This window comes from Tripterygium wilfordii, chromosome 13 (genome assembly GCF_013401445.1).
Source record: "Tripterygium wilfordii isolate XIE 37 chromosome 13, ASM1340144v1, whole genome shotgun sequence".
Taxonomy (NCBI): Eukaryota; Viridiplantae; Streptophyta; class Magnoliopsida; order Celastrales; family Celastraceae; genus Tripterygium; species Tripterygium wilfordii.
This window is the reverse complement of record NC_052244.1, coordinates 9,784,198-9,856,286: the sequence shown is the minus strand read 5'-3', so window position 1 is coordinate 9,856,286 and position 72,089 is coordinate 9,784,198. Positions and strand designations below refer to the sequence as shown.

At 38.5% G+C, this 72,089-nt stretch overlaps 4 protein-coding genes and 1 non-coding gene across 5 annotated transcripts; all 5 read left to right on the top strand.

Moving 5' to 3' along the window:
- Window positions 1–4,093: 4,093 nt before the first annotated feature.
- On the top strand, window positions 4,094–5,278 carry LOC120012538 (transcription factor MYB114-like). The gene is made up of 3 exons (XM_038863984.1): window positions 4,094–4,211; window positions 4,353–4,482; window positions 5,149–5,278. The coding sequence occupies exons 1-3, from the start codon at window positions 4,094–4,096 to the stop codon at window positions 5,276–5,278; spliced, it is 378 nt and encodes a 125-aa protein (XP_038719912.1).
- Window positions 5,279–11,478: 6,200 nt separating this feature from the next.
- LOC120012537 (transcription factor MYB1-like) lies at window positions 11,479–16,006 on the top strand. The gene is made up of 3 exons (XM_038863983.1): window positions 11,479–11,596; window positions 11,772–11,901; window positions 15,460–16,006. The coding sequence occupies exons 1-3, from the start codon at window positions 11,479–11,481 to the stop codon at window positions 16,004–16,006; spliced, it is 795 nt and encodes a 264-aa protein (XP_038719911.1).
- A 3,383-nt stretch (window positions 16,007–19,389) lies between these two features.
- LOC120011911 lies at window positions 19,390–20,389 on the top strand. Its single transcript, XM_038863081.1, has 2 exons — window positions 19,390–19,792; window positions 20,110–20,389. The coding sequence occupies exons 1-2, from the start codon at window positions 19,426–19,428 to the stop codon at window positions 20,145–20,147; spliced, it is 405 nt and encodes a 134-aa protein (XP_038719009.1). The 5' UTR covers window positions 19,390–19,425; the 3' UTR covers window positions 20,148–20,389.
- A 17,224-nt stretch (window positions 20,390–37,613) lies between these two features.
- LOC120013581 (transcription factor MYB1-like) lies at window positions 37,614–44,967 on the top strand. Its single transcript, XM_038865431.1, has 3 exons — window positions 37,614–37,731; window positions 37,889–38,018; window positions 44,406–44,967. The coding sequence occupies exons 1-3, from the start codon at window positions 37,614–37,616 to the stop codon at window positions 44,965–44,967; spliced, it is 810 nt and encodes a 269-aa protein (XP_038721359.1).
- A 19,632-nt stretch (window positions 44,968–64,599) lies between these two features.
- Window positions 64,600–64,704, top strand: LOC120013982. Its single transcript, XR_005471518.1, has one exon. It is a non-coding gene; the product is annotated as a small nucleolar RNA R71 (small nucleolar RNA).
- The last annotated feature ends 7,385 nt before the right edge of the window (window positions 64,705–72,089 follow it).

Here is a 72,089-nt window from a genome sequence, read left to right as displayed (position 1 = left end):
TTTCTATTTATAATACTTGAAAAAGTACATCTCTTCACATAAAACCAGAATGATACAATTCTTCGTATCGACACAACTTTTAAGTTAAATAAATATAAGCAAATACGTTTTTACAATTTTAATAAATAAAAAATTCTTATTTAAAAAGGAGAAAAAAATTAATATGTAGTTTAGAGATCAAAGGCCCCAAGCTCATCTTTATATATATATATATATATATATGTGTGTGTGTGTATATATATATATATATATATATAAAATAAGATTGGAACGTGGATTGAGAACAAAATTCCCAAAATCTTAATCACTGTCTTACCTTCATGTTCAAAAAACACATAAAAATTCTTTTAAATTCATATAAACATCAACAACACTTTTACAATGCAATTAGATTTGTGTCTATGTTACAACAAATCATGAAAACGAATGGTTGCAGCAAAAGTAACATGGAGGAGCTATAGTTGTTCCAACATCGGGCCAGGTGTTTGTCCTCATTCATGAAAAAAGCCAGTGATTGCAGGAAGAGTAACGTGGGGTAGCTATGGTGACTGTGTCCTGACGAGGGGTGGAAGTTCGGTTTGACGGTTCGGTTTGGTCTTTTTATAAACGGGATCAGACCGTTTAATCTGTACAACCCATTTTAAACCGGACCGAAAAATTCGGTTTGGTTTTCGGTTTTGTCGGTTTAAACCGGATAATTATTTAGTTATTTAGTCATTTAGATATTAGACTATTAGTTATTTAGTTATGTACTTACGTGACTTATGTCTAGATTAGATGATGATTAATTACTTAATTAGATTATATTAGCATATAAAAGTATATTACATACTGATTTGTATGTATTATTACTTATATAAAACTATAAAAGTATTATTAAACCTAAAATACTATTCGGTTTTCGGTTTGAGACCGAATTATAATTTTTGAGACCGGACCGTAAACCGAAAACCGATTAACTTGTATTTTCTAATCCGAAATCGGATCGTAAACCGAGAAACCAGACCAAATGATTATTTTCGGTTTGGTTTACGGTTTGGATTGCGGTGTGGTTTGATTTTTTACACCCCTAGTCCTGACCGAGGCCCGAAGCTAACACCTTAGAATTTGAGGTGCATTCCATACTATTATAAATCCACACCCCCATACACACCAACAATATTGTCCGCTTTGGGTTGTCTGGTTCCCGTGGATACATCGGGTTCGCACGGTTTTATTTTTCCTTAATTAGGTCCAAACAGATGGGCTAGGCCCAACTCACTAAAGTCTAGGAAAATGTCTTGTTGTAGGTAAGGGATGGACTTAACCGTTATAAAGGGCATAGTCACCACATCTTTAAACGATGTGGGACTTTTACACTCTCCGCACTTGTGGGCTGAGTTATACCAGACCTAACAAGTGGAGTAGAGGTCATGTTAAACTGGACTGAATTGCTCCGATACCATATTGTAAATCCACACCCCCATACACACCAATAATATTGTCCACTTTGGGTTATCCGGTTCCCCTGAATACATCGGGCCCGCACGACTTTGTTTTTCCTTAGGCACAACTCACTCAAGTCTAAGAAAAGGCCTTGTCGTAGGTAAAGAGTGGGCTTAGCCCTTATAAAGGGCATAGTCACAAAATTTTAAACGATGTGAGACTTTTACACTCCCCATACTTGTAAGCTGGGTTATGCCAAACCCAACAAGTGGAGTATAGGTCATGTCCAACTGGACCGAATTGCTCCGATACTATGTTATAAATTCACATCCCCCATACACACCAACAATATTATCCGCTTTGGATTGTCCAGTCCCCGTTGATACATAAGGCCCGCACGGCTTTGCTTTTCCTTAGGTGGGCTAGGTCCAACTCACTCAAGTCTAAGAAAAGGCCTTGTTGTAGGTAAGGGGTGGACTTAGTCCTTATAAAGGGCATAGTCACCACATCTTTAAAAGATGTGGGACTTTTACACATACCAACCATTCATGCAGAGGACATTAACAGTGAATTTTCTTTATCGATAGAGGGTATAGATTAATGAAAGATACGTACAATTATATATATATATATATATGAATTTCTCTTATGCGGACACCCACAAGTTATATTAACTTACGCACACTTTTTGATGGTGTAGATGAGTGAAATGACAAGTGGAGACCATTGCTTCGGGTCTTACATGTTCCATATCAATTGTGAGATTGAGGTGTGTAAGTTAATATAACTTGCAGGTGTCTGCATAAGAGAATTATGTAGGAATTCTCCTATGTGGACCAACATTGTGGACTTGTTTTTCAATCATAGATGTGGTGGGTCCCATAGTAAATATGTGGTTTTCACTTGTGTTGTGCTTTATTGCAACCATTGGATTTTGGTCTACAAACATAAGAGAATTCCTATATATATATATATATATATATGTAGACACACACGATATTGGATGTTGACATTTGAACTCCTTATGTTTACACAAAAGTGTAAAGTTCGATTCTCCAGTTCTATAATTGCTAATATTGACCCAAAGAAAAAAATTGTTGGTACAGCTTGTCCATGAACAGCCAACCATCCCACTGTAAACATTTTCTGATTTTTTTGATAGTCGCCAATTAAAAGGAACGTTTACTAAGTCACCATTGTACATTCATAATTTTGAATCTCACACTTACTTTGGATCCACATATTTTCTCTCGATCTATATATCTTAGAGAGAGTACTGTCTTCAGTCAAGGTATATTCTATTATTCTTGACGTGTCGTGCGTTTATAGACACAAGATTTCATGGCCAAGGTTCTATCGTCTTGTGCTTCTTTTTTTCTCCTCGGATGTTGTGGTCTGACGTCGACGCTAATACATGTATGCATTCGCCTTGATGTCGCAGTCCAGACATTGATTTTGCGTGCGAAGAACTATAACATTGAAACTACCAAGTAACCCTTGGCTTCCACAACCCCTAGGGGCATTCAATGAAAGGTATCGTACATGAAAAAAAATCTCTCTCTATGTATGTGTGGATGGAGAAAAATCCTAGCCAGCACGATATATGGCAAAGGGAGGAGGGAAAACCTCATAGACAATTTCCTAGAGGATTCAAATTCAAACAAGATTTCAGAAGATAATGAATCATCGTAGCACAACTATCTAAACCATCTCAACGCCGAGATCAAATCAATATCATATCTTAACAAACTCAACAACGGGATATGATGATCCCAACAAAAGACTCAGAGCACCTATAAAAAAGATTTTCGACATAAGACAAAGTATGCACTCTCATTTGCAACTTAGAACTCTTGATTCTCACTCTAAGAAAAGACTAAATTGAATGTCAGGGTGCATGTTGGCCAAAATCCAACGTGTTGCCACAAAGGTAGTGGGAATTGAACTCATGATCTTCCGAGTCTATAGAGTTGGACCCTAGAGAAATTTATCAATTGGCTATCATCCAAGTAGTTGATCCGCATCAACATTCCATGCATATAAATTATATCTTGCGATAAAAAACTAAAAAGGGGCTAAGGACAATAAGGAAATCCAAATACCCTGACTGATTAAAAATGATTCTTTATTTTTCTCTCAAATTATCTCTTATTGGTGGATCGATATAAAATGTGTTTAAAATCATACTCTCCAATCTCTGATTATAGACCGACTTAATTTATTGATCTGCGACTTTTCTGGCCTAGTGGTGAAGTGAATAGTTACATTCCAACTAAATACACATACAAACATGTGTGTTGCTTAGATACACGACACGCATCATTAGTTGTCTACTCCACCACAACCAGAGAACAAAAAAAAAAGCTTGGAAGTTGGAACTCTCAAAAAAGTTGATATACAGTGTGAATAATTAGATAGCTAACATGTTTTACGGTTTGAAATTGTTGGACTGGTAGTTAGAAAAGCAAAATAATAATAATAATAATGCAAATTACAGATACAATTTTAGGAATGTTTATTTATGCTAAGAAAGGACTTCTTTTGTGGCTACAATACATGCACGTCTGTTGTCGTGGAGGATATACAAGTGTAATATATTTGTATATATATGTGTGCGTGTGGTGTATTATGAAGCATATGTAGCCAGTGTGAGTGGATACTAATCAGGATGGATGGCTCATTTGGAGTAAGAAAGGGTGCATGGACTGTAGAAGAAGATAATCTCCTAAGGAGGTCCATTGAAAGATATGGTGAAGGAAGATGGCATCAAGTCCCTCAAAGAGCAGGTTCCGTCTTACCATGCCCTTTTTACTTACTTTTTAGATTAATTTTGTTTATAATTGCCATGCCAGTTTACACAAGTAATGAAAACGTTGCATTGTTAGTGATATTAATTTATTGCTTGGTGTTGGTGTTGGATTTGGCAGGTTTGAATAGATGCAGGAAAAGCTGCAGATTGAGGTGGTTGAACTACCTGAAGCCAAATATCAAGAGAGGAGAGTTGTCGGTCGATGAGATTGATCTTATTATGAGACTTCAAAGGCTTCTTGGTAACAGGCAAGTCAAATATTAGTATAATATCATATATGCAACTCCTGCTATTACAGACCAAATTGAGCACAGACAAATTGAAGACAGATCAAATTGGTAAACAAACTAAAGAGAAACTACCAACTCATCAACTCACGTGAAGGAGGCTGCGGAAGCAAAGGTCTGACGAGGGCAGCGGAAGCAAAGGAGGCTATGGAAGCAACGACGGAGGTTGCTGCGGAAGCCACAGCGGTGGAGAAGCTGCTGCACGGCATATATGAATTGATGTCGCTATTCTTAATCGTGGCTTTTTAAAAACCTTTACAATCTGTAATGCCGTCGTTATAAACTACGGCTTTGGGGTTAAAAAATAAAAATGTAATATGTAGCATTTCATAATAACGGCTTCGCTAAAAACAAGATGTTGCCATTTGGGTTCGGTTCCAGAGGTTGCCTATCTCTAACTCAAGCCATTTATGAGGCAAAGATTTTCGTAACTATGGAGCACACATCCTCTTTACCAAGATTCAAAAGTGATCGAGGATATGTTACTATATATGTTATCATCCTAAAATATCTAAAAGTTAATTTGTCATATCAATCTCAAGTTAAGAGGTTGTGAGTACGTTCGATTACTATTTCAAATTCTTATATGAAATTTCTATTCTGTTTCTCTGTACTTGTGGTTTATAGACTACGCTATGTTTATCTTCTATACAATCAAAAGACAATGATAGTGACCAGTGACGGAGTTGGGATGCATTGTTACCGGGGTCACATTTTCTATAATGATAAACAATTAAATACCAAAATAACATACTAAGCGGACAAAATAATATTAGTTAAGTAACCCAAATAGTCATAGTCATAAAAACAAACATATTATAATTTGACAAATAACAAAGAAATTACAGTTCTTCCCTACGAGTCTTCATATTCTGAAATCGCTTCATAATAGTCTCATTATCAATACCACTAAAAATTTCTTTCTCAATATAGACAACCAAGCTATCATTCATCAATTTGTCTCCCATTCGGTTACGCAATCGGCTCTTCACAATATTCATAGCAGAAAATACCCTCTCCACAGTTGCAGTTGCAACTGGTAAGATCAATGCCAACGTGATAAGTATATACACGGATGGAAACACTACATTCTTCTTTGTCTCTACCATCTTTTGACCAAGACTCGCAATATCTTTGATAAATAAGCTTTTCAAACTCTATCTCTATCATTCACAAGGTACTCATTAATTGGTTTTCGAAGTCCAGGATTCGCAAGAATATCTTCCAAATCAATTTCTTTTTGTTTTTGCTTCAAACTAGGTTGATCTACATCCATTGGGACCACTGGAGCTTTTCTTTTGAAGTATTTACCCATATTATAAAGTTGCCAAAAAGAATGTTTCATGGAAACAATTCACATTAGTCTCTATTTCTCTAACAATTCACATTATTTTATTCTCTAGGTTGATCTAAATCCCATTAACAATTCACATTATTCTATATTTCTAAATCAACAATACAAGTATGCCTCAAATAGGACAAAAATCAAAAGCATGTTTCCTAGTAAAAAGTCGCACACTCGCACAATATGTATGGCTCAATATATTAATTTTTTTTTAAAAAAATTGAGTGGGGTCACTTGACCCCACTCTACCCTTCTATCTCCGCCCCTGATAGTGACATTCAAAAAGAGAGAGATAGTGTGCATTTTATAATTTTATGTGCTAAGCTATGTTTATGGTCTATAATTTATGAGCTTTCATACCAGCGTCATAATCATATTAAGAGCCGGCCCTAGCCCAATTTACCCAAAGCTAGGGCTTTGGACACCAGGCCAACCCAACGCCCAAGGGGCTCCAATATTATTAAAATTTAATTTTCATATATAAGTTGAAGTTTTACGGGCATTTTATGCTCGTAAGTTTAACCGTGAACTAGGCTGGCATAGTCGACGAGCCAAACTCATTCATGAATTTACCAAAGAAACTAGCAAACAGACGTAATAGGGCATCAACGTACCATGCCGCTTTGGGCATCAAAATATCTAAGGCTAGCTCTGATCATATTTTTAATAAAACCGAGAAGGCTGCATCAACCGTGAGGGGATAATAGGGGCCCCAAATTGTTTGCTATAATTTTCCCCAAAAATTATCTTAAATCATAAATTAAAATATATTCTTGAGTATTTTGATAGTCATAATGTGGAATATAGTACATTTTGAAAAGAAATTCAAAATCTTAAAACTTAAGTTCTAAATCCTAATTTTTTCTTGAAAAAATTCCGATACCAAAAATCTTAGAAATTAAAATCTAAACTCTAAACTCTAAATCTTAAATCTTAAACTCTAAACCCTAAATACTAAAATCTAAATCCTAAATTTTAAATCTTTAACCCTAAACACTAATTCTTAACTCCTAAACTCTAATATGTCATTTTCAAATAAACAAAACCATGATTTAAAAGGGTTTTGGTGGATAATTGTAACTAAAATTTGGAATGCCTCCCAGCTCAATCAACGGTGAGGCATCTTGTAATAAATATTGTCCAGAGCAAACTTCTGAATTCTGCATTCAAAGATTTTTGAATTTTTTAATCATATCTAATTTACTAGTGGTACACTTTTATGTTGCTCAAAGATGTTCCATATTAATATATTTTTTTAATAATAAAATTTAATTATTAATAAAGTCCTAATTGAGATGTGCTATTGCAGTAGCGCATTTCAATTGGAATCAAACGTCATTTCAATAATAAATATATCTGCCTGTTTAGCGCGGAAAAGGATTTGCTGAAATTATTCCAGCAATTCCACCTCATCTCCACCATTACATGCATTAAGTGTAGTGTTGTCAAATCAATGTATTGTCGCATTGGATGGTGGAGATGAGGTGAAATTGCTGGAATAATTCCAGCCACCTATCCCATTTAGCACAGTAGAAGTGGAAGCGGATCCACTGCAACTTTTTGGCGTGGGTCCAACACCAAAAAGCTGTAGCATTTATTTTTTTTATTTTTTAATGTGTGGATCCCACACTTTTATATAAAGTATTATTATTTAATGATTTAAATATAATTATTTTAATAAAAATTATAAATTAATTATATTTATGCATTTATAATTATTATAACAGTAAATTTAATATTGAAATAAAATAATTAAAATTTAAAAATACAAATAAAATATATTTTTAAATTAATAATTATACTTCTAAATTAGTAATTATAATACAGATAAATATCTTAATTTTTATATAAAAATATTTAATAATGTATACCTAAAAATAATATAAATAAAAAATATATTTATTTCTTTAAATTTAATATTAAATTTACTAACAAATTTAATATATAATTTATAAATCTAATATTATAATACTTTAATTCAATAGCATTTCCGCTAACATCAATTTTTAGTTCACAAAACACCACACAACATATTTCACAGCTTTAAGCTCAACTTTTGTTCTACAACATTTCCGCTAGCATTGAAAATCAATCTTTCCACTCCACCAAACAGAGCCTGTATGTATATATTATTTACGTGTTTATTTTTTCTTTAAAGTGTTAGTGTGAAAAAAATAATTATGCTAGAGATCCCAATAGCTGGTATTCTAGATACGTACATGATTTCATGTGTATCATGTGAGACATATGAATCCCACGAATTTACTTAGATCCTGAGCATTCAACTCAATAGCTGAGATAATTGAAATACCAATTACTTAGATTTTTATCATTGTCGAGAGAGAAAAAAAAACCCTATTGAAGCACTATTACAAAAACTGATTAAATATTACCTCGGAAATCTACAAATAAGAAAATCAAACCACAAGTTTGAGATGATGATAGAGTTACGAACTAAGTCACTCTCTTTAAGAGGAGTCTATGGCTCAGCCTCTGAATTGTGTGCTACCAGTATACAACGACGCCATCCCTAGGATAAAACAACCTAGTAGCTCTGTAAGTTATCTTTACACACAAAAACACCAAAAATTACAATACTCATTTTTGTCTTTCTCAAAATTGTTATACCTCTTAGAGACTCGTCCTTTGTATTTATAATACTTGAAAAAGTACGTCTGTTCACATAAAACCGTAATGACACGATTCTTCGTATTGACACAACGTTCACGTTAAATAAATATGAGCAAATACGTTTTTACAATTTTAATAAATAAAAAATTCTTGTTTAAAAAGGAGAAAAAAAAATAATAGGTAGTTTAGAGATCAAAGGCGTGAAGGCTCATCTTTTGATATATATATATATATCAAAAGATGAGCCTTCAGGCCTTATATGTAATAAGATTGGAACTTGGGTTGATAACACAATTCCCAAAATCTTAATCACTGTCTTACCTTCATGTTCAAAAAACACATAAAAATTCTTTTAAATACATATAAACATCAACAAAACTTTTACAATGCAATTAGATGTGTCTATGTTACAATAAATCATGAAAACGACTGGTTACAGGAAAAGTAACGTGGAGGAGCTACAGTTGTTCCAACACCGGGCCAGGTGTTTGTCCTCATTCATGAAAAAAACCAGTGATTGCAGGAAGAGTAACGTAGAGTAGCTATGGTGACTGTGTCCTGACCGAGGCCAGAAGCTAACACCTTAGAATTTGATGTGCATTCCACACCAATCATCCGTGCAGAGGATATTAACAGTGAATTTCCTTTATCGGCAGAGGGTATAGATTAATGAAAGATATGTACAATTATATATATATATATATGAATTTCTCTTATGCGGACACCCACAAATTATATTAATTTACGCACACTTTTTGAGGGTGTATATGAGTGAAATGACAAGTGGGTACCATTACTTCGCATCTCACATGTTTCATATTAATTGTGAGATTGAGATGTGTAAGTTAATATAACTTACGGGTGTTTGCATAAGAGAATTCTTTTATATATATATACACATGTATACGTTTTTATTTAAATATGGTCCACTAACCTTTATCTCTTTTAGTGTTTTAATTTAACTTGGACAACTTTTTTTTTTTTTTTTTAAGAAAAGGGCTTAGCCTGGAATTTTATTAATCAAGAAAGAGAAAAAACCTCTCTTCGATGGCTTACAAGAAACGAGGGGGACATGAACCTGACCTCGGCAACAGGAAGGAAAAAAACATAACCAACCACACAACAACGAGTAGAAAACCCACAAGAAGCCTATTTTCCGATACGAAAAGCTGGGATCCCCAACTTATCCATCTGGAGCAAACCTTTAATAGTAGGAGGGAGATTACAGAAACTGTCATAGACTACAAAAACTTTACTGTTAGAAGCTTTGGAAGCCGGGAAATCTGCAGCACCATTGAGCTCCCTGTATACATGTTTGAAGCTGATGTCCAGCGACATACAATTTTTGGCTATAGCACTCTTCAAGTAGATCAGATTCTAAGGGCAACTCATGCTCTCAGAAAGAATGTTAATAACAATTAATGAATCAGATTCAACAAGCAGGTTTGAGAGCCCTAAGGAAGCAGCAAGATTTATACCCTCATATATAGCCATCATCTCAGCAAAGGTAATGGAATTAGAGCCATAAAAATTAGAGAAAACAGCCACAAAAATGCCAGAGCTAATTCTAAGAACACCTCCATATTCGAAGTCTTGCTTTTGCACTGGAAATGCATTCTGATTTGATCAATAATTACCTCAATAATTTGCCCACCAATAAGTTGAGTTTGATTTAACTTGGACTTATCATTAAGGAAAGATTGATTATTAAATTACCAATTAAGATGAGTTTTAATATGAGATAATGACCACTAAAATAAAATCAAGGAGCCATGATGGGTGGTGACTCTTAGTGGTTCTCTCTTATCTTAACCCTCTTCTCTCCTCTATTAAAGAGCACGTTCAATACGTTAAGCATACTACTTTTCCATCACTAAAGTTTCAGTGCTAAAAGAGAGACAGAGAGAAGAAGTGTGTTAAGTTTGTTTTGCAGGTTATTCTTGGAGCATCTTTGGAGCACTTTCTTCATCCATCGATATAGCAAATAACGGTACATGATATCGATCCTATTAAAGTTATTTCCGTAATATGAGTAGAGTATTATGGTGATTATTCTAACAACACATACACACGACATTGGATGTTGACATTGGAACTCCTTATGTTTACGCAAAAGTGTAAAGTTAGATTCTCCAGTTCTATAATTGCTGATATTGACCCAAAGAAAAAAATTGTTCGTACAGCTAGTCCATGAACAGCCAACCATCGCATTGTAAACATTTTCTGATTTTTTTGATAGTCGCCAATTAAAAGCAATGTTTACTAAGCCAATATTTTAGGGATCCCAATCATCTCAATAGCGATTCTTGTTCCTTAATTGATGTAATTATAGGGGCCCACGAAACTTGGTGATTAAATGAGAGAGTGACACATCCTTTACTCGGAGAACTAGAATCCCTTTTACTAAGATCCTTATCACTTCTGTTTACTAAGTGACGTTTGTACATTCATAATTAAAAAATGATGCTTTATTTTTCTCTCAAATTATCTCGTATTAGTGGATCGATATAAAATGTGTTTAAAATCATACTCTCCAATCTCTGATTATAGACTGACTTAATTTATTGATCTGCGACTTTTCTTGCCTAGTGGTGAAGTGAATAGTTACCTTCCAACTAAATACACATACAAACATGTGTTGCTTATATACACGACACACATCATTAGTTATCTACTCCACAACCAGACGACCAAAAAACAAGCTTGGAAGTTGGAACGCTCTAAAAAATTGATTTACAGTGTGAATAATTGGATAGCTAACATGTTTTACTGTTTGAAATTGTTGGACTGGTAGTTAGAAAAGCAAAATAATAATAATAATAATAATGCAAGGTACATATACTATATTAGGAATGTTTATTTATGCTAAGAAAGGACTTCTTTTGTGGATACAATACATGCACGTCTGTATATATGTGTGTGTGTGTGTGTGTGGTGTATTACGAAGCATATGTAGGCAGTGTGAGTGGATACTAATCAGGATGGATGGCTCATTTGGAGTAAGAAAGGGTGCATGGACTGTAGAAGAAGATAATCTCCTAAGGAGGACCATTGAAAGATATGGTGAAGGAAGATGGCATCAAGTCCCTCAAAGAGCAGGTTCCGTCCGCACTAGCTATGTTGCTGTTACCATGCATGCTTTTTTACTTACTTTTTAGATTAATTTTGCTTATAGTTGCCATGCCAGTTTACACAAGTAACGAAAACGTTGCATTGTTAGTGATATTAATTTATTGCTTGGTGTTGGTGTTGGATTTGGATTTGGATTTGGCAGGTTTGAATAGATGCAGGAAAAGCTGCAGATTGAGGTGGTTGAACTACCTGAAGCCAAATATCAAGAGAGGAGAGTTGTCGGCCGATGAGATTGATCTCATTATGAGACTTCATGGGCTTCTTGGTAACAGGCAAGTCAAATATATATTACTAGTGCCAGGTTCCATCTTTCATCTTTCTTTGAAAATTAATGACATTGTCTCCTCCTAATTTTATTGCTAAATAAAGTGAAACATTAACCATACGAGAATCAATGGGCATGCCGCAGCTGTGCGAGGTTATGTGTAGTAGTAGTAGTATAACACATATAGAATAGACAAACAACTCAAAAGTGTATTGTAAACAGTGTTATCAGAATCTACTGGTGCATCCATCTGTCACAAATATTTTTTAAGGTTAAATTGACTGATCCGAAGTGTCCAAGGTTAAATTGCATGATATTAAAATCATTTAATTAGTATAAATAATAATAATATAATAAATAGTATCTTCACATATGATTGTGTGATTTTTATACCAAGTACCACATACAACACATCAACAAACATAATTAATTAATTAAGATTAGAAAAGAATATAATAGTATAACTTATAAAAGCATATTTAAGAGTAGTAATAGTGAAATTAATAATAAAAATGTCAAAAAATAATAATTTTAAAATTTTCAAAAATAGAAGGATAAAAAATGGTTATTGGTTGTTTGACTTTTCTCTCCTCGGATGTTGGAAGCTGCTAAAAAAGGAATCTGTCTTTCTCCGATGTCATGCTCTTTCCCTGTCTCTTTCTACGTGTCTCTCTCTTTCTACGTGTCACACTTTCTGTCTCTTTCTCCTGTCTCTCTCTTTGTACGAGTTTTCTTTTTTCGAAACTAACACAATTTTAAAACTTAAATACGTTAAGGGATGATTGAATTTTTTCGATATGCAATTAAATCAAATTTGAACATAAGTTATATATCTGAAATTCAAGTTCAAACACAAAAATTTTATTCAGTTTAAAATAGGATTAGGGTCCAAACATATAAATTTTGTATGATTTACTTATTCGGACACTAATCCGAATTAAGTTATTATCCGATTTAGTTGTCTAGATTTAAACCAATCCGGATATGGTCAGTTAAGAACATCTGAAATCTAATTTGGGTTAGGGTCCAAACACGTAAATATTTCGTAAACACTTGCTATTGTCCAACCTAAAATCGACTCGGAACCAAATTTTTCCCACCTCTACTTGCAATTGAACAAACCATTATTCCAATTGAAATGCGCCACTGAGAGTAGTGCATTTCTTTTAGGACTCTAAAAATAATTAAATATTATAATTTTAAAATATGTTAATGTGAAACATCTTTAATCGAACATAAAATTAAAGTTTAGTGATAACGATAATGGATTTCCAAATTAGATAAGATTCAAAAAATTTAATCAATTGAATTTATTTTTATCTATGTTTCTATTTTTATATTTCGTTCTTTCATAAATGATTTTTAAAAAACATATTTATGATAAGATTGATTATGTTATTAAATAATTATTGTTATTATCGATATTGATATTTAATTATGGTTTTATTTCTGTTCATTTTTTATTTTTTCTTAAAATTTTATCATAGGATAAATGTTAAATTTAGTATTTTTTATGATTAAATTTGTTATTTTACTAAAAAATAAATTTATTAAATAAAAAATAAAAAATAAAAAATAAATAAGAGATTTAATTTATTCAATTTTATGTAATTGATGGTTAAAACATTTAATTGTTTATAGAATTTTGGTTGAAATGTGCTACTCGCCGCGCATTTGATATAATATAGCATTATTTCGTATTGGTAAAAACTTAAAAAATTATATTATTTTGATATTTAAATTATTGAAAAGTGTAATTATAAAAAAAATTTTAAAAAAAACCTCCTCTTTCTATGTGTCTCTCTTCCTCTCGGCCAATTTTGATAACACTGCTTATGAATGTATGCATTAATTTTTTTTCCAAGTAGGACATAAGTAGTACTATAAGATTATAAGATTAAGTAAATATTTGGTTTACCCTTCGATTGTGGTGACATACTCGTCCTTGAAGTAGTAATTATTACTTGGGTTAAGTAACCTTTTGGTCATTAAAAAATACCCAATATTTCATTTTGGTAACCAAAAAATCAAACGTTCTAAGTTAGTAACTCAAAATTTTAAAATGTTTCAAAATGATAACTCGGGCACAATTTGAGAATTTTGGTTAGTGAATGTGCCTAAGTGACATTTAGAAGTCAAACAATTGATTTTTTTTTAAAAAAAATGTGATTATGTGTAATTTTCTAACAAAAATTAAAATTTAAAAAATAATTAAAAATTACACCTCATCTTCTCTTCCACTAAGACCTATCTTCTCCTCCATCTAAGAAAATTAAAACCCTAAATTCATAACAGGAGGACCTTTTTATTGCTCCTGAACCACCACCTACACTAAACTTCCATCTATGAATTACTTCACAAAAACAACCATAAAGACAATGAGCAGTACCAGCGTACTCTCCTTGGTATATGAAACCCCAAATCCCAATTCTCACAAACCCTAGTTTCAGAAACCCCAATTTTCACAAAATCTTCTTCAATGCCATCGACCCCTCCACCATTAGCTAGAGATCTGCAAAAGACCACCGACTATGAGATATGCAGGAGACCACTGATTTGAGTGGTTTGTCCGATGAGGAACTTGAGTGGCTTGTCCGATCCAGCCAGACCCATCACTGTCCGATCCAGGAATCATGGCGTATTGAATGTCTCAAATCTATGCCCGAGAACATGCACAATGAAGGTGTTTCCAACATCTTAAAGAGGTAGAAAGCGAACCTTGCAACTTGGCGAAAATTATGGATCTGTGTATTGAGAGTGATATTGGATTTGGATTTATTTAGGATTTATAATTTATTTTTTGGAAAATTTTAAGGTTCTAGCTATTTAGGTTTTTTTTTTTTTTTAGAAAATGAAGTGGCATTTTTTATGTGTCTAATTTTGGGAGCTGTCGTAACACAAGCAAAAAATAATTAGATCTAATGGTCAAAGCGACACATCAACTTATTGACTACCCGAAATTTTCAAATTCTGCTTGGTCATTTTGAAACGTTTAAATTTTTTGAGTGACTTACTTGGAATGTTTGATCTTTAGATAATCAAAATGAAGTATTCAGTATCTTTCAGTGACCAAAAGTTTACTTAACCCATTATTACTCAAACCAAACATTTTATAGCAGATAAATACTCTTATGATCACGTCCAAAGGGAGTTTGCTACGCTAGTCACCCTTACTCGTCATTTTCATTTAAAAAAGAAAATATTTTGTTGCCCTTGGACAAAATATTATTTTCTTTTTATAACGAGACAATCAAGTGACTTTGAATAAGCACAAGTGTTAATATCTATTACATATGAAGGCCAAAACACATAAATAATTCACTTCTGTAGGACGTATTGAGAAAAGAGAGTAAATCAATAAAATATGGGACAAAGAGTACCACATCAGTGGATACGTGATATTTTGTAGGACAACCAAATATTGCTTACCTTCCGCGTTGATAAGGACTAGTGATACCACAAGCTGCTCCGCGGAAGGTAATTAAGCCATATTCGAGCTTCCAATCCCGCTTACCTAAAAGACCAGTAGGAGTAGTAGTGATGTTGTTATCTCTGCTGTATGCAGGTGGTCGCTAATTGCAGGGAGACTCCCCGGAAGAACAGCGAACCATATCAAGAACTACTGGAATACCAACCTGCGCAAGAAACTTTGCGAGGAGCAGACAATACCAAAACCAAAGGTGCAGCATCCTAATAGTAATATTATTGAATCGAAAACTACAATCATAAGACCTCGCCCTCGAACTTTCTCCAAAAAGTCATCGTCATCTCTCTTGATCAGCAAGACCACGACAGCTGACAACAATCTGAACGTTCCAAAAAGTATTGGACACAATTATGTATGTGGGTCATCCAGTGGTAGAGCTGTAGAGGCAGAAGCATTAGTGGTGATGCATGAACCAAACACTAATAACAACTTGTTGTTTGATAACGATGATGCCGAGAAAGACAGGAGAAGCACTTTACTAAACAGTGAGTTTCCTTTCACAGAATTATGCGTTGAAAAGTCAACGATGGAGTTGGGTGACAATTTCATGAGTGATTTCTCTTTCGATGTGGATTTCTGGAATCTTTTTGGGACTGACCAAGCTGGTCCCGAATCAATCATGTGAAGTATGAAGCGGCCCCAACCCCCAAATGAGTTATGCCATTTGTGCCTTAAATTTCCCTACTTTAGACGATGAAATTTAATGTCTGATATGTGACACCCTAACTAATTTTCTATCATGTATGTATCAAGTTTCAAATGCAATTTATATTTACAGATGTTTTTGTGAACGAATAAAGTGTTTGTTCATTAGGTAGCACGGTACTAGTGTTAGGGGCAAACCAAAGTTTCCCGTCAGCTAGACATTGCAAAAATGACGGATTTATATTTGTGGACAATATCTCTATTGGCCGGTATGAAGAATTTTGGATATTATCCCAAGAGCAAATTCGTGCGCGCTTAAGCCCTAAAACGCTTTCAAATTGATGTTTGTGAGGAAACCTTTTATTTAAGGGTAACTTTTCATTTAGAGTAAAAATTACATCAATTTGTGAAAAAACACATATTAATAGGATTTCATTTGATCAGTTTATTATCGGCACCTCTAGATTTTATTAAAAGCCTCATTTGTGGAGGAGGAATACCGAGCTTACAAATCTATTATTAAAAGATTAAAAGAAAGAACAAGCATTAATGGTATAATGGCATTGGCCATTGGGACATTAATAATGCTGAGAAAGAAACAAGAGCTGGTGCATCTAACGTTCCATTTCAGTCTCTACCCGTTGGTGGTAGTTGCCATTGAATCTGAACCCTTTACTTGTATCTATCTGTTTGTCCACACTTTAATCATAAGCTGGTTTGGAGTAGCCTGAATGTCATGATTAGAACCATTTTTCCATGCACTAATTAATTAACCCTTTCCGATGTGCTCAATAACCACCTTAATTATTCCTCTCCAGCCAAAATGATCACATAACTGCATTAAAGACAATCTACCATAAACTTTGTTGACGTTTACCAACAGCCCCAGGGTGTTCCATTGAGTCATGTAATTGTTAGTGGTCAAATTGATAATACCTCTAGCTGAAATACCTGTGCTAGAGATTTTGCACAAGAGAACCTGTAATCTCAGTTCAGCACAGATCCAAAACAGAGTAAAAACTAGGGTTTCAATATTTTCTTTGTTCAGCCGGTTGTGCACACCGACACCAGTCCTGGGAAGGTCAGTTATATCCTGGGATTTCCTAATGTGCCACTACCCAGTATAAAAGTACTGATCAATCCCTCTAGCATAAGAACTAGAGAACGACATCGGTTTTACTCTAAAGGGGGAAAGAAGTGGGGGATGCATTTATCACACGGTCATTTTCATTTCTATTTCTGTCTATTTTCGTTATGCTACATTTATACATGCGTATCCAATACACACGAACATAACAAAATATCCAACATACGTAAAATACTAAATTGACCTTCTAAATACAAGACATAATAATAAAAAAATAAATCTTGTCTATTTCTTTGCAGAGGACCTGTTCACAACACATTGTACACAACAAGAAATAAATCTTGTGGATTCACCAATACTCGCATCATTGCTATCATAATCACCATACCCGACATATTGAAGAGCCTGCGGGCGACCTGGGATCCGATCCACAGAAAGAGCTACCAAATGTTCGAGAATTTAACCTTTCATCCAGTTGATCACGACGCTCATCCTCTATTGGTGGTGGGTTCGAGGGTAGGGTTTTATGGTGCAACAACATAACGACTCTCTCCGTTAATGCCTCCATCTTCTCTAACCACCTACTGATCCGATGGTTGATTTGTAGTGTCATCCCTCTCTTACACTTCCTCAAAAGAAACAACTCGGTTCTAGGGTTATCTTATTGGCGGCATGATTTTTGTGTGATACCAACTAATGCAGCGCATAGTGGATATCAGCGAACACAAAATTCAATGGCCTTCTATAAACTATTAGAAATATTGGGTCGGGTTCGGTTAATATGGGCTTGAGATAAAACAATTAATATTGACCCAATACATTTGTGGGGATAAGATGTAAGATCCTATCCAAATTGAGGATATGGATAAAACGTTGTGTTTAAGTCTTATTGAATGATGAAGAGGAAGTAGTCTAATTAATGTGGAGAATGGAGGGGATTGCAGAGGGTTAGAGATACACTTTAATACATAAATTCCTTGGTTTTCTCTCCATCTTTTCCTACTCCGTTCTTGTGAGATTGAGAGTTTGTTTCTATTGCAGTTATAAGATTTTTGTGTTGTGAATCTATTAGATCCAGTCTAGTACTGAATTTGAGACTTGGGTGTTCTTATTTGCAAGAATATCAATTGCATCGGAGGATCTCTTGTCGTTCTAATTTCCCGATATTGGTATCAGAGCGTACGGTTGAGCCTAACTAGATTTTTCTTTAGCACTTATACCTTATTTAAATTCGACATTTGATGCGTAATAGAGAAGGCATGCTAGGATTAATTTTCTGAATTTTTTATGAAAATTCTTACTTAATGTGCATGATTTTTTAAAAATTATGTTATAAAAATTGTTGGCGTGAGTTATAGTCATTGACTTGATTGTATTTAGGCAAGTAATCAAGCCATATTGTAATTAGCAATTAGTATCCCTATAATTGCTGTAATTAGTTTTCTAATTAGGAAATGTTGTAATTAGGTATCTTTGACCTTCTCCTGTAAACGATATATATAACCTCATATTGAGGTAGATGAAATACACAGAATATTACACCCACTGTTTGTCATGGTATCGGAGCAAAAACGATTCTAAATCCTAATTTATTCTCCTATCTTCTTCCTTGTGACTACCTTGGCAATATTCCGCTGCCTACTGCCTTGTACTTTCTCTATTCCCTGCTTGACTGCCGTGCCTTCTTTCTACAATTCCTAAATAAAAAAAAAATCCTCATGGCTACTGATAGGTCTGATAACTTTATGATTGCTCCTGAGAAGCTGACTGGAAGAGCTAACTATGATTCTTGGGCTCGTGCTGCTCGCATGTCCATTGCTAGCAAAAAAAAACTTGGCTTTATCACTGGCACAAAAAAGGCTCCTGCCTCAACTGATGCTGCTGCCTGTGAGACATGGGAAGAAGAAAATTGTACTGTCCAAACATGGCTCCTTAATGCTATGGAAAAACATGTCAGGGCTCTCTTTGATCGCCTACCTACTGCTGCTGCTATTTGGAGCGCTTTGGAGAAGACTTATTCTGTAAGTAATAACTCTTCCAAGATTTATGAACTAACCCGAAAATCTGTCAATATTAAACAAGATGGTAGATCTTTGGAAGCCTACTATGAAGAGTTGCAGACAATATGGCAGGAACTTGATGCCATTAATCCTCCTCAGATTAAGAATGAAACTGATCTTTGTACTCATCTTGCTACTGTCACCAATTTTCGTGTCTATATTTTTTTGGCCGGATTGGATTCTTACCTTGATTCAGCCCGTGCCCATGTACTTCGGTCTGACCCCCTTCCTGATGTCTTGTCCACTTATGCTATGGTCTGTGATGAAGATCTTCGTCAAGCTACTATGTCGAGAGAAGAATTGCCTAGTGGGGGTGCTATGGTTGCACGTAAGGGGGGTTCAGGGTCATATCGATCTCCATCCACACGGTCCCAAAATTTTTCCAAGCCTAATACTACTCCTAAGGCTTCTATGACCAAAGAAGTTTTGAAACCAAGTGTACCTATTAAAGGTGGAGATCGTGAGTGTTCCTATTGTGGCAAAAATCATACTGTTGACAAGTGCTGGAAACTCCATGGAAGACCCGAATGGGCAGATGAACTAATTGCGAAAAAGGGAGGAGCTCGAGTGTCTCTTGTCACTACTACTACTCCTGCTAATGAAGAGGAGGTCGTGCCAGGTAAATTTAGTTATGCTTTACGTACTTTTGCCTCTGCTTGTGATAATGCATGGATAGTTGATACTGGAGCAACAGACCATATGACTAATGATCCTCATAAATTTACCACCTTTACCAGCAATCCATCCAAAATTTTTGTCACCACTGCTAATGGCCAAACAGCTTCGGTTACTAGCATTGGAACTATTCAGCTTACCCCAACTATTAGTCTACCCAATGTCCTTCTTGTTCCCTCATTAGAACATGATTTACTATCTGTTTCGAAACTTATGACTACCTATTCTTGCCATTTTTTTCCAAAATATTGTGTTTTTCAGGACCTTCAAACTCAGGTGGAGATGGGGCGTGGTTTTAAGAGAGGGGATTTGTGGTACTTCAGCAGCTCAAATTCAGAAATTGTGGCAAATCAGGCTAGTAAACTTGTGCTGGAGAATGAGAAGTTGATTTGGTTATGGCACCAACGATTGGGACATCCGTCGTTTCGTTATTTGGAACATCTTTTTCCTACTTTATTTAAGTCTACTGGTCATATTTTTAAGCATTGTGAAACTTGTGTGTTGGCTAAAAGCCATCGTACTGTTTTTCCCTTGAGTGATTCTAAAGCAATAAGACCATTTACATTGATTCACTCTGATGTCTGGGGTCCTTCCCAACACCCTACTTCCGGGGGTATGCGGTGGCTTATTACTTTCATTGATGATTGCTCTCGTATTACATGGGTGTATTTGCTTAAAAACAAGAGTGATGTTGCTGGTATTGTTAAACAATTTTTTGCTATGGTTCAGACTCAGTTTAACACTACTATTCAGGTCCTACGCTCGGACAATGGACGTGAATATGTGAATGATAGTTTGCGTGCATTCTTTCAGTCACATGGTGTTATTCATCAGACTACTTGTCCCTATACGCCACAGCAAAATGGTGTTGCCGAGCGACGGAATCGCCAACTTCTGGAAGTTACTCGTGCCCTTTTATTTGAAAAAAAATGTTCCTAAGTCTATGTGGGGTGATGCATTAATGACTGCTATGTATGTGATCAATCGGGTTCCTTCAAGTGTCCTTCAATATCAGACACCTCTTCAAGTCCTTACTGCCAATATGCCAACTATGCCACCTGTCCCTAATCTCCCTCCCAAGGTTTTTGGTTGTGTTGCATTTGTCCATGTGTACTCTCATCACCGGAGTAAACTCGATCCTTGTGCTGTTAAGTGTGTGTTTGTAGGGTATGCCTCTTATCAGAAAGGGTATCGTTGCTATCATCCACCTACTAAGAAGATGTATGTTACTATGGATGTTACCTTTCATGAGGACCTCTCCTATTTTCATCCTCCTACGTCTTCTCTTCAGGGGGAGAATGGTATAGAAGAGAATACATGTTCGGATTGGCTTACTGTTATGGGATCTGAAAATCCACAGCCACCTACCAAGTATGTACCTGCAAACTCCCCTCTCTCTCCACAGCACCATCACTCACCTGAGGCTCCAAATGAGGTATTTACTGAAACTCATGATGTTTTGTCTAATCTTTCTCCTTCCAATAACATGTCTACACTTGAGCCACATAATCCGGATTTACCCGACCATATAATGAACCCAGTATTACCCGAACATGCATCACATAATCCTGACGTACCAGACCATATGAACTACCATACACCCGACCCAGAGCTACCTGAACATGAACCTGAGCATAATCTTGAGCTACCCGAACATGCACCCGAACATGCCCTTGAAATGCCTCAATATCAATTACCTGCTCGTGCCAATCGTGGTATACCCAAACCACAATATTCCGCAGATCTAAATGACAAAGGCAAGTATCCCATTAGCAACCATGTGTCAACCCATAGAGTACCCAAGTCATATGAGTCATTTCTCTATCAAGTATCTGCTGTATTTATCCCAAGACAGGTGCAAGAGGCATTAGCAGACATTAAATGGACTGAAGCAATGGCAGAAGAGATGAGAGCATTACAAAAGAATGAAACATGGGATATAGTTCAGCTACCTCAAGGAAAGAGGACAGTTGGATGTCGATGGGTCTTCACTGTTAAACATAAAGCAGATGGATCAGTAGAAAGATACAAAGCTAGACTGGTTGCCAAAGGTTACACCCAAAGGCATGGAGTGGATTACAATGAGACTTTTGCTCCTGTAGCAAAAATCAATACGGTACGTATATTATTATCTGTGGCTGCTATTCTTGACTGGCCCTTGTTGCAATATGATGTAAAAAATGCGTTCTTACACGGAAAGTTGGAGGAGGATGTATACATGGATCTTCCACCAGGTGTTTCAGAGAAAGCAGGAATGGTGTGCAAATTAAAAAAGGCATTATATGGATTAAAGCAGTCTCCTCGAGCTTGGTTTGGAAGATTTGCGTCTTCAATGAAGAAGTTTGGGTACAAGCAAAGTAATTCAGACCATACGTTGTTTTTGAAGAACAAGAACAATAAGGTAACTGCATTAATCATTTATGTGGATGATATGATATTGACAGGCAATGATGATATTGAGATTGAAAATTTGAAAAATTATCTTTCAAGTGAATTTGAGATGAAAGAGCTTGGAGAGTTGAAGTATTTCCTTGGCATAGAGGTTGTAAGATCAAGTCAAGGAATATTCCTGTCACAAAGGAAATATGTATTAGATTTGCTAGCTGAGACAGGGATGCTTGATTGTAAGCCTATTGATACACCGATTGAACAAAATCACAATCTACATGAGAATCCTGGTGACGTTCCTACCAACAAGGACAGGTATCAGCGTCTTGTAGGTAGGCTAATCTATTTATCTCATACTCGCCCTGATATTGCATATGCTGTGAGTGTGGTGAGTCAATTCATGCATGCACCTAGTGAAAGACATATGGATGCTGCCAATAGAATTTTACGATATTTGAAGAGTGCTCCTGGAAAAGGCATTATGTTCAATAAAGGGAAACACTTAGATGTTGAGGGGTATACAGATGCTGATTGGGCAGGTGATAAGACTAATAGGCGATCTACCTCTGGCTACTTTACCTTTGTTGGTGGTAACCTTGTTACTTGGAGAAGTAAGAAGCAGAAAGTGGTATCCCGATCTAGTGCTGAAGCAGAGTATAGGGCGATGTCCCATGGGATATGTGAACTACTTTGGGTTAAGGGTGTCATGAAGGATCTCGGCTATAAGCCGAAAGGTGCTATGTTGTTATACTGTGATAATAAATCTGCTATTGCTATAGCTCATAATCCGGTACAACATGATCGTACAAAGCATGTTGAAGTGGATAGGAACTTTATCAAGGAAAAATTGGAAGCTCAGATTATAGATATTCCTTTTGTGAAGTCTGAAGATCAGTTAGCGGATATCTTAACAAAAGCAGTCTCTAGTGTGGTTTTTTCCAACTCACTTGACAAGTTGGGTATGCTCGATCTCTATGCACCAACTTGAGGGGGAGTGTTGGCGTGAGTTATAGTCATTGACTTGATTGTATTTAGGCAAGTAATCAAGCCATATTGTAATTAGCAATTAGTATCCCTATAATTGCTGTAATTAGTTTTCTAATTAGGAAATGTTGTAATTAGGTATCTTTGACCTTCTCCTGTAAACGATATATGTAACCTCATATTGAGGTAGATGAAATACACAGAATATTACACCCACTGTTTGTCAAAAATAAAACGTTATTAGAATTACAATTCTGTGGATGAATCAGCTCATAGATTCTGATAGATAGAGCTATATATATATATACGCTAAGGGGACCATGGTACTGAGGGATTATTATGTGGTCCTCTCCTCTCTGGATTGAACTTAAAGAAGCAGATTTGAAGTCCAAATTTTACATATCAGTAAAAAAGAGTTTCGGGGAGCCGGCCAACTGTAATGGAAGAGTGGCACGAGTTCAGAAACTTTGTATGGATTAGAAATTATGAATGAGTATGTCTGTCTTATGTAGGGGACCTAGACCTTATCCTCTACCTCGTATTTTTGTCATCCTAGTATATAATATTTATGATCTCCATCAGGACGTCTAAGAAATCCCACATCGATCAGCTTGGTGTAAGGTAACGATATGGTTTATAAGTGTGAGCGCAACCTCAAATACTTGATACGTCTTTTGAAGGACAAAGCCATGTGAATCTTATGCCAATTTCGGCTCCTCTAACCATTTTCACGGAACAGTAACTTATAGAAGTTACTGCCAAATCATGCCTACCTCCTCCAAGGTAATTACAAATTTGATGTGTAATTCCTCATCAGCAATCAGGTATCCACAGAAATGCACAAAAATGCCAAAAATATCATCCAAGATCGAAGGACAACGACCAACCATGCAGTTCACACAGCTCAAAATGGCGGCCCACCTCCCAACCAGATTTAGCAGAATATTGGACCATCTCATCCTGGTCCATCTCACCATGCACTTGTGACCCACAATGAAAGATACCAGGCCAGCACCTTTGATATGAACTTAAGATACCTGCAGAATTGTGGGTTCCCCTCAAATTCAGGCATCAAAGGTACAGCCATTCACGAGTCGGACCCGGGTCAACGGTCTCTTTCAGATTTAAAAAATTTTAAAAATATATTTTTAAATCTATTTCTGGCATGTGCTGGCCCCACAGAAGCCCAAAATATTTTCATTTTTTCCGAAAATTTTAAAATAAATTTTTGGTTGTCCAGTATTTTTTATCCTCTGTGATGACTCTTGGACGAAAAATGCATGATTTTATGTTTAAAATTGCATGCAAAAATTTTCAAAAAATTTTAGATTGTTTGAAAGTGTTTTTAACACTTTTTTGAACTAGGGGTTGAAGTTGGTTGAGTCTTATATGTTCCCAAGATGAATTTGTTCCTTTACATGCATACTAAAATTGGATTTTAGTATATATGTCAAAATTGAAAAGTAAATTATGACTATTTTTTTGAATTGTTTTAAATTACTTGATGGTGTCGATTATTTTTATTTTTTTTGGGGCCAAGTGAGCCGAAAAGATATGTTCGATGTCTAATAATAGGCCCATTAGTGATCCAAATAATTTAATTATCCTGTTGTTGATCATGATATTATGATTTAAAGCATTTAATTATCCTATTGTTGATAATGTTTTAGTGATCCAAGGGATTTGATTATCCTATTGTTGATAGTAGTCATGATGAAGTGATCCAAAGGATTTGATTATATTGTGTTGATACTAACATGATGAAGCAATCCAAAGGATTTTATTATCCTTTGTTGATACTAATTACAATAGGGCGCATCTAGTTTTTTTTATGGAAGAGAAATTTAATTTAGTTATTTAATTCAATGTTAAGACTTTTCATTTGATATAATAAATTTTAGGTTGAATTTTATTTAAGGAAATTGGTTTTCTTATAATGTTCTCTTATTCCTTTATTTAAATTAAACTAGTATGGTTTAACTAGAATAATAAAAGTTAATTTTATGATTGCATATACATTATTTTTATGACATATGTTAGGCTATTAGGACGTTTAATTTAAAATATGAGGCAATGACACAACAAACTCTGGATGTGAATTATGATCTCTAACAAGATGACTACTACAAAAACAATATTTGCTAAGCTAAACTTAGGTGAAAAGCTGACTGACATTAATTACGATATTTTGTATCGTAAGATCCAGTACTTGCTAAGATATATTGAAAATTGTGACACAACCAATGGTTGAACCTGAGCATAGAACACTAATAAGCATAGGAGTGATGTGGCACTATTTCAAGCATTCAAGGGCAAAGATTGCATAGCTCGCATACTGATGTTGTGCAGTATGCAATATGATTTGATGCTTCGTTTTTAGAAGCACAAATCGGCTCAAGCATTGTAGGATGCAATGAAGCTACAACTTAGAGGTACTTCTACCACCCGATTGTGCCAGTTGACCCTCAACTTTAAAAGGTTTGTGAAGTGCCCACACACTACGATAGGGCAGCACATAACCATGTTGGCTAATATGATTAGCGAATTCAGGGAAGCTGGACTTGTGTTGTCGGAGGAACAACAATTGTAGTTTGTCATTCAATCCTTGTCGCCTCCGTGGGAATATATTAGGATAAACCTTATCCACAATGAAAACACCTAGACCTTTGATGATGTTTCCAAACATGTGGAGTTCGAAGAAAATTGTCTTCTGGCTGACAAACAGAACTTTGAGGCACATTTGCCCCAGACTTCTAAATGCAAAGTTTCGGGCTTTGGCAGTAGTAACGGTAAGGTGAAAAGGGAAAAAGGCAAGAGCAATGCACTATATTTCAAAAACGCACAATGCAAACGCAGATGGTGTGGTGCAATAAAGAATGATAAGGCTCAAATGATTTGTTTTAAATGCAACATGCTGGGTCACTTCGCTCGTGAATATTCTAAGGCGAAGATGATAAATGATCCCTCAATCTCTATTGAAATAAATGTATATAGTAGTATTATGTTGGCTGAAATGGTTCATTTTTGGACCATAGACTCAGTGACAACAAAACAAGTAATGAGGGAGAGGTCGGCCTTTGTAGATTATCATCACGTTCCGAAGCTAAGTCGCCATATCTTCATGGAAAAACATGCTTCTGCAAAAGTGCAGGGGATCAATACTTGTGAGTTGGTGCTACGAAGAGGTCACACTTTGTATCTGAATGATGTCTTGTATGCCCCCTAAGGTAGACATAATCTATTTTTAGTTTTAGTTCTTCTAAGTTTGGGATTTCGAGTTGAGTTTGCGAATAATTGTGTTAAGTTAAATATGGAAAAGATTTATTATGGTTCTGGTTATTCGCTTAATGGTTTTATGCTATTGGATACTACTGATTATGCAAATAAAATAGATTATGCAACTTTTGTTACTTGTTTCAGTATTGTTCTTGACAATTGTATGGTATGGAATGCTAGGTTAGCACACAGTCGTCCAGCTAAGGAAGGTCTTTTGGACCCATTAACAAAATGTGACTTGTCCACATGTGAAAATTGTATGGTTGGAAAAGCAACACGAAAATCATTTGGAAAGGCAAAAGGAGCCAATGTTCCTTTGCAATTGGTTCATTCTAATATATGTGGCCCAATGAATGTGAGGGTCAGACATGGTGCTTCATATTTCATCACTTCATGGATGACTACACCGGATACGATAATATATATTTGATTTCCCATAAATCAGAAGCATTGTAATACTTCACAAAATAGTTAAATTTGGTTAATAATCAATTATATGAGATCATGAAAGCTCTAAGGACTATTCGTGATGGTAAGTATGTAATAGAACAATGCAAAGAATTTTGTGATGAAAAGGGTAGAGCTAGACAACTAATTATTTCATACACTCCGTAAGAAAATGGTGTTGTAGAAACAAGGAACAAAACCCTTTTGGACATGGTTAGATCTATGATGACGCAAGTAAATCTACTAATTTCTCATTGGGGAGATGCGTTGCTAACTGCAACCTTCATATTTAATCTTTGCCAACGAAATCTGTCAAGTTAACCCCATATGAATCATGGACCAGTCAAAAGCCTGAATTAGGGCATTTATGGCCTTCAATTTTGGCTACTTACATTCATACCCCAGTTTTCATATATGAAAGATTGGGTTCTTGAGGAAAGAAATGTATCTTTGCAAGATATAGTGAGACTTCCAAAGGATATGTTTTCATTGGAAAAGAGGAAGGTCGTAAGGTGACTAAATAGAGTGACAAGATGTCACATTCTTGGAAAATGTATTCCCTAAATTAGGAGAGGTTGATAAAGAGTTTCAGATGTATGAAACTGCAAATATCAATGATGGCGCTAACAATTGCCCAATCGATGATACCGAAAAAGTATCTCAACCGCTTAGAAACAGTGAGAGCGATATTAAACTGAAAATGCTTAAGATGAGCAAGATCAAGTTGAATCTCAATCTCAAAGGATTACGCGTGAACATATTCCCTGTCGTCGATTTGAGATTGAAGGGGAGATTTTCATGATAACTCCTCTAGGCAGTGAGGATGGTCCAGAATCTTTCAAAAAGGCTCTCTCAGATCCTAAATCTAAGGAATGGATAAATGCAGTAAAAGAATAAATGGAGTAAATGGAACAAAATCATGTTTGGAATTTGGTTGAACTTCCACCCAATTGAAAACCAATTGGGAATAAATGGGTTCTCAAAATCAAGCATAACGCTGATGGGAACATAGATTGATATAAAGCTAGATTAGTGGCCAAGAGCTACAATCAAAAGAAGAGAATTGACTATGAGGAAAATTTTCACTGGTGGTGAGAATTGCTTCAATTCGCCTCATCATAGCTATAGTCACACATTTGGACTTAGCTTTGTACCAAATGGATGTTAAAACAACATTTCTAAATGGAGAACTAGATGAGGATATCTATATAGATCAGCCTATTGGTTTTGAGGTTAAGGGCCAAGAGCACAAAGTTTGCAAGTTCAAACGGTCCATCTATGGCCTGAAACAAGCATATAGGCAATGGAACCTCAAGTTTCGTCGAGTTATCTTAACGGATGGGTTTACGATAATGGATGGAACTATGAAGCACCGGTGCGGCAGAAATGGTTGAGTACCCTCACCGGGTATGTTTCTAGTGCTGGTGCGCCATTGTTGCCCCAGAAAATGTACCTGGTGCGTTGGAGAATGAATCGTATTTTTTTTTTATTATTTTAAAAATCCGATAGGCTGAGAAACGAATCGTGACTGGCTACATCTTTCTGTTCTCTCTCTTTGATAAAACTTGATCTAAACGGAGTAAAAGATCAAGAGTTTGTGAGAACTAATTCTCGGTTTTTTTGATTAATTGAATGAATATAAACTAATAGACTCCATTGGCTTTTATAGCCAAAATACCCACTCCTAATTCTACTATAATTGTTCTTCGAATACCCAAGGGAAACTACTTGTAGGTAACTTGAATAATAAGCAACAATTGAAGGAAGTAAATACTATTAGTTATTATAGGACTACTAATTTCCTTATTCTGTCAACCCACTATTTCCTCATCTTGTGTGAAACTGGGATCATCAAGGTTGTGTCCCGCACTTGAGCTTGCTTGGCTAGTACTTGCACATGCCTCCCGTGCCTCTTTCATCTTAAGCCTGCGAGCACGATTATAGGCATTCTTCAACTGTCTTCCCTGATCCTCATCATTCCCCCCTTCAAGAGCACACTTGTCCTCAAGTGGAAATTGGGGAAACTACAATTTGAGTAAAGCCAAGTCCTCCCAAGTTGCTTCTTCATCATCCAATGAGTGCCATCGAATTAACACTTCCCACTGAAAGTGATTTCCTAGCTTTATCTTCAGATACTCCACAGTTTGGCGCAGACTGACCAGCAGATGCCCATCCGGAGATAAGACTGGTAGCACCATACTACTGATGTCAGTATCACCTACCCGACGTTTTAATTGCGAAACTTGGAACACAGGATGGATTTGCTCCTCCGCTGGTAGTTCTAGTTTATAAGCAACCTCACCAATCTTTTGCAACACCATGTAAGGGCCATAAAATCGACTGCTTAGCTTATATAATGCCTTCTGAGATAGAGATTTTTGTCGATGGGGCTGAATCTTAAGGTAAACCCAATCTTTGGCCATAAAAGTCTCCTCACGTCGATGTTGGTCCGCGTATGTTTTCATTCGATTGTTGGCCTTCTCCAGGTTACTTTTGAGCTCCGCAAGCAATTCATCCCTTTCATGTAAGTCACGGTCAACTTCATCATTAGGTGATGACCCATCAACGTAATTGACTAGCTGCGGCGGAGTCCTACCATACAGATATTCAAAAAGGGTTCGCTTTATGGATGCATGGAAACTAGTATTATACCAGTACTCAGCCCAAGGCAAAAAATATTTCCATCTTCAGGGATTTTGATGAGTGAATGCTCGAAGATATTGCTCGAGAGAGCGATTGATCACCTTAGTTTGACCATCAGATTGAGGATGATATGCAGAACTCATAGATAGCTGAGTTCCTTGGAGTTTAAATAATTCACCCCAAAAATTACTGAGGAAGATTTTGTCCCTACCCGAAACAATTGATTGCGGTATGCCATGTAATTTAACCACATGAGCCACAGATTTGGCCGTATAAGGGTGCACCAATGCAATAAAATGGCCATATTTAGTAAGTCGGTCGACTACTACCATGATCCCATCAAACCCATTGGAGCGTGGTAACCCCACGATAAAGTCCATGGAAACATCCTCCCAAACGCGATGTGGAATTGGTAATGGTTGTAGGAGACCACTCGGCCGACGCGAATCACTTTTAATTCGTTGGCACACGTCACAAGACGCAACATATCTTTGAACCATTTTTTTCATTCCCGACCAATAAAATGTTTGTGCCACACGAACCCAAGTCCTATAGACTCCAAAATGCCATCCAATGATTGAGTTATGGAAGTGATGTAAGATTTTCCTTTGTAGGTCTTCCACATCAGCTACTAATATTCTCCCTTTGAATCAAATCAACCCATGAACAATTTCATAATCTGGCTGCTCTTCTGGTTGCGCTTCAACCTGCTATATTAGCTGTTGGTAGTGGGCACAGTCCCTTGTACAAGCGCGAACCTCATCCCAAATTGGACAGTTAGGTCCGGTTATCGCCTACAATAGCCGGCTATCATCCTGACGTGACAAGGCATCGACAACTTCATTCTCTTTACCCGGACGATAAACAATCTCAAACTCATAGCCTAATAACTTGGCAACGAATTTCTGCCGCTCGGGCGTAATAATCCGTTGTTCTAAAAGATGCCTCAATGGACGTTGGTCTGTGTAGATCTTGAATTTTCTTCCTAGCAAGTAAGGGCGCCACAACCTGACTGCTTCAATTATTGTAAGCATCTCTTTTGCGTAAACCGACCATCCCTTCTTCTTAGGCCCTAACGCCTTACTAAGATAAGCTAACGGCCTCTGATGTTGTACGAGCACCGCCCCAATGCCAATGTCATTGGCGTCCGTATGGACCTTAAATTCCGCTTGAAAATCTGGCATAACAAGAATTGGAGTTTGGATCATGGCTTCCTTAAGTTCAGCAAAAGCTTTTTTTCCTCCCTCGGTCCAATGGAATTCTACCTTTTTTAACATGTCAGTAAGAGGCTTGGCAATCAACCCATAGTGTTCTACGAACTTTCAGTAATACCCTGTCAATCCGAGAAATCCACGCAACGCAGAAACAGTGGTCGGTTTTGGCCATGATACCATTGCTTCAATCTTTTTCTTATCAACATGAACCCCGTTTTGCGAAATAATATGTCCTAGATACTTCGTCTCCTTTTGCGCAAAAGTGCACTTCGATGGTTTACTATGGAACTGGTGACTTTTTAAAATTTCCAGAAATGTTTGGAGATGACCCATATGCTCCTCCTATGATTTTGAATATACAAGTATATCATCAGAAAAAACTAGAATAAATTTTCTCAAATGCAAACCAATATTGAATTCATAGCAAGTTGAAATGTGGAAGGGGCATTGCATAAACCGAACGACATTACCAAGTATTCATAATGACTGTGGTGAGTCTTGAAAGCGTCTTGTGAATGTCGCCTTCATGTATCCGAATCTGGTGATAGCCGGCACGTAAGTCCAATTTAGAAAAATAACTTGCTCCGCCCAATTCATCAAGCATGTCATCTATTGTCGGAATCGGAAATCGATCCTTGATAGTTGCTTCATTCAGTGCCCGATAATCATTGCAAGAACTTCATGACCCATCTATTTTCTTGACCAATAGGACTGATGACGAAAAAGGACTATTGCTGGGACGTATTAACCCACTACTTAGCATCTCATTGACTTGTTTCTCAATTTCATTCTTTTGAAAATGAGCATATCGATAAGGAGCCACGTTGACGCCCTTAGCTTCATCCTTGAGTGGTATCTTATGATTGAATGGATGAGATGGTCGTAGTGATTTTGGTTCCTGTAAAACAGATGAGAACTTCATGAGCAAGTCCTGAATTGCTTCCAGTATTGATGCTTCATTACTATGCTGATCTTCTACACCTGTCATTTGTTGAATGGAGTAACATTGCCCTCCCCGTCGACATAATTTCTCCAGCGATTTGGCTTGAATAGGTTCTGTTTTGCTAGGAGGCTGCATGGACAATTTTACCATGCCAACTCCATTGTCATACGTTGATAGTCCAATACGATCCTTCCCAAACTCTCCAACCATTGAACACCCAAGACGACATCCACTCCCACCAAGGTCAATACAAATAAATCCACGCATAAGTGTATACCTTGCACTTTGAGGGCTACCATGTTACAAACTTCTCTACAAGACAGCTGCTCTCTGTTAGCGACTCTTACATTGAAAGCCTCTACGGATTGTATAGGAAATTGAAGTTTATGGGCAGTGGTGCTGCTAATAAAATTGAGTGAAGAACCGTTATCAATGAGGACTGCCACGGTTTGATTTTGAATTTGGGCTTGAAAGCACATAGTCTGAGGTCCTCTTATTCCAGCTAACGCGTTCATGGATATTGTTGGATCCGTGCCTTCTCTATCCTCGCCTGTTCCATGCAACTGAAGCTCCAGTTCATGAGAAGGTGCTTCGTCTTCTACCTCATAATTTTCTATTACAAAAATCTGAGGTACCTTGCCCTTGTGGCCTGGAGTAAATTTTTCGTTACAGTTGAAGCAGAGGCCCTTTTCTCTCCGCTTTTGCATCTCTTCTCTGGATAGTCTTTTAACGCCAGGCAGAATTGGTTTTGGGTTGGTCCCTACAGCATTGGTCGGCGGTAATTCTTAGGCCAAACTATTGATTCATTTGCCATTGCTCCGTCCGCTTTTGTGTATATCATTCCAATAATCATTCTCTAGTTGCTTATATTCAATGGCCTTGTTCACTGTTCTAGGCCGTCGGGCCTTGACTTCCCTTGCCAACTCTGGTTTCAAGCCCGCTTATCAAGGTTCCTACGAGAGCTTTCTCAGGCCATCCATGTACTTGATTGGATAATCCCTCGAACTCTTTTAGGAATTCTCGTAAATCGCCAGTCTGTCGTACTCGCAATAATTCAGCATCGTGATCGACAAATCCTATTGGACCAAATCTAGTAAGCAATTCCCATACAAAGTCCTTCCACCTGACCTCCTTTTTTTTTCCTTCCAATAAATTTGTTCAATCCACTGCCACCATAAATTGGCTTCTCTTTCCAAGAAAAAAGCCGCATAATTTACCCTTACAGCTTTCTTGGTCTCGTGGAACATGAAGAACTGGTTGGCCCTACTCAACCATGTTACGGGATCATCTCCCGAGAATGAGGGAAAGTTCATCCTCGGTATGGTGGCTGCCAGAAATTTTTCTTGGCTCTTTACGATCGGTATCTCTTCTTCTGATGACGTTTCCTCATCAGTCTCTGATCATAACTTGTTTCATTGTGGTGGAGTTAGTGACCACGTGGTTTGAGGTCATCTTGGGGTTTGTTAGGCAACTAATTTACCAACCCTTTCATGATTAATTCCTCCAAACGTGCCATCTGTTGATGAAAATCCTGACGAACTTCTTGGAAGCCTGCTTGCATCTCCGAGTTGGTGGTTTGGAGATTGGTCTCCAAAGCCTCCAGACGTTCCTTTTGAGAGCCCATTCAAAGGAACCTCTCAACGAGAGCATCAATGATAAAACTTGATCTAAACGAAAGAAAAGATCAAGAGTTTGTGAGAACGAATTCTCGGTTTTTTTGATTAATTGAATGAATATAAACTAATAGACTCCTTTGGCTTTTATAGCCGAAATACCCACTACTAATTCTACTATAATTGTTCTCCGAATACCCAAGGGAAACTACTTGTAGGTAACTTGAATAATAAGCAACAATTAAAGGAAGTAAATACTTCTAGTTATTATAGGACTACTAATTTCCTTATTCTGTCAACCCACTATTTCCTCATCTTGTGTGAAACTGGGATCATCAAGGTTGTGTCCCGCACGTGAGTTTGCTTGGCTAGTACTCGCACGTGCCTTCCGCGCCTCTTTCATCTTAAGCCTGCGAGCACGATTATAAGCATTCTTCAACTGTCTTCCCTGATCCTCATCACTCTTCGACGACTCTCTGCATCTCTTATTTGTCGACGACATCGCCTCTCTGTCTTTGTTTTGTTATTTATTTCATTATTTCTGAAATGTGAGTAGAAGAAGAAGTGGTCCACTGAACACACACGTGATTGCAGAACAGACAAACAAAGATAGCTTTTAAAATTCACTCTCTGCCACTAACTTTTTACTCCCGAAGTTCCATTGCAATTTAAAACTAAAAAAAAAAAAAAACTAAAAAAGGAAAAGAAAGTACTAGAGTGGTCTTCATATGGGGCGTGTACAACGTAGGGAGTCACACCAATCATGTATTACTGTATTGCCATTTATCATTGTATATATATCAATATATGCATGTCAGTATACTATATTTGTTGTAGAATGTGGATATTATCTGATATATCATTATTTTAGTGTATATATATATATATATATGAATATTATATTAACCGTATCCCGCCTCACCATTATCATACTTTTAGGAGAAAATGGCGAATTGCCGTATCCCTGTATCAGTGCTTCATAGAATGGAGATGATTGTATATATATTAAAACATCCAAAAATGGTTCGGTCTGTTGGACCTATGGTCCTATATGTCTAATTTTGATGATATTAAATCATTTATAAATGATAATGAAACATTAAAGCAATATTTGATTTATATGAATTGAATTTAAATGATTATATATTTTTGAGATAGTGCTGGAAATTAAGTTTTGAAAACAAACATACATGGACTAAGTTAGAGCATCAATTTTTCAATTATCATATCTTAACCAACTTAGGTCCAAATGACTTGAAACTTGAACCACATGCACATGAAGGTTTAATATATGTTTTAGGACTATAATCATGAGAAATTAAGTGCATCACATATATATTTGGTCATATGCTTAAATTCCGCCAAAACTAGGTTTTACCTAATTTTGTGCATATGTGTTCTTTGTGAACGTGGTGAACCAAATGAACTCCGATTTAAATGAAATGTCGTGTGCATCTTAGTTTCATCACTATGAACATATTTGATTTAGTAAAGTTCAAGAGAAAAGGTCATTTACACTGAGTTTACAAAATGACTTTGAATTTACACTTAGAATTTATCGGTCCGATTGTTATGAAATTTTACATGGACATTCTAATACATATAAAATGATTTATCATGCAGTAATATGAATTTTTTGGGTTTTTTTTCTAATGTAATTAACCTATGCACTCTATATGAAGCTCTTTGAGCTTACATGCAATTGGGGAGTTCTACCTCCTCTTTCCTTGTAGGTTAATCATCATTGTGGTCTCATATGGCTCAGAATTCAGTATGTTCAAGAGTGGTCGAAGTCCTGTTTCTAAGAATGAGCTTGGAGCTCTAGGAAACTATGAAAAATCCTATATTTGCCAACTTTCCACTAAGGCATTTAATCAAGTTGAATGAATCCAACATTGAGGCTATTGGTTGTGGTTTTCATGGAGATACAACTCTTTTCAAACACGTGAGACAAACCTTGTCCTCTCTATCATTAGTGATATATTCTTGTTTGACATTTTCACTCAAGACATGTGCTACCAAGAAAGTTAGGTTGGTGCAATCAAACAAGATCCTTGACTAAGAGATCACTTTTGAAGTCTTTGATTCAAAATGAAGGGACAAGATGACATAGTACAATCTACATCCATGGTTGAGAATTAAAGAGAGTTTGAATGTTCAAGATTTGAAGACATACATTGATCAAAGGGTTGTGCTTATGACAACACTTATGGAAGAAAGGTACAACTTGACTTCTCTCAAGCTTCCAACGTCTATATGCTCTATGGTGGAGATTTGTTTGCTCAAATCATCAATGACCAAGATTAGGAGCTGCAATGGATGGTAAAGATCAACTCTTGAAGTTTGATCCAATGGCTGCAAGCATAGGAGAGAATTGCCTTTAAAAGAGGATCTTCCCTTTCATACAACTTGGAGAAGCAAATTGAAAATTATCCTTGAGAGAAACCTCTTGCTATCAAGTTCATCAATCATCAAGCTTTCTTGCTATTTGCTACAACAATCTTCTCCAATACAAGCCTCTACAATCAAGGACTTCTCACTACTCTTGCTTTTGCAAAAGGGAAGTTCCTATATCCTTTAGGCTTTGTTTACTTACAATCTAAACCTCTCTTGTTCTTAAAATCCTATCTTTGAGAGTGTTGCTGTAATCTTGAGAGTTCCACACCAAATACCTTTGAGGTAACCTGTGAGAACCTTGGCTGAAAATCCCATTGAGAAATTCCCTTTGTTAGGGGAAATTGTAAACATTGAAGTTTGAGGGAGTTCTTAGAAACCCTTGGTGTAAGGAGTTTTGTGGGTCTCTTAAAACCACACCTTAGTGGAGTTGGGAAAATTCTAGGTTGGTGAATCTAGGTAGTAGACGTAGGAGAAGGGTCTCCGAACTACTATAAATCGCTGTGTTGATTTCTTTGTTTACTTGTTTATATTTACTACTTGTTTCAAACTGCAGGATTTTCAAAACCCTAATCTGTCCGAGATTAGCAGACTTACTTAAAATTTAAATTTTGATCTGAATTTTTGATATAGTATTCATTAGGGTGTTGTGATACTGCATACCAAATTTCGTTGAATTCTGACTTGATTTGCTAGGTGAAATCTGAGTTGTAAAATCTGTGTGCAGTGTGTTGTTTGAAAAATCTGTTTTTGCAATTCCTTGATTATTTGATAATTGATCATTCACCATATTGAATCACATCTTGCATTGGAATGAATATTGATTAGGATAATCATTAGAGTCCAAATTTGTGTGCTAATTGTTAATTGACATTGATTTCCTTTTAAATTATAAAAAGAGATTCCTATCGAAATTTGGGGACACAATTCACCCCCCCTCTTGTGTTAAGTACGATCCACCACGGTCATCTTATTCTCCTATGTTGATGACATCTTATTGACTAGGAATAATAAAGAGTTGATAGCAACCATCAAAGCATGGTTAGCATCAAACTTTGAAATGAAAGATATGGATGGGTGAAGCTAGTTACGTACTAGGAGTGAAAATCCTAAGGGATTGTTCAAAAAAACTTTTGAGTTATCTCAAGGGACTTACATACAAAATATATTGGAACGATTCCATATGCATAACTGTAATCCCATAGATACTTCTTATGAACGGAATATCAACCTTAGTCAAAACATAGGACCCAGGACACTAGAGGAAAAAAATAAAATTTTCAGAGTACCATACTTTGTGTGATATTGGGAGTCTGATGTACGCAATATCAACTATGTTGTTGGACTAGTAGTCCGATTCCAATTAGATCCCGGGCTAGTAGTCACTCTCCAAACTCTCCAATCTCTGATTATACGCTGATTTAATTTGTAGTTGATCTACGACTTTTCTCCCGACAGTTGCATATGAAATATTATTAAAGCATAGTGGTAAATGGTTACCTTCAAACCAATTAACCAAATAAAAACATGTGTTAGTTGCTAGACACACGACACACAAAATTAGTTGTCTACTTCACAACCAGACGAAAAAGTGCTTGGAAATCTCTAACAAGTTGATTTACAGTGTGAATAATTAGATAGCTAACACATTGTACGGTTGGCAATTTTTGGACTGGTGGTTAGGAGAAGAAAATAACAATAATAATGCAAAGTGAAAGTACAGTTATACTATTTTTGGAAATGTTTATTTACATCCAATGCTCAAAAAGGACTTTTTGTGGATACAATGCATGCACGTCGGTTGTCATGGAAGATATATAAGGGTTATATATATATAGGCAGCGTATGTGGATACTACTGAGGATGGAGGGCTCATTTGGAGTGAGAAAGGGTGCATGGACTGTAGAAGAAGATAACATCTTAAGGAGGTGCATTGAAAGATATGGTGAAGGAAGATGGCATCAAGTCCCTCTAAGAGCAGGTTCCGTCCGCGCCGGCGCTATGTTGCCATTTTTACTTACTTTTTAGAATTTTGTTTATAGTTAAATTGTTTGTGATATTAATTTATTGCTTGGTCTTGGTTTTGGATTTGGATTTGGATTTGGATTTGGATTTGGATTTGGATTTGGATTTGGCAGGGTTGAATAGATGCAGGAAAAGCTGTAGATTGAGGTGGTTGAACTACCTGAAGCCAAATATCAAGAGAGGAGAATTCTCAGTCGATGAGATGGATCTCATTCTGCGGCTTCATAAGCTTCTTGGTAACAGGCAAGTCGAATATTAACATAACCACCTAATTTTATTACTAAAAAAGGTAAAAACATTAACATAATCACCTTATTTTATTACTAAAAAAAGGTAAAAACGTACATTAACCATCTGAGATTCAATGTGCATGCGGCAGGTGTATGTGGTTATGTGTAGTACACATATATAATAGACAAGAAGTCAAAGCAATTATGATAGGGATATCCTAGTCGCCAGTATCTCAGTTATCCCAACTACTGAATTGTATACATATGATTTCATGTGTATCATGTGAGGCACATGGAGTCCACGAATTTACAATTGAATCATGTGCGTCTTGTGAATGCATGCATTAATTTTTGTCCAAGGAGGGCATAACTCTGATGAGATTTTTATAATTTTTAATCTTAAAGTGTCTTGCGATTGCATGCATCAATTTTTGTCCAAGTAGGGGCATAACTAGTACTGTACTATTAAGTATTTATCTTTGTTGTTACCTGTTGAGAATCTTTAGATTGCAATGACAGACTAGTCCTTTGAGACGATAGTTATGGTTCAAATCGAACATTTCATAGGGAATAAGTACTCTTAATGATCATATCCAATGAGTATTTTGAAGCTGATCGCCCTTGCTCATAAATTTTATTAAAAAAGAGTAAATATCTTGTTGCTCATAATTTTTATTAAAAAAGAGTAATTATCTTTAGATTGCAATGATAGAACTAGTCCTTTGAGACGATAGTTATGGTTGAAATCGAACATTTCATAGCGAATAAGTACTTTTAATGACGCGGACGTCTTTGACTTGGTGCAATTTCTTGGGTTGGAAATTAGTGTCTTTATTGTTTTATTTCCTTAGTTGCAATTTACTAAGAGTCCTTCGTTTTATTAAGCAGTTTCCTTTCCTATGTATGGGCAATTTAGTCCTTAAGGGTAATTGTTGTTAGGTCTAAAAGAATAGTGGGATGTCTTGTGGGTTCTTATTATTGGAATATTAAAAAAAAGAGTCTTGAGAGGGTTTTCTCAGATTGTGGTTCTTGTGTTCCTGGGATTGAGCGTTGGCTTGATCCTTGTGGTATATTCCGCCTGCGTCAGTTGGTATCGGAGCTTAAGGAATCGCCTTGGGACGATGGCCGCCGACAACGGAGGAAGAGGTAATATTCCCGCCGATGGGGATAGGAATCTGAACGCTGTGTGGACAGCTATTGAATCTCATCAACAGCAGATGACAGAACTGAGAGGTATGTTTGAGCAGATGATGGCTCGCCTTCCACCAACACAACCGTAGTGAGTCGAAGATCCGATTCCTGTAGTGCGAGGCTTGCATCCTACGGGTGGTAGAGGTAATCGAGGTCTACCAGCACAGGCCAGGTTTGGTGCACGACCAGGAGTGGCAGAATCTGATTCTGAAGAAGAGGATGGTCTTGAGGAAGTTCGACCAGTCCGATATCGTCCTCTTGATGACTATAAGTTCAAAGCTGAAATTCCGGTGTTCAATGGTTGTATGCAAATCGAGGATTTTCTTGACTGGTTATCAGAAATAGAGCGCTTCTTTGATATGATGGAAGTCCCAGAGGAAAAGATGGTGAAGCTTGTGGCGTATCGACTCAAGAGTAGCGCTGCTGTTTGGTGGGATCAACTTCAGTTTAATCGACGGCGGCAAGGAAAAGAACCCGTAAGGATTTGGAGGAGGATGAAACAGTTGTTAATGGGGAGATTTTTACCTCCTGACTACGAACAGTATTTATTCCAATCTTATCAAAATTGTTTTCAAGGAAACCGATCAGTTTTTGATTATACAGCGGAATTTAACCGATTGTCGGCTCGAAATAATCTTTCTGAGACGGAGATGCAGAGAGTGGCTAGATATTTGAATGGTCTACGACCTTCAATTCGTGAAAAGATTGGTTTGCAAGTTGTCTGGACGGTCGACGAAGCTTATAATCTAGCCATAAAAGCCGAGATGATGGAAAAACATCTAGGAGGTCGAAGAGGCAGTGGGGATACTTCGTATACTACAAGTAGGGAGAAACATCCACAACCACCAAGTACAATTGCTGCATCTTCTTCAAGCAGTCAGATGACTTCTGTAAGCACTCCAGCTCAGCGCCAGACACCAGGCCATATTGGAGAAGGAAGCAGGTCTCGCGCACAAGTCAAACCAATAAATCCGTATACCAAACCAGCCCATATAAAGTGTTATCGGTGCAATAAAATTGGTCATAAGTCCAATGAATGTCCTGATCGCAAGCCGGCAAATTTGGTGGATTATGGAGAGGAGAATGAAGAGTTTGACGAGGAGGATCCGAAATTGGAAGGAGTTGATTACACGGAGGAAAATGGTGAAAGGGTCAACTGTGTGGTGCAGAGAGTTTTGATTACACCAAGGTGTGAGGATGAGTCACAACGGAATAAAATATTTAATTCGCTTTGCACGGTGGAGAATAAAGTTTGTGATCTCGTCATTGATAATGGTAGCTGTGAGAACTTCGTAGCAAAGAAACTTGTTGAATTCTTGGGTTTACAAACATCTAGACACCCTCATTCATATTCTGTTAGGTGGCTCAAAGATGGTCCGTTGGTGAGAGTTACAGAGACATGCCGTGTGCCTCTTTCTTTGGGCAAATGTATCATGATGAAGTCCTTTGTGATGTTATTGAAATGGATGTTGGACATGTGCTACTTGGGCGCCCCTGGCAATTTGACGTTGATGCCACACACAAGGGTAGAGCCAATGTGTATCTATTTTCATGGGAGGGCAGGAAGTTAGCTATCGCACCAATTGACAAGAAGCAGCCATTAGATGGTGTCTCACAAGTGGAGGACAAGTCTTTGTTGATTTTATCTAGTTCAGAACATGAAATAGAATCTGAATTTAAACAGCAAGGTGAAGTGCATGCATTAGTAATGAAGACAATACTTTTGGGTCCGGTCGTGGAAGACGAAACAGTGACGGAACAACCAGCAGAAGTCCAGGCCTTAATAACTGAATTTCGTATGCTATTTTCTGATGATTTACCGGATGAATTACCACCTCTAAGGGATATACAACACCAAATTGATTTAATGCCCGGGGCGAGTTTGCCTAATCTACCACACTATCGTTTGAGCCCAAAGGAGAATGAAGTATTGAGAGAGAAGGTGGAAGAACTGATGAAGAAGGGTTTTGTCAGAGAAAGCATGAGTCCGTGTGCCGTACCAGCTTTATTAGTTCCAAAAAAAGATGGTACGTGGAGGATGTGTGTGGATAGTAGAGCTATAAACCGTATAACAATTAAGTATCGCTTTCCAGTACCTCGTTTGGATGACATGCTAGATCAACTATGGGGGTCTAAAATATTTTCAAAAATTGATCTAAGGAGTGGATATCATCGGATCCGGATAAGACATGGAGATGAATGGAAAACTGCCTTCAAAACACGGGATGGACTCTACGAGTGGCTAGTTATGCCTTTTGGCTTGTCAAACGCGCCTAGTACATTGTTGCGGGTTATGAATCAGGTTTTGAAGCCTTTTGTGGCAAAATTTGTAGTTGTGTATTTCGATGACATTTTGATATATAGCAAGACTTCGGAGGAGCATGTGCAACACCTCCGTGAGGTACTAACGGTGTTACAGGAGAACAAGTTGTATGCCAATCTCAAGAAGTGCACTTTTCTGACCAACAAGTTGCTATTCCTGGGGTTTGTCATTAGTGCCGAAGGGGTTCAAGTTGATGAAGCAAAAATTAAAACAATCAAAGAGTGGCCAGTCCCTACAAGTATTGGTGAAGTCCGGAGCTTTCATGGTCTTGCAACATTCTATAGACGATTTATTAAAGGCTTCAGCATCATTACAAGTCCGATTACTGATTGTTTAAAGAAGGGCAAGTTTCATTGGAGTCCAGCAGCTGACCGGGCCTTTAATGAGATCAAAGAAAAATTGTGTTCGGCGCCAGTTCTAGCTAGCCATGCCCAATTTTGAAAGTCCTTTTGAAGTAGAGTGTGATGCGTGTGGGACTGGAATTGGAGCAGTTTTATCACAAGAGGGTCGACCAATAGCCTTCTTTAGTGAAAAATTGAGTGAGACCCGGACGAGGTGGAGCACATATGATCAAGAGTTCTATGCGGTAGTCCGAGCGTTGACACATTGGCAGCCTTATTTATTACAAGCTGAATTTGTTCTTTACACCGATCATCAGGCTCTCAAATTCATCAATAATCAAAAGCATGTTGATAGCCAGCATGCTCGGTGGACAGCTTTTTTACAAAAATTTCCATTCGTTCTCAAGCATAAATCCGGCACTCTTAATAGAGTAGCAGACGCGCTCAGCCGACGAGCGGCTTTGCTTACTACGGTGAGTCATGAAGTTATTGGTTTTGAGCTCCTCAAAGAATTATATGTCACGGATGATGACTTTAGCAATATTTGGCGTGACTGTACTCAGACGAAAGCTTCTATCGGTGACTTCTTTATCCATGATGGTTACTTATTTTATGCCAATCGGTTATGCATCCCAAAGACCTCGTTACGTGAACAGTTGATAAAAGACTTGCATGGTGGTGGCTTAGGTGGGCATCTTGGTAGGGACAAAACATTAGCTAGTTTGGTTGAAAGGTATTATTGGCCGCATATGAAGAAAGATGTTGGGAGTTTTGTCCGCAAGTGTTTTCTTTGCCAAACTGCGAAGGGGCAATCTCAAAACACTGGTCTATATACTCCTTTGCCTATTCCACAAGGTATTTGGGAGGACCTTTCTATGGATTTTGTGCTTGGATTGCCAAGGACACAGCGGGGTGTCGATTCTGTTTTTGTGGTGGTGGACAGGTTCTCTAAAATGGCTCATTTTTTACCGTGTCGAAAAACCTCAGATGCTTCCCATATTGCTCGCTTATTTTTCAAGGAAATTGTTCGATTACATGGTATTCCTTTGACAATTACCTCTGATCGTGACTCAAAATTTCTTAGTCATTTTTGGTTGACTTTGTGGAAGCGATTCGATACTTCCTTGAATTTTAGTAGCACTGCTCATCCTCAGACAGACGGACAAACTGAATCGCTGAACAGAACTTTGGGCAATTTAATCCGCAGCATATGTGGGGATACACCCAAGCAGTGGGACAATGCCCTTGCTCAAGCTGAGTTTGCCTACTATAGTGCCGTGCATAGTGCAACTAGAAAGTCTCCGTTTGCTATTGTTTATGTTCAGTTGCCTAGGCATGCCGTGGATTTAGTCAAGCTGCCAGTGAGTTCCCGAATGCAGCGCAATGCTAGTGACTTTGCTAATGAAGTGCAGCAAGTTCAGGCCGAGGTCAAGGGAAGGTTGGAAGCTGCCAATGCTCGTTATAAAGCCTCTGCCGACAAGCATCGCAAGGAGCAGTTATTCAAGGAAGGGGACTTGGTGATGGTATTCTTGCGCAAAGAACGGTTTCCAATTGGCACCTACAACAAGTTGAAGCCGAAAAAGTACGGTCCTTTCAAGGTTCTCAAGAAAATTAATGACAATGCGTATGTTGTTGATCTTCCAGCTCATATGGGCATTTCCAAAACGTTTAATGTTGCGGATATTTATGAGTATCATGCTACAGATGGTCCATCGCCTGTTGTGCACTCTTCGGGGAGGAGTCTTGTTCTTGGTGGAGGAGAATGACGCGGACGTCTTTGACTTGGTGCAATTTCTTGCGTTGGAAATTAGTGTCTTTATTGTTTTATTTCCTTAGTTGCAATTTACTAAGAGTCCTTCGTTTTATTAAGCAGTTTCCTTTCCTATGTATGGGCAATTTAGTTCTTAAGGGTAATTGTTGTTAGGTCTAAAAGAATAGTGGGATGTCTTGTGGGTTCTTATTATTGGAATATTAAAAAAAAGAGTCTTGAGAGGGTTTTCTCAGATTGTGGTTCTTGTGTTCCTGGGATTGAGCGTTGGCTTGATCATTGTGGTATATTCCGCCTGCGTCATTTAATGATCATGTCCAATGAGTATTTTGAAGCTCATCGCCGTTGCTTATAATTTTATTTTGAATCATGTGACTTTAATTAACCGCAATAATAGATCTCCAAAATATTATTTTGATTTTATCCTCAAATCTATACAGCATGTGAAATAATCATTGATTATAAACACATGTACATAGAGTCCACTTAACATTTTCACAATGAATGAAAATAAAATGGGGAGTCATGTTTTGGGGCTGTAAAGGATTATTCTAATATGTATTACATATCATTATTATAAAGAGTACCACATCAGTGGACACCTTCTATTTTGTAGGACAACCAAATATTAAATATTTTCTGTTTACTTTTTCGTGTTGATATGGATTAGTTCCCAGCTTAATTAAGGCATATTCGAGCTCTCAATCCCATTTACCTACCCAAAAAAAAAAGGATGAGTAAGAGTAGTAGTGATGTTCTTGTCTCTACTCTATGTAGGTGGTCGCTAATTGCAGGGAGACTCCCCGGAAGAACAGCGAACGATGTCAAGAACTACTGGAACACCAACATGCGCAAGAAGCCTTGCGAGGAGCAGAAAAAATCAAAACCAAAGGTGCAGCATCCTAATAGTAATATTATTGAATCGAAAACTACGGTAATAAGACCTCGCCCTTGGACCTTCTCCAACAACTCTTGGTCATTTCCCTTAATCACCAGGGCCACAACTACAACAATGATAGCTGACAACAATCTGAACAGTCCAAAAAGTACGGAACACAATGTCGACGTATGTGGGTCATCCAGTGGTAGAGCAAGGGTAGAAGCATCGGTGGCGGTGCATGAACCAAACACCAACAAGATCTTCTTGTTAAATAATGATGATGCCGACAGGGACTGGACCGACTCTTTACTAAACAGTGAGTTTCCTTTCACAGACTTATGGGCTGAAAAGTCAGTACTGATGGAGTTGCAGGATAATTTCATGAGTGATTTCGGTTTCGATGTCGACTTTTGGAATCTTTTTGGTACAGATCAAGCTGCTCCTCAAGCAATCTTATGATGGCCTTACACTTCAGACAATCAAATTTAATGTATTGATCAAGTTTCAAAGTAGACCCATGATTCAACTTTTGTTTCTAAAATAACTTTCTACTCGCTTTCAACACCTTTTCATATTTCTTATTTTGGAAAATAAATGTGGTAAATTAATTTATCAAAATTCAATATCTTTCTACACTCGAACCCCATGACTTTAAAGAGAGATGAGATTATGGTGTACAAGGGATTATGAAAGATTTGTAAGGTGATTGATGTGAATTATTCGCAAGCGTACAAATCGCACAACTAATAAAGAGTGAATAGAGTATCGTTCCCATGAAGATATATTGACAATTTCAATTCAATATCAATCCAAGTAATTATCACACTAAGATGGAAATGCGAATTGTTGGATATGTTTTATCTAAAGCTAAAACAAGTAATTAAGAAATTACTATTTAAATGACAATTGATTAAATAACCAAGCAACAAACAAGAAAGTGAGTTTTCAAGAGAAGTAAACACTAGGGTTCCTAATATCACCATCTCTTATCCAATTGAACTCCTTTAATTCATTAATTCCCAATTCTCAATTTAATTGTTGACAATCGATTTCCCGACCTATTCAATGTTTTATTCCTAGATACACCGAAAGTGTTTTCAATATAAATCTCTGTTATTCCTAACACTCGGATTAATATATCAAAAACCCGTTAAGAGCAATAGAAATCATTTAACGATTGCATAAGTTATAAACCTATATTTCTATGGTTCATGCAACCTATGTTCTCTATGGATTCTTGCAACCCTTGGCATATCCTTCCGGTCTCAACCTAGGCACACAATCATCCAAATGGTGATCAAGCATTTGAAAGCAATAAGCACATCCACAGAGAATCAACAATAAAAAGAGAGATTCAAGAACAATAAACCAATTTCATTCAATCTTCAAAGAGGGGTTCCATTAGGACCCCCAGCTAGAGGATTAGTTTCTCATAACCAAGGAATACAAATCAAAATCCAAAATAGCAGTCATTAAATACAAGAACAAGGAAGAAATAAAAGACAAACCCCTGAATCCCCTTGCTCAATGCTCCAATGGCTGCTGCAGGAAAGTCTCCAAAACCCTTTATTTTTCTTCCAAAGTGAGGTCCCCCAAAACCCTAAAAAATCTATGCTTTTATACCCCCAAAAACCCTAAAGTCATTTTTCTAACAAGTCTGGGTCGTTTTGAATTGGATCCACTTGATTTGAGGGTAATTTCGGGCATATAGAGATCTTCAAAAATTGTGAACTGGAACAGACCGATCGATCTGACATGGCCACCGATCGATCGGATTTTCTCTCGGGTCTTTCCAGCTTCAAAGTTTTTCGATCGATCGGATAATGGGCCTATCGATCGGATTTCTTCTTCGACTCCAAATTTGGTTCTTTTCTATCCATTTAGCTCCTTTTCTTCCATAAGTGCCCCTACACCTGAATGCACAATTAACCACTCTTTAGGCATAATTAATTCTAAAACGACTCTAAACAATGCAAGATTTCATGTAAAAGGATGTACAATTATATGTATATAATTGGCACATCAAACACCCCCACACTTAATCTTTGCTCGTCCTTGAGTAACTATAGAATGAAAAAGAAAAGAAATATTTTTTTTAGATAGCTCAAAACCTACAGCTTTCCCACAATCTCAGGACTGAAAATAATTCAAAGACGAAAGAGAATTATCAACAAAACTGCAGCTCAGTATAATCTCTTATAAAATGCCAAGTAGCCTTAGGATCATATATCAAACTCAACAGAAAACACAGCACATTACAAAGCTCTTAGCTTCGACTTCAAGCCTCACAGATATTCACTCACAAGCAAAATTACACTGAAGTGGCTAAGTGTTTCTCTCAATTGCATGTGAGCGGAATAATGTAAACAAGAAATCAGAATTTCCACATGCAATAAATCAATGAAAGCTTAAGAAACAAATTAAATGATCTCATGAATGGATGTCACTTAACCAAGCAATTGACCTACATCCTTATTCACAAACTTATGTTCAAATCCAAGGTATTCTCAAAATCAAGTGGGACTTTTTAAGCTTGTAATGTGGGGTGAAGGTTAGATGAGAAGGGCAAAGGGTACAAAATTTCGAATAAGTGGAGAAACATTATATATAGAAATATGATTCAAACTTTCCCACTACTTCACTATCTTTTCATTCCTCCATCATTCCCTTTACTTCACAATCAAATTTACAATGTAAGACCAAATGCAAATGCACTTTTATTTCATTCTCATCAATTTTTTTTTTTAACAATAAACCAATTTCCCACCGATCAACACCCCAAATTCCTTCAAGAAGAGAACAACCACATGCATCCACACTCCCTCAATGTCCAATAAATTCAGCATATACCATCCCAACTTCTCATTTAAGATAAACAACTCTTTCTCCACAATAATAAAAAGAAGGAACATGGTTATGAACAAAAGGCTAGTGTTTGGCTTCAAATAAGGGTGTAATGGATAACATGTATAACATAGGGTGAGAAAGGTATTTATCGATCCAAAAATGGCCTTACTCTCATCTTTCAAGAACACTATTGAATTTCTCACAAGAAAGTGATTAGGATGTAATGTCATGTGATGAATACTTAGCAAGCAACAATATGAAGGATAATGAGATCAAACAAACATTATCGTGAGCAGAACAAAAATTAGAGTTGATTCTCATCACTCATTGAGAAACGAATGGCTCAAAAACTCACATTGGTTCAAGTCTCCACAATTTGCTCAGTACTGGATGTGCAACTACTAAAAGGTTTTCACTTTGATCCTTTGGCTACAAGTGTAATTTGAAAAGCAACACCAAACTCTAAGCCACAATTCATCAATTCATCTCAAATGCAATGAACATATCAATAGTAAGCATCATAGAAAGGGGAAGCAACACTAGAATTTTAAAAGAAAATCTACGCTACCATAAAATTCAAGAGTTCCAAAGGAAAGAAAAATAAAAGGAAAACACAATGAAAGGAAAAGTTTCCTTCCCACCCCTACACTAGATGTGAACACTGTCCTCAGTGTTTCAAACTGTAAGTACAAAGTAGGGAAGAGAGGAACAAAACAACCTGGGTGATCTCAAAGAGAACGTCGTCTAGATGGAAGAGGAGCAAGGGTGGGCTCAAAAGTAGCAGGTGCAGGTGCAGGAGTAGCAGGTACTGATGTAGACTGCATAGACAACTGGCGCAAAAGATCTATCATCTCGGACTGCTGAGCACGAATAGCAACCAATTGGTCACGGGTCTCTATCTGAAACAACTCAATAGTATCCAATCGCTCCTCAATAGGGCGAGCATGAGGTGGATCAGTAGAACTGGATGGTGCACTGGGATCCACCGGCTCAGCATCAGTATCATCGATGGAGGAAGATGACCTGTACGTAGATTCCAGTCAGACTGGGAAAGCTTAGAAACAAGAAGGTCAACATCGTCGGTCTCTGGTAGCTGGTGGCCCAAATGGCGGAGTAGACGAGTGATCAACCGTGGAAAGGGTAACGACAACTTCTTCCCCTCGCGCACCTCCGTCGCGCACTACAGCATGGCTCGTACAAAATAAGCTTCCATATCAAACCAGCACTCCTGGTGGAAGTAGTAAAGTAACTCCAAGGCTGCGTCGCGCCTCTCAGATTTATGGCCATGAGGCCATAAATTTTTCTTCACCATACTGTCAATAACCCAAATGCGGGAGGGTATAGAGACGCGTGTTGCAGCATGCCTGTTCTTCTGAAGGACCGCCGAATCTGGGACCAAGGTATGGAACATAGTAGTATGGTCAACCTCTACTGGAGGGCCTACTAGAAGATCCTCATAGTAAGCAGCTGGATAGCCAGGAGAGGCACAGATATCTACAGTAGTGAAGGTATATGAAACTGCTCCTTGATCAACTTTGGGCGTCCTCACTGTATAGCGAGTGGGACCGTCCTCGCCCTCAACTATATCAACCTCACGCAAAGTACGGTAGAATGCACGGACTAAGGATGAGTAGACATCAATCATAAAATATTGGTAGTTCCACAAAAAATTTAGCCTGACGCGATGTAAGTATGCCTTGGCCCAAGCATTCAGCGGTTGGTTTATAATGTCATAGGCTACCCTCCAATCACTCTCAATGCGGGCCGAAGCAAAGTTATCCTGAGAGGGCCTAGGGCGTGGAGGAGCCACAATTTTCTTTTTAGCGCCACGCGCTCTCCTGGGTGAAGGTGGTGGTGTAGTAGAGCCGGATGCCTCAGCTGTCTTGCGTCGTCCCATTCTGCAACAGGTGAAGACAAATGAGAGCATAACACAAAAATGTAGAGAAAACAAAGACAACAAGTTCCGACACATTTGGCATTTTCAAATCAACCACCAACACTCTACAATCAAGTCCCCACAAGCACCCATTCCCACAACATAATCAGCACATAACACAACCCCACATCAAACGCAACGCAACTTGGCGCAAAAGTCAAAAATTGGCATACTTGGCACCAAAGTCACACAATGCACAACTCAACATGATCAATATATATAAAATAAAATGATGAAGGTGATCATATAAAGAACGGTGCGTAAAATTATGAATTCGAACCAAGAAAGTCGGGTGAGGCATTTTATCAAACATGTTGTGCACTATAATGATAAGTTGATAGTGGGCACATGGCAACAGTGATATAACATCTCAAGTGGACAAGAAAACAATCACACAAGTCAATAGAGCACAATAGAATTATAACGTGATGGTTTAAAACAATTGAGCCTGGTGTTAGCATTTCATCGAACACGTTGTGCGTGCACTTAACAAAGCTCAAGGAACAACTCAAAACTACCATGGCCCTTCCTGTGCTGTGGAGAAAAGAACTCCAGAGACTACAAATAGAAAGGCAAACACTACTAGGAAAAGAATGTATCAACCCACACCTTTCCAATTCCCAACAAGGCAACAACGCAGCATACAAACTCAAAATTGAAAGCCCAAGGAGAGTGAAATCATCATACCTGGTGCGTATGTGAGCCAAAATGAGGAAAGTGATGTGGATGCAAGTAGAATTGAGAGGGAATTAAAGAAAATGGGTGAGAGACTTCCGTATTCGCGTGAGAGAAGAGAAAAAAAAAGGAAAGAGAACAAGTAAAGAAAACGGGGGCGGAGCGGGCTGGGTCTTTTAAAAACCTAGCCCGCATATCTGATCGATCAAAATTTAACCCCGATCGATCAGATTTCTCCTCGGGTCATTTTTGACTCACCTGGTCCGATCGATCGGACACCAAGCCCGATCGATCGAACTTGGCCTCTGTTTGTGATTTTCCCACAATTGTATTCCTGAACCAAAACACTTCATAACCAACCCAGACAGTTTTCAAAATAATCAAAACATATATGTACATGAAAATAAAGCAATTTAAAAGAAGGTAGGGAACGAAGTTACGCCGATTGGGTTGCCTCCCAACAAGCGCCTAGTTTATAATCGATTGTCCGACTCTTGTTGCTCATTATTGTGACTCTTGGAGAGGAAGAGTGACCTTCCTTCCAGAAAATGCAGCTTCACAGTAGGGCTTCAATCTCTACCCATTCACTTTGAAGGAAGTCCCCATTTCGCCATGCTTGATTTCAACGGCTTCCCCGAAAAGACATAGCGTCTTGAATTGAATAATAACACTTGTTGCCCCACCTTGAACTCCTTCCGAATAATATGGCTATCATGCCATTTCTTGGTCTGCTCCTTATAAATTTTTGCATTCTCATAAGCATCAAGGCGGATTTCATCTAGCTCATTCAATTGCCAAACACGTTGCTCTCCCGCACTAGCCATGTCAAAATTCAGAAATTTAATAGCCCAAAAGGCTTTGTGCTCCAATTCAACTGGGAGGTGACAAGCTTTCCCAAATACCAAGCGGAAAGGGGACATGCCAATAGGAGTTTTAAAAGCTGTGCGGTAAGCCCACAAGTCATTATCTAACTTCAAGGACCAATCCTTCCTTGACGCATTCACCGTTTTTTCAAGAATTTTCTTCAACTCTCTATTAGAAATCTCCACTTGGCCACTTGTTTGAGGATGATAAGGAGTTGCCACCTTGTGAGTAATGTCATACTTGGCAAGCAAAGAATTGAATTGCCGGTTGCAAAAATGGATACCCCCATCACTAATAATTGCCCTCGGGGTACCAAATCTTGTAAAAATGTTCTTCTTCAAAAAATTCAAAACCCCTTTTGAATCATTGGTGGGTAACGCCATGGCCTCCACCCATTTGGAAACATAGTCAACCGCCATAAGTATGCAATGATTCTCCAAAATTTAGGGAATGGCCCCATAAAATCTATTCCCCACACATCAAAAAATTCCACCTTAAGGATGTTGGTTAAGGGCATTTGATTTCTATTTGAAATGTTCCCCGTGCGTTGACATTCATCATATGCAAGAACAAATGAATGGACATCCTTAAACAAAGTAGGCCAATAGAACCCGGATTGCAAGACTTTAGCGGCGGTCTTCTTACCCCCAAAATGACCACCATATGGAAATGAGTGGCAATGTCTCAAGATACTAACCATCTCTTCCTCCTGGACACACCTACGAGTAACTTGGTCTACACATTGCTTCCACAAGAAAGGTTCTTCCCAATAATAGAAACGACCCATATGAAGAAATCTCTTTCTTTGATGGTGAGATAAGTCCGGAGGAAGAATCTCCTTGGCCAAAAAGTTCACATAATCAACATACCAAGGAGTTGGAGAGAAATGGATAGCAAATAATTGTTCATCAGAGAATGTTTCTTTAATAGCGATAGTGGCTTCTTCCCGGCCTTCCAATACTCTGGACAAATGATCCCCCACCGTATTCTCGGATCCCTTTTTGTCCCGAATTTCCAAGTCAAATTCTTGTATAAGAAGAACCCATCGAATCAACCTTGGCTTGGCTTCCTTTTTCGTCAATAAATAACGCAAAGCTGCATGATTGGTGTAAACAATGACTTTGAAACCAATCAAGTATGATCGAAATTTGTCAAGGGCAAAGACAACCGCCAAGAGTTCTTTCTCCGTTGTTGTGTAGTTAAGTTAAGCATCATTGAGAGTGCGGTTAGCATAGTATATTACATGCAGAATTTTGTTCTTCCTTTGACAAAGAATAGCTCCCATAGCATAATCACTAGCATCGCACATGAGCTCAAATAGAATGTTCCAATCCGGAGAAGTGATAATAGGGGCTGTAGTAAGTCTCTCCTTGAGAGTAGTATAAGCTTCCAAGCATTCCTTGGTGAAATGGAACTTGACATCTTTCAATAATAGTTCACATAAGGGCTTTTTGATTTTTGAAAAATCCTTGATGAAGCGCCTATAGAAACTCGCATGCCCTAAGAAACTTCTCACCTCTTTAACCGAAGTTGGTGGAGGGAGTTTCACATTAGTCTCAATTTAAGCTCTATCCACTTCAATGCCCTTTTGTGAAATTCGGTGTCCCAAGACTATCCCTTCTTGCACCATGAAATGGCATTTCTCCCAATTAAGTATTAGATTGATTTCTTCACATCTTTGAAGCACCATGGATAAATTTTTCAAACAAGAATCAAATGATGAACCAAAAATAGAAAAGTCATCCATAAATACCTCAATTGTGTGCTCTACCATATTACTGAAAATACTCATCATACATCGTTGAAAAGTAGCTGGTGCATTGCATAAGCCGAAGGGCATCCTTTTATAAGCAAAAGTGCCAAAAGGACAAGTGAAGGTAGTCTTTTCTTGGTCTTCCGGAGCAATGGGGATTTGGTTGTACCCCGAATAACCATCAAAGAAGCTATAATAAGAGTCCCCCGCAAGCCTCTCTAGCATTTGATCAATAAAGGGCGAAGGAAAGTAATCTTTCCGAGTGGCATTGTTGAGCTTCCTATAGTCAATGCAAAGTCGCCAACCGGTAGTAGTCCGGGTGGGAATCAATTCATTCTTCTCATTTTTCACCACCGTGATTTCACCCTTTTTGGGGATAACTTGCACCGGACTTACCAAAGAACTATCCGAAATGGGGTAAATAATTCTCGCATCAAGAAGTTTTAAAATTTCATCTTTCACCACATCTTTCATATTGGGATTTAGTCGGCGTTGATGTTCCATCGAAGACTTTTAGTCCTCCTTCATTAAGATACGGTGCATGCACATAGTGGGGCTAATTCCCCGAATGTCCGCTATTGTCCACCCGAAACCATTTTGTGCTCTCTCAACACTCTTAAAAGCTTGTCCTCTTCCTCCCGATTCAAATTCAAAGAAATAATAACCGGCAAAGTATTTGAATTTCCCAAGTAAGCATATCGAAGGTAGGAAGGGAGAGGTTTCAATGTAAATGTAGGAGCTTCCACAATACTTGGTTATGGTCTAGAAGGTAAGACACCAAGAGGTTCAAATTTCTGGAATCTTCTTGGTTTAGACTCTTTCATAGATTCTAAGCAATGCATGAACTCCACCACATCATCATCACCACACTCTAGAGCATCCGTATTCACCAAACAAGTCTCAAGAGGGTCTTGGCAAGAAGTTATGGCATAAGTACGAGTCAAGATATGATCCACCGTATCTATGCGAAAACAAGATTCTCCGTCCTCTGGGTATTTGGTGGTTTCAAACACCTTGAATGTGACTTGTTCATTCGTAATTCTCAACACCAAAGTCCCTTTTTCCATATCAATGAGAGTTCTCCCCGTACGCAAGAAAGGTCTCCCCAAAATAATTGGAGTATTAGAATCCTCCTCCATATCAAGAATAACGAAATCCACTGGAAAAACCAATTTGTCCACCTTGACAAGGACATCCTTATTGATACCACAAGGATATTTAATAGATCGATCCGCCATGACAAGAGACATTGTAGTGGAGCTGATTTCATGCAAACCAATGAGCTTGGCTATTGATAATGGAATTGAATTAATACTCGCTCCCAAATCACATAGCGCATTTTCAATCAACATGCTACCAATGGTGCAAGGAATGGTGAAACTTCCCAGATATTTCTTTTTAATTGGAAGTTTTTGTTGCACTATCGCGCTACACTCCTCCATCAACTGGACACTCTCATAGTCCTTCATCCTCCACTTCTTAGAAAGAATTTCCTTCATAAACTTTGCATAGCTAGGCATTTGCTCCAAAGCCTCTGCAAAAGGTATGTTTATCTGCAACTTCTTGAACACCTCAAGGAATTTTGAGAATTGAGAATCCTTCTTGGTGTTTTTCAACCTTTGTGGAAAGGAAATCGGAGGTACATATACCTTAACTGGAGGTGCTGGCAGTGAACTATCAGGCAAATCCAATTCAACTGCATACCAGGGTTGCATATACACTGGTCCGATCGATCAGAAATTGGGCCGATTGATCGGATTTTTGCTTTGTCTCCATTTCAGTTTCACCTGGGATGGGGTTCCGATCAATCGGGGATGATGTCCGATCGATCGGAATTGGGCTCTGTGACTTCTCAGCTGCGTTTTCTTGCAATTATGCATTTTTTAGTTTTTTCGCTTTTTCAACATCTAGATCTACAACAGTTTTCAGTAGATACTCATTCTGAAGAGTAATAGCATAACAATGATCTTTCCCTTTCGGATTCACTTCCGTTTGGCTAGGGAGCCCACCTTTTTCTCTAGATGATAAAGCATTAGCTAGTTGCCCCATGTCACGCCCCTCTCTCCTAAGATAAACCGAAGTATACCTATACCACAGGAACGTGACCGGCAGAGAAAACCCCATCCCCCGAACCAGATCCCAACTAGATCCCAAAAACTAAACCCAACAGACATAATAATAATAATAATAAGAACTTCCATAATATCCACAAAGTACATCCACCTATGTACATATACAACAGCAGAATAATAAAATATATCTCCCCGATACCAAACCGTATAGTATATACAAATATTATACAAAAAGTTCCCACACCCACTAAAGAGTCAGCCCAAGGCTACACACCAGCTCACGCATCCCGCTGTTGACCGCCATCACCTACATCCAACTCACCTGAAAGGGGATAAAGAAGAGGGGTGAGCCACAAAGCTCAGTAGGGCGTAGAGAGGAAACGCCAATATCCATAAATAATAATAATAAATCCAAAAAAAATGTAATGCATAGTATGCAATACAGTAAATATCCATCCATCAGTAAGTCAACAATATAGCACAATAGCCGATAAGGCTAAATAACACTGGAACCACCCACACTGGTCTCCAGCAATCCAAAATCCATACACCAATCCAATCAAGTGAAATGATAGCCGATAAGGCTATCCAACACTGTAACCACCACACCAACTCCCATAATCCAGCAACTATAAATCACCCCTGGACCCACCCTAATCCCCGTAGGGTGTCTCAATTCAGGTCCACACCGAAACTGGATGAGGATCGGGTATCCCGATAGCATAGCCTACACCAGAGGGCGTCCCCTGTGATGCACCCCATCTCAGACGGTCCACCGGTATATATCCGGTCTGTATATGTACATATATTATCCATCAGAAATCCATATCTGATCATTTGGGCTCCTATATGGGCCCACAATCCACATCCACATCCACATCCATATCCACATCCACATCCAACACCTCCAATCACCTCACTCTCAGAAAATACACCAACAGTGATATATATAACAGGGAATATAAATCAACATGCAAACATGTCGTATTTCCACCCCCGGAAACCGACAAAACCATAATATCACCAGAGTCCGTAAACCGGAACTCTAAAGTCACATGCAAGAGTAAGGAAACCCCTACCTGGAAATCAGAGTGCTAAAACCAAGCACGCGTCCTTGACAAACCCCTAACTCCAAAAGTTAACCCGCTCCGAATCTCAATCGTGACCACCGTCTACACCGAAAAACACGATATATGAAAATACTGTAAAAATACGGTCGGTCAACTATGGTCAACGTCCAAATAGTAACGGTCAAAGTCAACAACCAAATAGTAACTGGGTCAAATAGTACCGAACCGGGTCAAATAGTACCCAGCCGAGTCAACTCGCCGGTCAACCGAGTCAACTCGGCCTGACTCGGTCAACTCGCCGGAAACCCATTTAACCCCATCGCCGGCGATCCGACCACCCAAACCTGTCAAATCTTATATCAAATTAAAGAACTCGATGAGATTAACTCATAGGTACCTGAAACAAGTCAAACCGTCGCCGGAATCGGCCAAAAGAAATCTGAGGAAATCGGAACTTCAAACTCCGATATCTCCCTAACCACAACTCCGATCGACGTGATTCAAGTTGGGTTACTCATCTCATCAACACGCTTCTTTTGATACCGGTGGTGTCGCTCACCGTCGCCGGACTCAGAGAATGAATAGTAAAGAGAATGCACGGGAGAGAGAAAAGGAAGAAGAGAGAAAAAAACGCGTAAGAATTGTTTTATTTTAGTTTTTCTTTTCTAATATATTTGACTTACCAAAACACCCATCTGTTAAAAACACCCCTAACTAAATTGTTATAATTAACTTCAAAAATTCATAACAAATCAAATTTAAATCCGATTTAAGTAATTCTTACTTTAAAAATTTTCCTTTAAAATTCCCCATTTATTAAAAATATTTCTATAATTTTATCACAATTTAATTTTTACTCCTTCAAATACCGGTTCACCAACACAGAGGTTCCCTCCACCTCAACCACCACGAGAAGATACTATGAATAGTGTAAAATTAGACCAGGATATTACATCCTTCCCCTCTTAAGAAAATTTCGTCCCCAAAATTAAATCATACGTAGGTAGTAAATAAATCCGGAAATCTAATCTGCATATCCGACTCCAACTCCCAAGTCGTCTCCTCCACTCCATAATGTTGCCATATCACCTTAACCAAGGGTATGGTCTTCGACCGTAGTCGCCTCTCCTGTCTATCCGCAATCCTAATAGGACGAGTCTTAAAAGTAGCGTCCTCACCAATCTCCAAGGTAGACCAATCTAATATATGAGAAGGGTCCCTATGGTACCTCCGTAACATAGACACATGAAATACCCCATGTACTCCTGACAACTGTGGGGGTAATGCTAATCGATAAGCTACCGTCCCCACCCTTTCCAAAATCTCAAATGGCCCTATAAATCTAGGGGCTAACTTCCCCGCTCTCCCAAACCTCTGTACTCCTCTACGAGGACTAACCCTCAGGAAAATATGATCCCCCACCTGAAACTCTAGAGGTCTACGTCTCCTATCCGCGTAACTCTTCTGACGTGACTGAGCTGTCAGAAGCCGCTGTCGAATCACTGTCACCACCTCAGTAGTCTGCTGCACCATCTCTGGACCCAATAATGGTCTATCTCCAACCTCTGACTAACACAATGGTGATCTACAAGGTCTCCCATATAATGCCTCAAACGGTGCCAACTGAATACTACTCTGATAGCTATTATTGTACACAAACTCCACTAAAGGAATATGAGTCTCCCAATCTCCTCGAAAGTCTATCGCACAAGCCCGAAGCATATCCTCCAGAATCTGAATAGTCCGCTCACTCTGCCCATCAGTCTGAGGATGAAAAGCTGTACCGAAGTTTAGTTTCATCCCCAGAGTATCCTGAAAACTGCCCCAAAACCGTGAAGTAAATCTGGGATCTCGATCAGATACAATACTCAACGGTACCCCATGCAATCGGACTATCTCTCGTACATATAATCTCGTCAATGACTCAATCGAATATGTCTGACAAATAGGTAAAAAATGAGCTGTCTTTGTCAACCGATCCACAACAACCCAAACCGCATCATGTCTCCGCGGAGTCATGGGTAAACCCATCACAAAATCCATAGTGATATGCTCCGACTTCCATTCAGGTAATGGAAGAGGTTGCAATAATCCAGCAGGTCGTCGATGCTCTGCCTTTATCTGCTGACAGGTAAGACATCGAGTCACAGTCTGTGCCACATCTCTCTTCATGCCACTCCACTAATACTGCCTCCGTAAATCTCGATACATCTTAGTAGCACCAGGATGCATCGCAAATCGTGAGAAATGTGCCTCCTGAAGTATCTCCTCGCGTAACTCGGTGTCCTCTGGAACCACTAATCTGCCCCTGAATCTAACTCCACCATCAGTGCCTCTAACCCATCCCTCCATATCCTCAATGTCATCAAATAATGCATCCCCCAACTGTGCATCCAACACCCTCTGTACCAGGGTCGGACGAGCAATCAAACTCCGTAAACTCAGCACATCTCCACACTCTTCCATATCTAGTCGATACTGACTAAGTGTATCCACCAACCCAAACTCCTGAATAGCCAATCGAGCTGCAATCAATCTCCTACTCAAGGCGTCAGCCACCACATTGGCCTTGCCTGGATGATACTGTAAGGTAAAATCAAAGTCCTCAAGATACTCCATCCATCTACGCTGTCTTGGGTTTAAATCTCTCTGAGTAAACAAGTACCGAAGGCTCTTGTGATCCGAGAATACCTCAAACCTCTCACCATAAAGATAATATCTCCACTGCTTAAGTGCGAACACTACTGCAGCCAACTCCAAATCATGCACAGGATAATTCCTCTCGTGCGGCTTCAACAAACGTGAAGCATACTCAACCACTCCCTCCTGCTGCATCAACACACAACCCAAACCAACTCCTGAAGCATCACAATATACCTGATAACCAATACCCCTGTCGAGTATCACCAACACTGGAGGTGAAGTGAGTCGAGTCTTCAACTCCTGGAAAGCCTGCTCGCACACATCTGTCCACACAAATGGAGTATCCTTCCGAGTCAACTGTGTCATCGGTGCTGCAATCCGCGAGAACTCCTCAATAAAACGCCGATAGTAACCTGCTAATCCCAGGAAACTGTGAATCTCTCCTACATTCTTCGGTCTCCTCCATGCCACCACTGCCTCTACTTTCGCTGGATCCAACGCTATACCCTCCTGAGAAATCACATGCCCTAAAAATCTCACCTGAGTCACCCAAAATTCACATTTACTCAGCTTGGCATACAATCTATGCTCTCTGAGCGTCCGCAACACAATCTCCAAGTGTCTAATGTGATCCTCCTCAGTGGCTGAATAAACCAATATATCATCAATGAACACAATCACAAACTGATCCAGATACGGTCTAAACACCCTGTGCATCAAATCCATAAACGCTGCAGGTGCATTGGTTAACCCAAATGGCATAACCAAGTACTCATAATGGCCAAACCGTGTGCGAAATGCTGTCCTTGAAATATCCTCCTCTCTGATCCTCAAGTGATGGTACCCCGATCTGAGATCAATCTTGGAGTAATAATGACTACCTCTCAACTGATCAAACAAATCATTAATCCTCGGCAATGGATATTTGTTCTTTACAGTCACCCTGTTCAGCTGCCGATAGTCCACACACATACGCATCGTACCATCATTCTTTTTCACAAACAAAACAGGTGCTCCCCAAGGTGAAGTGCTCGGTCTGATAAATCCCAACTTCTGTAAATCTGTCAACTGAGTGTTCAACTCCTTCAGCTCTGCTAGTGCCATCCTATACGGTGGTATAGAAATCGGATCTGTACCCGGGTACAACTCAATCACAAACTCAATCTCCCTCTGCGGTGGCAACCCTGGTAAATCATCGGGAAAAACATCCATATAATGCTCCACAACCGGTATAGGGTTCGAAGAATCCTCCTTAGACGCTGAAGTAATCAAACCCGCTATAACACAATCGATGTACTGAGGATTATCTAGAAAATGTGGACACGGAAGCAATCTCGTCCCACGAAATCTAACCCTCCCCTTAGGTGTGGTCAGTGTAATCCTCCTCTCAGCACACTCTATAATCGCCTCATACTCAGTCAACCAATCCAATCCAAGAATAACATCAAAATCAGTAAATGACATCACAAACAGATCCGCTCTAAACTCATGGTCTGAGAAGCTAAATACACAGTCCCTACAAATACCACTAATCACAGTACCTGGTCCTAGTGGTGAATCAACTATAAATCTCCTCGCTACTCCCGTAATCTCCAAACCCAATGTCTCAGCAAATTGATGCAGAAATAAATGAATGCGTAGCACCAGTGTCAAACAAAACACGTGCCCAAGAACTGAATAAGAGAAACCTACCTCCCAAGTGATCTCGCTCTGCTGGAACCACATCAGGCCTAAGTGCATACACTCCACCTCTTTGAACCTGCTGCTGCTGCTGCTGCACTAGTGGCCTACCCCATCCTGCAGGACCCCTCTGTATCGGAACTGGTGCTGGAGCTGGAGCTCTCTGACCTCCAGATACTGGCGGTGCAAATCCTCCACCCTGTGGACAATCTCTCCTGATATGTCCTGGCAATCCACACTGGAAACATAACAGATTGTTTACCCTAGGACAATCCCAACTCATATGGCCCACCTGACCACAAGCATAACAATGCTGGAACTGTTGATACCGTCTCGTAACCTGACCCTACTGATCCAATCTCTGCCTCTGCTGACCCTGTCTCTGCCCCTGCTGAACTGGTCTCTGCCACTGCTGAACCTGTCTAGGACACTGCTGCCCCTGCCTAGGTCCCAAATAACCCTGTCCCCGACTCTGATAACCCTGCCCCTGGCTCTGCTGTTGCCCCCGACTCTGCTGCTGCCCCCGAGTCTCAATCCTCTGTCTATGCTGACTGCTCTCGCCAGAAGCAGATGCAGAACTCTCAAGCTTCCTCTTGTGAATCTCCCAGTAATCCTTAATCTCCACTAGAGTCCTCTCTACTCCGAGTGCTTTATCAATACACTCGCGATAGGTGGTGATAGTCTGGGCCGCCAAATGAGGTGAAATCTTTGGTGACAACCCTCTCCTAAATCTCAGTATCTTCTTTTCCTCTGTGCAAATATACTCCTCCCCATATCACCCTAACTCCTCAAAACGAGCCTGACACTGTGTCACTGTCATGTCCGGAGACTGAATCAACTCAAGAAACTCTTTAGCTTTAGCAACACGCACTGTCTGTGGTACATACTGTGCCAGAAAAGCGGTCTCAAACTCTGCCCAGGGCATGCCCTCTCTGTCCCGACTAACTGTCATCACCTCCCACCATGTAAAAGCCTCCCCCTCCAGAAACTCAGCAGCTAATAAAGCTCTCCTCTCCTCAGGAATCCGTAAGGAAGTCATCTTCCTGCGTAACTGGCGAACCCACTCCTCTGCTGCCACTGGATCTATCACTCCCCTATATACCGGAGGATTCGTCTTCCGTAACTCGGCTAGCTCTTTGATCGACGTATCAATCGCCAAAGGAGCTACCTGTGCCTCCACAATCTGTCCTACACCCTCCTGTAACTCACCCAAAGCCAGAACCCGTGCTGGAACCTCAACAGGAGCCTGTAATGCAACTGGGACTGGAGCAGTCATCTGTGTCACAAGTCCTGTAACAGTCTGCCCAATAGCTCGTACCAACTCAGTAACATCCCGAACCTCCTGTCGTAAAGTAGTAACGACAGCCTCTACTCCCTGTGGTGCTAAATATCCCTCCTGATCCTCCCTAATATCATCTACTGGGTCTATATACACTCGCCGCCTGCCGCCACCTCTCCCACGTCTTCCACCCCTACCACGTCTCGCACCCCTACCTCTCCGTCCTCGCCCCCGCTCCAATGGAGCCACCTCAGGCATACCCACCTCATCTACCCCCTGAGGCTCATCCGCCTCATGTTCTCCTCTACCCCGTCCATGTCCTCGCACCCGAGTACTACGTGTGTCAACCATATCTGGAAAATATAACACACGTATACATAAATCTAAAGCAGGAAACACCAAAAATAAAGACTCACCAGGTCAGTCGGGAAACGCATGATGTGTAGCCAACAAAATAACCTAGGTAACCTAACCACTGTAAGTTTCTCAACCTACGGCTCCGATACCAAACTGTCACGCCCCTCTCTCCTAAGATATACCGAAGTATACCTATACCATAGGAACGTGACCGGCAGGGGACACCCCATCCCCCGAACCAGATCCCAACTAGATCCCAAAAACTAAACCCAACAGACATAATAATAATAATAAGAAGAACTACCATAATATCCACAAAGTACATCCACCTATGTACATATACAACAGCAGAATAATAAAATATATCTCCCCGATACCAAACCGTATAGTATATACAAATATAATACAAAAAGTTCCCACACCCACTAAAGAGTCAGCCCAAGGCTACACACCAGCTCACGCATCCCGCTGCTGACCGCCATCACCTACATCCAACTCACCTGAAAGGGGATAAAGAAGAGGGGTGAGCCACAAAGCTCAGTAGGGCGTAGAGAGGAAACGCCAATATCCATAAATAATAATAATAAATCCAAAAAAAATGTAATGCATAGTATGCAATACAATAAATATACATCCATCAGTAAGTCAACAATATAGCACAATAGCCGATAAGGCTAAATAACACTGGAACCACCCACACTGGTCTCCAGCAATCCAAAATCCATACACCAGTCCAATCAAGTGAAATGATAGCCGATAAGGCTATCCAACACTGTAACCACCACACCAACTCCCATAATCCAGCAACTATAAATCACCCATGAACCCACCCTAATCCCCGTAGGGTGTCTCAATCCAGGTCCACACCGAAACTGGATGAGGATCGGGTATCCCGATAGCATAGCCTACACCAGAGGGCGTCCCCTGTGATGCACCCCATCTCAGACGGTCCACCGGTATATATCCGGTCTGTATATGTACATATATCATCCATCAGAAATCCATATCTGATCATTTGGGCTCCTATATGGGCCCACAATCCACATCCACATCCACATCCATATCCACATCCATATCCACATCCACATCTAACACCTCCAATCACCTCACTCTCAGAAAATACACCAACAGTGATATATATAACAGGGAATATAAATCAACATGCAAACATGTCGTATTTCCACCCCCGGAAACCGACAAAACCATAATATCACCAGAGTCCGTAAACCGGAACTCTAAAGTCACATGCAAGAGTAAGGAAACCCCTACCTGGAAATCAGAGTGCTAAAACCAAGCACGCGTCCTTGACAAACCCCTAACTCCAAAAGTTAACCCGCTCCGAATCTCAATCGTGACCACCGTCTACACCGAAAAACACGATATATGAAAATACTGTAAAAATACGGTCGGTCAACTATGGTCAACGTCCAAATAGTAACGGTCAAAGTCAACAACCAAATAGTAACTGGGTCAAATAGTACCGAACCGGGTCAAATAGTACCCAGCCGAGTCAACTCGCCGGTCAACCGAGTCAACTCGGCCTGACTCGGTCAACTCGCCGGAAACCCATTTAACCCCATCGCCGGCGATCCGACCACCCAAACCTGTCAAATCTTATATCAAATTAAAGAACTCGATGAGGTTAACTCATAGGTACCTGAAACAAGTCAAACCGTCGCCGGAATCGGCCGGAATCGGCCAAAAGAAATCTGAGGAAATCGGAACTTCAAACTCTGATATCTCCCTAACCACAACTCCGATCGACGTGATTCAAGTTGGGTTATACTCATCTCATCAACACGCTTCTTTTGATACCGGTGGTGTCGCTCACCGTCGCCGGACTCAGAAAATGAATAGTAAAGAGAATGCACGGGAGAGAGAAAAGGAAGAAGAGAGAAAAAAACGCGTAATAATTGTTTTATTTTACTTTTTCTTTTATAATATATTTGACTTACCAAAACACCCATCTGTTAAAAACACCCCTAACTAAATTGTTATAATTAACTTCAAAAATTCATAACAAATCAAATTTAAATCCGATTTAAGTAATTCTTACTTTAAAAATTTTCCTTTAAAATTCCCCATTTATTAAAAATATTTCTATAATTTTATCACAATTTAATTTTTACTCCTTCAAATACCGGTTCACCAACACAGAGGTTCCCTCCACCTCAACCACCACGAGAAGATACTATGAATAGTGTAAAATTAGACCAGGATATTACACCCCACTTGTATCTCAAGATTTCTAATGGAAGCCCCTTGATTCTGAATCAATGATGCTTGAGTTTGTAAAGCGGAATCAGTCTTGCTAATGAAGTTGTTTGTGTTATTAGCTAATGCCTCCATACTTCCGGCCATCTTGGCAAACATTTTCCCTCTTCTTCTCTTGGGGCTGAATTTGTTGAGGAGGAGGATTTTGTACATTCTGATTGTTGCTCCAAGAAAAGTTAGGATGATTCCTAAACCTCAGATTGTAGAAATTTGAGTATGGATCATTTCTTGGTTGATTGTAGTGCCTACCTCCAATAGCATTAGCTTGCTCGCTTTGAGAAGATGATGCATTAGTAATCAAGCATTCTCCGGTTTGATGGCTAGCACCATAATAATCACAAGACACTATAGACATTCCTTGAACCGCATGTACTCTTTGAGGAGAATTCATCGTTAAAGCATCAATCTTTTTAGCCATAGCGGCCAAGGTGGTCATCACGTCGGCATCTCTTGGATTGCCTTGCCTTTGTGGTAGCCTCTCCGTTGGCCAAGAAGTATTTGTCTTGGCAACCTTTTCAAGTAAAGTTCGGGCCTTCTCCTGAGATTTAGTCATAAAAGAACCACCCGCGACTGCGTCTAACATTTGCCTCGTCGACATACTCAATCCGGAATAAAAGGCTTGATAAACAATCCACTCCGCAAGTCCATGATTAGGACAACTCCTCAAGATAGCTTTGAACCTTTCCCAAGCTTCATGGAAAGATTCAAGATCAAATTGGGAAAAAGTCATGATATCGTTCTGGACTTGAACCGCTTTCGCCGGAGGGAAAAATTTAGATAGAAATTGCTCCGAAAGTTCATCCCATGTAGTGATGGAGTTGGGAGGGAGCGACATCAACCATGCCTTAGCTTTATCCCTCAAAGAAAATGGGAACAACCTCAATAGAATTGCATCACGTGAAGCACCATGAATATCAAATGTAGCGCAAATGTGCAAGAATGAAGCAATGTGCACATTTGGCTCTTCGTGAGGAAAACCATGGAATACAACGGGGTTGGAGATCATGGTAATAATAGTCGGCTCAAAATGAGTGGAGTTGATAGGCGGATACCAGATACTAGAAGGAGTGGTATCCCAAGTCGGTCGAGCGCATTCCTCCAAAGAATGAGGGTCAAATTGCCTTGGAGGCCCATCTACCTCATTAGCTCCATTTCCACTATTTGCATTATTAGCACCTCCACCATTATCATTTCTCTCATTCAACCCAATGTCACCAATGGGCCCCGCACCATTCCTTCCATCTAAATTGTCTCCCATGCCTTCAATCGTGTTGTTATTTTGCTCCCGTCTAAGCATACGAAAAGTCCTCTCAATCTCCGGATCCAAACCAATCAAATTCGAGCTAAGAGTACGTCTTCCTAAGCTCATACAAGAGAAAGAATTTCTGCAGAAAATTAAAACCAAATTAGCACAAAAATAACCTAAATTGACACAAAAATAAAATTGCCTCAATCCCCGACAACGGCGCCAAAAACTTGATGTGAATTATTCGAAAGCGTACAAATCGCACAAGTAATAAAGAGTGAACAGAGTATCGTTTCCACGAAGATATATTGGCAATTTCAATTCAATATCAATCCAAGTAATTATCACACTAAGATGGAAATGCGAATTGTTGGATATGTTTTATCTAAAGCTAAAACAAGTAATTAAGAAATTACTATTTAAATGACAATTTGAATAAATAACCAAGCAACAAACAAGAAAGTGAGTTTTCAAGAGAAGTAAACACTAGGGTTCCTAATATCACCACCTCTTATCCAATTGAACTCCTTTAATTCATTAATTCATTAATTCTCAATTCTCAATTTAATTGTTGACAATCGATTTCTCGACCTATTCAATGTTCTATTCCTAGATACACCGAAAGTGTTTTCAATATAAATCTCTGTTATTCCTAACACTCGGATTAATATATCAAAAACCCGTTAAGAGCAATGAAAATCATTTAACGATTGCATAAGTCATAAACCTATATTTCTATGGTTCATGCAACGCATGTTCTCTATGGATTCTTGCAACCCTAGGCATATCCTTCCGGTCTCAACCTAGGCACAGAATCATCCAAATGGTGATCAAGCATTTGAAAGCAATAAGCACATCCACAGAGAATCAACAATAAAAAGAGAGATTCAAAAACAATAAGCCAATTTCATTCGATCTTCAAAGAGTGGTTCCATTAGGACCCCTAGTTAGAGGATTAGTTCCTCATAACCAAGGAATACAAATCAAAATCCAAAATAGCAGTCATTAAATACAAGAACAAGGAAGAAATAAAGAGAAACCTCTGAATCCCCTTGCTCAATGCTCCAATGGCTGCTGTAGGAAAGTCTCCAAAACCCTTGTTTTTTCTTCCAAAGTGAGGTCCCCCAAAACCCTAAAAAATCTATGCTTTTATACCCCCAAAAACCTTAAAGTTGTTTTTCTAACAAGTATGTGTCATTTTGAATTGGACCCACTTGATTTGAGGGTAATTTCGGGCATGTAGAGATCTTCAAAAATCGCGAACTAGAACAAACCGATTGACCGGACATGGCCACCGATCGATCGGATTTTCTCTCGGTTCTTTCCAGCTTCAAAGTTTTCCGATTGATCTGCGGCCGATCGATCAGATTTCTTCTCTGACTCCAAATTTGGTTCCTTTCTATCCATTTAGCTCCTTTTCTTCCATACGTGCCCCTACACCTGAAATGCACAATTAACCACTCTTTAGGCAGAATTAATTCCAAAACAACTCTAAACAATGTAAGATTTCATGTAAAAGGATGTACAATTATATGTATATAATTGGCACATCAGTGATGCATGCGGAAAAACAAAGGAAATCAAAACCAACATTTGATTGAAACAAAGAGCATTAGAGTCCATCAGATTTGAGAGAAAACGCTCTAGGATTTAAATACGTTTCGTAAAATCGGAAGTTAATGATCACTAAGGCTGGCTACAACCCTAAAAGGATGAAAAACGCAAGAATTTAAAATTATGACAATGCCCCTAAAACATAAAACCACCCATTCAAGGCCTTAAATGATGGAATTTAGCAAACCTAGTGTGGGGATAGGGCCAATAGTCCCTAGTTCTGCTCAGCACGTCGGTCCACTTCAATCCGTTCGAATTTCATTCAATTCTGACAACGTGATAATTTTCAATCCTACTAAACGATTTTATTGTAAATATAACAAATTAAGCAAACTAGTCCTATATCATAAGCGCAATAGGAGCAGGTCAAGTAGGAAAAATCATCAAGTGTTGTTTCAGATTTGGCCCAAATATGGGAATCCATGCATTTGTTTTCTTGAGTCATAACCTAACTTTTTGTTTCAACGTCCACGTTTATGCTTCAAAATTGATGTTTGTCACGAAACCTGTGTTCCATTCAATTTATAAGTGGTGCCCAACCCTCAAATACATATGCTTAACCCAGTCGATTGTCAACCGAACTACCGCTCGTAGGTAAGAAACAAGAGGTGATGATAGAAGATTAAAGAAACAAAGAGACTAGTTACTATTTTGCTATAAAGTCTATACTCTTATCTATGCCTTGTCTCCAAAGATGACCCCGAGATGGGGAGACATGGGCTGCCGCCCAGAACCCCCAATTCCCTAGGCCCCATAATTTGCAAAAATTATAATTGGTAGTCTACAATTTAGTACGTAGTCCTAGTACCCAAATTTTAAAATTAGCCCAATAACATTATGTCCCAGCCCATTTGAGTTTAAAATCAATAACGAAAATTTAAAAATCAATAACATTATACCTCATCTCATTTTTAAGAGCCCCTTTTTTAGACTTTAAAATCAATAAAGAAAATTTTAAAATGTTCATCATTAGGGGTGTATTTTGGGTTTCGGTCCGGTTTCAAACCGAAACCGAAAAAACCGAATTTATTCGGTTTTTATTCTAACCAAACCGGACCAAATCGTTGATAAAGTGTAAACCGTTATAAACCGAACCAAAATATTCGGTTTCAGTTCGGTTTATTCAGTTTAAACCGACCAATATAGATTCTTCATACAAATCTCAAATCTGGACAGTTCACTCAAAATATTACAGTTTACAGAGTTCAAAAATTACAGTACAAAAATTGAAAAAAGTTCAAATAAGACTTCAAATAGACAAATACAATAAATCAGTCATACTCTACTCTAGGCTATCCAAAACAATCCAAAAGTCCACTTTTGATGCAATAAACACCAAATACAATATTGAATAAGGCATAAGCCACAAAGCAAATAGCCAAAGAGGTAGGGCCAAGCCAATCAGCCAAAGATCACCAGACCAGTCACCATCACCTATAAGAAAAACAATAAAACAAAGAATAAGTGTTAAAACATCACACATAAAGAAATAATAAGTAATGTTGAAACTTAAAAATTAAGTAAGACTATATAGATTATATAGTCACATTCTCATACCTTTTGCCAAAATTGAGTCTTAGTTGGCAGTTGTTGCACCATTGTTCTTATTCCTAGGCATCTCTATAGTAGAAGAAAGAAGATTCAAATAAACATTCATAATTCATTCATATAAAGTATAAAAAAAAATGCCTCTTGTTCACCCAAATCTTCCTCCATCAATTTCTAAAATGGTAAACTTCCAAGCCAATCCTCCACACAAATAAGCGATTCAACAATATGAGGGGTGAGGGAGCTCCTAAATGAATCAACACTCATCCACCTGTACTAAATGCAGATTCAGATGCCACTGTAGAAATTGAAATTGTCAAGAGGTCCCGAGCTATAACCGAAAAGATAGGAAACTAGATGAATTAATCTTCCACCAAGTCTCTCGATTTGGGGACCTAGTAAAATCATTCCACACATCAGACCTCTCATTCAATACTTTTCTTGTTCACTTTTTTTGATTTGTCCCCGCACTTTCTAGGGTGATTGGTGTAGGCATAGAGCTTCCTTCACCTCCAAGTCCTTCACCCGGGCCACCACCCCCACCTTCTACCACTTGTTGTGGCAGTTCTTCTTCTTCCATTGAATCTTCATGGTCAAATGAGTTATTGATAGAGACCGATTGAGAGCTCGACATCTACAAAATATTGAAAGCCAATCATAAACATGATAAAATAGCTACTGTCTACTGCAGTATAAACTAGGCAAATAAAACAAGCAAACCACATGATACACAATTACACAGCTTTTGCAAGATATTTCTTAGAGTGGGAAGCTATTAAGCTAAAGCCAAACACGAAATGAAGAAAGAGACGCAACCTGAGACAAAAGTATTTGATTGTAGTTCAAAGAAATACAAATAAGTTAAAGACAAAGAAATACGAATAGGCACATAATGTCTACTGCACACATATTGTCTACTGCAAATTACCCAATAACAGAAGCACATATATTGTTAGAGATCGAAGGGTCTATTGCACAAAAGCTTTAGGTCGGAGATTGAAGGGTTTACGTACCTCTTGTGGGAGAGGCCAGTTGCAACGACTGCGAGTCTGCAATAGTACGACGTTGACGCACACAGGCACGACCACAACCCCCAACGGGCAACGACGCAACTCGATCTCTCCTCTAGGGTTGTCTCAACCTCACGAAGTCACAATCTGTCGATCTCACTCTCAAGTTTGAAGTCTCTGTCTCAACAGTCAACACTGGTATGGTCTCTCAAGTCTCATCTCTTGGACTGGGCTAAATGACTAATGGGCTTCAAGGGCTTGTGTTGATAATTTAAAATGCTTATAGGCTTAGCTTAGTAAGTTACTATACATATTCACATGGGCAACTAGGCCAATACTATACAAATAACTTAATATATATATATACTTCGGTTTTTCGCTTTAGACCGAAATTTTTTTTAAAACCGCACCGAAACTGAACACCGGAAAAAATAAATTTCCTACACCAAACCCAAACTGTACACTGAAAAACCGGCCCAATAACCAAATTTCGGTTCGATTTTCGGTTTGTAAAAAGATTTGGTTCGGTTTCTTCCACCCCTATTCATCATCATGTGATTAAGTTCTCTGTCAATGACTACGTCCAGGTTGCATTGACGGAGGGTTACCCGATGCCTCCCATTATGCCTCAATGCGTTCACTTCAGGCATGATAGTGCAACTATATGGGCTACCCCGTATGCAGAGCGAATTCATGTGTACATGCAGTATATGCCTTCTAGGTTTCTTTCTGAAGCCATTGTGTTGAAAGATTAGAAATGTAACAAGTGTTAAATCTAGCAAGAGAATGAACAGTCTCCATAAATCCAACGTACTTGCCTTTTATTTGCATCATATTATAAAAAATTGGATTTCAATTCTGTAACAAAGGGTTTATCTATATACAGGAAAATATCAAACCAGAGCAATAGATTGTTCAGTTTCATCCAAACACCTTAATGAGTCGCATGTGGTGTCAATATTCAGGGCAAAACTAGAGCATTCAAATTGGATACATAAATATTTCATTCTCAACCAAACTCATCTCGTGCTATTACCGCACCAAATGAAAAAGTGACAAAAAAAGGCATATTCTTGTTGGATTTTGAGTATGATTTGATTATCACAATTAGTGGTGATTGATTGAGGTCAATTAGTTGTGAGTAAAATCCCTGTAATTAGTCAATGTAATTATTTCTTTCCTTGTATAGATATACTCAAGTCCTAAACATAAGGACTTGATAGCTTTGTATACTGACTACTAAAAAAGGTCATCATTACAGTGAATGAGATAACCAAGTGAAGCAATTATTCCTTGTTATCTGCGTATCGTTTTTCAACTATTCTCATTTCACGAACAGGGGAATCCCAACTATTTATTACAAGGACAATCATCTCCTCTGTCAAACCCACTCCATAGTATGAAAACGAAGGGCAATATTGTCTTTTAGAAGATGTACCTAAGTAGATGTGACTATTGTTTCATTGTGTAATAAAATGGTCGGACACCTGGACTTGAAAAGTAGAAAGGCAATGAAAAGCTGATTAGTATTCGTACACAGGTAACTGCGGGCAGAGAGAAATGGGAAAGAATAGGGAATAGGGTGGGTTTATATAATAAATAGAGTGGGTGTTTTCAGAAAGTTTCTAACTGTATTCTTCGTTTCTTTTCCCTACTTGTCTGGCACGGCTAGTTAGCCAGGATTCATCATTCATCGACCATCATTTCATGTTTTCTTTCTTTCTTTTTTGTGGCACTTGTGCAGGTTTTGGGCACACCAACTAGGGAGGAAATTAACTGTATGAATCCTGACTGTACAGAGTTTAAATTCACATATTAAAGCTCACCCATGGCACAAGGTATATTTTTCTACCAGTCTGTTTGTCCATTCCCTAGGGACGTGTGATATATTTTTCTAATCTATCATCTATGATTGTCAGATATTCCACAAGCGAATGTCCCCAGAGGCAACCTGCTGGAAAATGATAGCAGCTGTGGAAAGTAGCTGTGTTCTATGTCATGATGTCATGTTCACTTGTTCAGGAGCATAATGGCTACAAGAAAAGCAAACATAGCTACTATTGAGATCCTTGATTGATTATTGTATTTTGTTGTGGAGATGCAGGTTGCTTTTTGTTATATTGTGGAGATGCATGTTTTTTGTTCACTTGTCTATACCTATATATAAAGCAGAGGCTCTAACAATTGCTCCTATTTTTTTTGACACCAAGCCTGCTAAAACTCTCTGTTTCTTCCTACGTGGACTGTCTACAATTCCTTTATTTCTTTTTCAGACGCTCTCACGATTTCTCCATAAAAAAATTACAAAAAAAAAAAAACGTAAAGGTTCAGGTCGAACGTTTCGTATTTCTCTCCCCTCTCAGTTCAACGATTCCTCTTCTACCTGCCGCCGTTTCACTTATCTGGATAGCAGTCAAAGGAATGGAACTATCATTGTCTCACACCGATTTCAAAACCGCACTGATTTTGCAAGGTAGAAGGGAATCTCGGGGGATTGTCCGAGAAGAAAGAAGCAGGCGATTTTGAGGCATTGTATTGGGCATATGGAAATCTTAAGCCCCCCAATTAACACTGATTTTCTGATCCTTTTATAGGAGGTTGGTTTATATCCCTTTTCCCTCTGTTTTAATTTTCCCTGCAATTTTCTCCGTCTCTATTTGCACAGTAACTCAAAGATTTTCATGTCTTGCAGAAATCTAAGGTTTCCTGCTTT

What these genes read in the sequence shown, in the direction of transcription:
- LOC120012538 (XM_038863984.1), top strand. Translation starts at nt 4,094, where the DNA reads ATGGATGGCTCATTTGGAGTAAGAAAGGGTGCATGGACTGTAGAAGAA. An exon ending in TCAAGTCCCTCAAAGAGCAG is followed by an intron (nt 4,212 to 4,352) that starts GTTCCGTCTTAC and finishes TGGATTTGGCAG; the next exon opens with GTTTGAATAGATGCAGGAAA. An exon ending in CAAAGGCTTCTTGGTAACAG is followed by an intron (nt 4,483 to 5,148) that starts GCAAGTCAAATA and finishes TGTGGTTTATAG; the next exon opens with ACTACGCTATGTTTATCTTC.
- LOC120012537 (XM_038863983.1), top strand. Translation starts at nt 11,479, where the DNA reads ATGGATGGCTCATTTGGAGTAAGAAAGGGTGCATGGACTGTAGAAGAA. An exon ending in TCAAGTCCCTCAAAGAGCAG is followed by an intron (nt 11,597 to 11,771) that starts GTTCCGTCCGCA and finishes TGGATTTGGCAG; the next exon opens with GTTTGAATAGATGCAGGAAA. An exon ending in CATGGGCTTCTTGGTAACAG is followed by an intron (nt 11,902 to 15,459) that starts GCAAGTCAAATA and finishes TGCTGTATGCAG; the next exon opens with GTGGTCGCTAATTGCAGGGA.
- LOC120011911 (XM_038863081.1), top strand. Translation starts at nt 19,426, where the DNA reads ATGGTCTGTGATGAAGATCTTCGTCAAGCTACTATGTCGAGAGAAGAA. An exon ending in TGAAGAGGAGGTCGTGCCAG is followed by an intron (nt 19,793 to 20,109) that starts GTAAATTTAGTT and finishes TGTGTTTTTCAG; the next exon opens with GACCTTCAAACTCAGGTGGA.
- LOC120013581 (XM_038865431.1), top strand. Translation starts at nt 37,614, where the DNA reads ATGGAGGGCTCATTTGGAGTGAGAAAGGGTGCATGGACTGTAGAAGAA. An exon ending in TCAAGTCCCTCTAAGAGCAG is followed by an intron (nt 37,732 to 37,888) that starts GTTCCGTCCGCG and finishes TGGATTTGGCAG; the next exon opens with GGTTGAATAGATGCAGGAAA. An exon ending in CATAAGCTTCTTGGTAACAG is followed by an intron (nt 38,019 to 44,405) that starts GCAAGTCGAATA and finishes TACTCTATGTAG; the next exon opens with GTGGTCGCTAATTGCAGGGA.